This window comes from Hippopotamus amphibius, chromosome 14 (genome assembly GCF_030028045.1).
Source record: "Hippopotamus amphibius kiboko isolate mHipAmp2 chromosome 14, mHipAmp2.hap2, whole genome shotgun sequence".
Lineage (NCBI taxonomy): Eukaryota > Metazoa > Chordata > Mammalia > Artiodactyla > Hippopotamidae > Hippopotamus > Hippopotamus amphibius.
This window is the reverse complement of record NC_080199.1, coordinates 56,582,624-56,654,712: the sequence shown is the minus strand read 5'-3', so window position 1 is coordinate 56,654,712 and position 72,089 is coordinate 56,582,624. Positions and strand designations below refer to the sequence as shown.

At 41.0% G+C, this 72,089-nt stretch overlaps 1 protein-coding gene across 1 annotated transcript; it reads right to left on the bottom strand.

The window, feature by feature from the left end:
- Nucleotides 1-22,388: 22,388 nt before the first annotated feature.
- On the bottom strand, nt 22,389-55,902 carry TNFSF11 (TNF superfamily member 11). Its single transcript, XM_057707811.1, has 5 exons — nt 55,681-55,902; nt 48,717-48,884; nt 27,966-28,011; nt 27,787-27,885; nt 22,389-22,810 (listed from the first exon to the last, which is right to left on the bottom strand). The coding sequence occupies exons 1-5, from the start codon at nt 55,900-55,902 to the stop codon at nt 22,389-22,391; spliced, it is 957 nt and encodes a 318-aa protein (XP_057563794.1).
- Between the last annotated feature and the right edge of the window lie 16,187 nt (nt 55,903-72,089).

The following is a 72,089-nucleotide window of genomic DNA, read 5'->3' as shown; positions in this document are numbered from 1 at the left end:
GTTCTTCTTTCTCTAGTTGTTTTAGCTGTAAGGTTAGGTTGTTTATTTGATAATTTTCTTGTTTCTTAAGGTAGGACTGTATTGCTATAAACTTCCCTCTTAGAACTGCTTTTGTGCGTCCCACAGGTTTTGGGTTATTGTGTTTTCATTGTCGTTTGTTTCTAGATATTTTTTGATTTCCTCTTTGATTTCTTTAGTGATTCCTTGGTTGTTTAAGAGTGAATTGTTTAGCCTCCATGTGTTTGTATTTTTTGCAGTTTTTTTCCTGTAATTGATACCTAGTCTCATGGCATTGTGGTCTGAGAAGATGCTTGATATGATTTCAATTTTCTTGAATTTGCTGAGGTTTGATTTGTGACCCAAGATGTGATCTATCCTGGAAAATGTTCCATGTGCACTTGAGAAGAAAGTGTAGTCTGTCATTTTTGGATGGAATATCCTATAAATATCAATGAAGTCAAGATGGTCTAATGTGTCATTTAAAGCTTGTGTGTCTTTATTGATTTTCTGTTTGGATGATCTGTCCATTGATGTAAGTGGGGTGTTCAAGTCTCCCACTATTATTGTGTTACTGTTGATGTCCCCTTTTATAGCTGTTAGCATTTGCCCTACATATTGAGGTGCTCCTATGTTGGGGGCATAGATATTTACCATTGTGATATGTTCTTCTTGAATGGATCCCTTGATCATTATATAGTGTCCTTCCTTGTCTCTTGTAATAGTCTTTACTTTCAAGTCTAATTTGTCTGATATGAGTATTGCTACTCCAGCTTTCTTTTGACTTCCATTTGCATAGAATATCTTTTTCCATCCCCTTACTTTCAGTCTATATGTGTCCCTTGGTCTGAAGTGGGTTTCTTGTAGGCAGCATATAGAAGGGTCTTGTTTTTGTATCCATTCAGCCAGTCTGTGTCTTTTGGTTGGAGCATTTAATCCATTTACATTTAAGGTGATTATTGACATGTGTGTTCCAATTACCATTTCCTTAATTGTTTTGGGTTTGTATTTGTAGGTGTTTTCCTTTTCTTGTGTTTCCAGCTTAGAGAAGTTCCTTTAGCACTTGTAAGGCTGGTTTGGTGGTGCTGCATTCTCTTCACTTTTGCTTGTCTGGAAAGCTTTTGATTTCTCCCTCAAATCTGAATGAGATTCTTGCTGGGTAGAGTATTCTTGGCTGTAGGTTTCTCTCTTTCAGGACTTTCAGTGTATCCTGCCATTCCCTTCTGGCCTGCAGAGTTTGTGTAGAAAGGTCAGCTGTTATCCTTATGGGTTTTCCCTTATATGTTATTTGTTGCTTTTGTCTTGCTGCTTTTAATATTTTTTCTTTGTGTTTAGTTGTCGTTGGTTTGATTAATATGTGCCTTGGTGTATTTCTCCTTGGGTTTATTCTGTATGGGACTCTCTGTGCTTCTTGGACTTTGTTAATTATTTCCTTTCCCATGTTGGGGAACTATAACCTCTTCAAATATTTTCTCAGACCCTTTCTTGTTTTCTTCTTCTTCTGGGATGCCTATAATTCGAATGTTGGTGCACTTAATGTTATCACTGAGGTCTCTGAGACTGTCTTCTATTCTTTTTATTCTTTTTTCTTTTTCCTGCTCTGTGGCAGTTATTTCCCCCATTCTATCTCCCAACTCACTTATTCATTCTTCTGCCTCAGTCATTCTGCTGGTTATAGCATGTAGGGTATTTTTAATTTCAGTTATTTTGTTATCCATTGCTGTTTGTTTTTCTGAGTCCTTATGAACTGTTTCTTGTACTTTCTGTATTTTATTATCGAGATTTTGTATCATTTTTACTATCATTACTCTGAATTCTTTTTCAGGCATTTTTCCTATTTCCTCCTCATTTATTTGGTCTTGTGGGTTTTTTTCCTGCTCCCTTGCCTGGATAGTGTTCCATTGTTTCCTCATGGTTGTCCAGACTTTCGGGGTTGCTTGTCCTCGCATTAGAGGTGTTTATAGAAGACTGTCCAAGCCTCAGACTAATGTTAATATTTCTGTTTCCTTAAAGTCTCAGCTGTAAGTGTCCTTCTACTTGCCTTGGGTTTTTTAGCATTATTCTGTGGCCAGCAGAGCTTCCTTTATTGTTTGTCTGTAAGCGTAGGTGTGTGGGGAGGGAGAGGGTACAATAGTGCCTCCTTTCCCTGGGAGTGAGTGAGCAGTGGCACACTGTTGTTCCAGTCGGGCTTGGAGGTGCCTGTTGCAGAGGGACGCCGGTGGCTCAGGTGTAAACAGAAAGTCTCAGAGTTGGGCCTCTCTCAGGTTTTTTTTTTTCTGCAGCCTCCCTGCTGCGGGCGTTCCAAAGGGTTTTAATCCAGCCCCACCCAAGTGCCTGAGGGTACTTGTTATCCCTGAGCACCGTAGGTGGCCCACAGGGCGTCTCTGCACTGCCCATTGCAGGCGCTGAAAGCCAGGGAGAGGCTATGCCCATGGCTCCTCCTCCCCACCCATGAGCCTGCAGCCTCCAGCTGCCATCATGGCCAGGCAGCTCTCAGGGGCAGGCACTCCTCGCCGTGGACCTCTTCCCTCCTGTCCTCTCAGTCCGTCACCTTGCTGGCAACAATGTTTCTCACCCTGAACCAGCTCTCTGGTTCCCATGCTCCCGCTCCCGGACTCTCTGTTCAGCTGTGAATCAACGTCTCGGTCCGGGAACACTGAGCTGCGCTGCGGACCCTCCGTATGTTTCTCACTCCCTTCCGTCTGCCACAGCTCCGCCGCTTCACCCTCTTTGAGCCGTCATAGATGCCTCCCTACCAGTTACGTCAGGCTCCTTGCGGTCCTTTCTGGTGTCCGAGGTTGTCTGCTAGTGTTCAGTTGGTTCTCTGTGGGAATTATTGCATCTTTTGGTGCATTCCCAATGCATCTGTGGAGAGGGATGCATTCCACGTCCCACTGCTTCACTGCCATCTTTTTCTCTCTCCACTTTGTGTTTTAATGGAATATTTGAGGAGGAGAGAAGAGTCAGGTTGGAGCATCTTAAACAAATTTTAAACTATGTATGTTTGAGTATAAAACTCATTTTCTAATTTAAAAAATTAATACGATTTCATTGGAGGAAAAACAGAAAAATGTAAAGAAAATGAGAATCACCCCTAATTACACCACAATAGAAAAGCACCTTTTAACAGTTTATTGTATATCTAAAATACCTACTCTTTTTCTAACTACTTTTACTTTCATTTATCTTTATATTATTTATAAATTTTTCTTAATTTATATGTAATTTCACATCCTTTTTTCTTCATTTAGAAACATATTTATACATTTTCCCATGATATTAGAAATCCTTCAAAAATCTAATTTTTAATGGCTACATTTTATAAATGACTATGTTATATGGCTATATTTACTTATATATTATATAGCTATTATATTTTTTATGGCTACATAATAGAAGCCAGCATTTATTAAACATACTAAAATAGAAATTGAATTTTTTTCTCACATGGAATTCTTTCTAGTAGGATGTTGGGGCTGTGGATGGATCATTTGATTTTGTCTTTTATTTCTTTTTTTAAAATTTATTTTATTGAAGTGTAGTTGATTTACAATGTTGTGTTAATTTCTGCTGTATAGTAAAGTGACTCAGTTACACACATATATAGATTCTTTTCATATTCTTTTCCATTATGGCTTCTCACGAGATATTGAATATAGTTACATGTGCTATAGAGTAGGACCTTGTTGTTTACCCATTCTATATATAATAGTTTGCATCTGCTAGTCCTAAATTCTCAATCCAACCCTCCCCCCCACCCCCACCACCCCGGCAACCACAAGTCTGTTCTCTACGTCTGTGAGTCTCTTTCATTCATTTGTGTCATATTTTAGATTCCACATATAAGTGATACTACACGGTATTTGTCTTTCTCTTTCTGACTTAATTCACTTAGTATGATAATCTCTAGGTCCATTCATGTTGCTGCAAATGGCATTATTTCATTCTTTTTTATGGCTGAGTAATATTCCATTGTATACATGTACCACATCTTCTTTACCCATTCATCTGTCAATGGACATTTAGGTTGTTTCCATGTCTTGGCTATTGTGAATAGTGAGCTGCAAGTGAATTTAATCCTCTGAAATCAATATAAATTCAATAATATTATAATCCTCACAGGAGCAGATCTCATTACTGTACCTAACTCTTCACCTTTCCCTACAGAGTAGTGGTTCTCAACCAGGACCAATTCTGCCCTCTAGGGAACATTTGGCAATGTCTGGAGACATTTTTAGTTGTCACAGTTGTGGAGGAGCTTGTAGTATGTAGAGGCTAGGGATGCTGCTGAACATTCAGTCATTCATAGAACAGCCCCACACAAGGAAGAATCAGCAGGTCTCAAAGGCCAAGAGTGGCCAGGTTGAGAATTCCTGCCATGGAGTCATAACCTTCACTGTGTGATGGGCTTTACTTCCTGACTTGAGGTTTGGTCAGGGTAACTTGCTTTAACCAGTAGAATGAGGTAGAAATTACAACGTGACATTGTCTTACCACATTTTCCTCTTGTGGCCCTTCTAGCACCACGTGATGAGCATGCTTGTTGATCCTACTAGGATCAGAGAGGAGGATGAAGGACGTCCACCAGACACACAGACTTGCAGGGAGCAGAGGCGCCCAGCCCAGCCTCCATCAGGCCAACCTCAGGCAACCTGCATATGTGGAAGTTACGGTAATTAATGATTGTTGTCTTAAGCCACTGAGCTTGGGGGCAGTTTTTAATTTAGCAATAGCTAATTAATACATTAGATGGAAAACTAATTTGCTCCAGCTCACAAAGTTACTATGTCAAAGACCTGGGTTTCAAACTCAGTCCTGGCCGACTCCAAAGTCCATTTTTAATCTTGAGACTATATAGTTTTTCTAATACCATCATTTATGTAATCATCCTTCTGTTTGGACAACTAAGTAATTTTCTGTATTTTGTAACTGTAAATAATATTTCTTTGGTTCACATCTTTTTACATATATGCGTCTCTCCCATTCTAATTTCTCTAGGATAGAATATCTCTGTCAAAGGATATGGACTTCTTAAAGAACTTGATGCCTTTTGACTGCATATTTTTAAGAAATTTGAATCATCCAAAGAATAATATTAGTTTTTAAAATTCTAGTAATCATTTTGCAATAAATACATGTATGAAATCATCACACTTTAAGCTTACATATATTATGTCAACATCTCAGTAAACCTGGGAAAAATAAAATAAAATGAAACTCCCTCAAATTCTAATAAGTAATTAAGAATTTAACATGTCCCAGAGCAAACATTAATTTTAGATAAAGCATACAATACATAAGGAATGCACTCTTAGGCAATGTTTATAAAATTTAAACTGTATGAGGAATGCTTCTATTACAGACAGCCACAGATTTTATGCAAGATTCAATATATCTGTGCTCTTAAATTATTATATACAAGAGTGAGTCAAAAATTATCTGCACTCTGGCTGTAGAATTTATAGAAGTTTTAATATAACTGTAGTGCGAATAATTTTTGACTCACCCTCCTATCATTGGCTGCATCTTATAATCAGATATAAGTTGATTCTTCTATCTGGAATAATACAACCCATTTCTATAGCAAATTATTTTGAGGAGTCATTTTTAGCAATGAATCAGGACCCCCCTCGAAAAAAGTAGCCCTGTCTAAACAAGGCACTCCCTGAAGGTGAAGTTAGCAGCAATTGTGTGGCAGCAGAGGAGTTAAAGCTGACTGGAGGGTGATGTTTTTCAGGGGTCCTCCTACGTCTAATAAAATGCATGTTGAACGGTGACGTGAATAATGTTACATCTCCACTGTAAGCCTCGGTAAGAAATACAGATGGATGTAAATGGCTCCCTAAAGCCAGCATGTGACCCCAGTGCGGAAGGCAGGATTTATTAGTGTTTATTTTCACTTAGCATAACCACTTCAGCCCTAGAACATCAGTGTCCAAACCCTCCTCCCAATAGGTAGTGGTCAGCAAAAACTAACCCAAACAAAGACCATCCTTGGTCTCTCTAAAAGGAAGGCAGAGGAGGCTGAACCCGTAGATCTAAGGCAGAGAACTTTATGAAACGCTCTTTGGGTTTTCAAATCCGTGTTTTGACATTGCCTTTATTATTATTTTTTAAAATTTTATTTATTTGTTTTTACAGTAGGTCCTTGTTAGTTATCTATTTTAAACATAACTCTGTGTACATGTCAATCTCAAGCTCACAATCTATCCCTCCCCTCCACCCTTCCCCCCTGGTAACCGTAAATTCATTCTGTAAGTCTGTGAGACTTTCTGTTTAAAAAGTTGCCTTTACAAGACCTCTGGGCAGAACCAACCCCACCTCCTCCACCAAACCCTCCTGGCTTTGCTGCAGAGTCTAGCACACAACTGTGGCTAGAGCGCAGAGCGAGAGACCAGTTCAGTCTTTGGGGCCCTGCAACCGCAGGGTTTAAGGCTCCACGGGCACTGGCTTAAAGTTCTTAGTAATTTTATGTTTTAATTACTTTGCTTTTCAGTTGAAGTCTGATAGGACAATGGAGCATGAGCTGGGAGCTTGGAGTGTCAGCTCACCAGCGGTCCCACCTGCCACTTCCTCCCCCATCCCTGTCCCCACCCTCTCCCCTCACCCAACTCCTCCCTCTAGACCGCTGTACCCCAGACCCTGAGAGTGCCTGGACTGGGAGAAAGGAGCAGCCCACTCTCGGCCCTTGGCCTCTGCCCCTAGCAGGCACAGGGAGGGGAGAGAGGAGATTCACTTCCCCGTTGTCATTTTGTGCAGAAATTTCCTGTCCCCTTGTGCGCCGTCCTCTCACACACGCCACGTTATTTATTAATTCAGTCTTGTGTGGTCAGAGGGGTCTCTGAATGCTGTCTTCCTCTGGCCGGTTGCTGCCACTCTCCCTGCCCGTCCCAGCAGTGGGGGGCGTGCCTGTTCACTTTTTCTCTGTCTCTTCCAATTCCATAGTCATGAAGATAACAGTCATCATTTGCAGTGTTAGTATCTTCATTTCAGTAATGAGGAAACTTTACACAGAGAGGTTACACAGCTGTTCAGGGTCACAGAACTAGCAGATGGCAGAGCCTAGACTTGAGCTAGATCTTGTGACTAAATCAAATTACCAATCCAGCCTCCCCCCACTGTGGTCATTGGGGGCCTTGATTAGGGGGCCTAGTATATGATAGTGAAGCCCAATTCCTGCCCAGCCTCTCCTGTCTAAAGGTAATGACTGCATTTAGCTCTTAGCAACTGCTGTTGCCTGGTGTTTAGACAGGATGTGGATAGAAAATGGAAGAGAGTGTATACCTGGACCATTGTATTGTGTATAATGGGCCTAATTCCATAGTGGCCTATGGAATATAACTGGCTCGATTTGCATTTGGGCTCTGCCACTTACTGTGTGCCCTTGGCCAAGTTGCTGACCTTTGTTGCCTCAGTTTCCAAATCTATACAGTGAGGATAATGATAGCAATTATTTTGTGGGGATGTTAGGCTTGATGGTACCCAGTAATCTTTCAGTAAATGTTAGTTATCATTACGTGATAATATATAATTACTGTTATAATACAATCTTTCACTTTTTTTGCAGCTTAGCATGGGGGTGGAATGAGGTGTGTGCCCATGTGTCCTTACCACTTTTGAACATCAGTATTGTGGATGCTGAACTCTAACCCTGCAGCAATAATCTTCTGACTGTTCTCCCCACACTCTTACTTTCCTTGTCCCCATAATCTCTATTTAGCTTCTAAAGTGACACCATGTAGGAAATTCAACCACCCTGAGGCAGCTGTGAATTAGAAAGCTCCTCTAGCTAATAGCATCAACTGCCATCCATGAGTAAAGTCATCTCTAAATGATCTCAGCCAAATGGCTGCTTTACGTAACCATTAAGTTTTGGGGTTGTTTGTTATGTAGCAATAATAATCAGAACAGTGACACAAATATTAAAGTTATCAAACATATCAAACACAGATTAATCAGTTCAAAAGCAGATGACAAGAGGGAGAAGTTCAGCAGAAAACTATTGATGAAAAAAATCAAATAGAAATTCTAGAACTAAAAAAATACAATAACTGAAATCTACACATTAAAAGGAATTAGCAGCAATAAGCCACAGCAGTGGCTAGGATTGGTGAGCTGAAAAACAGATCAGTAGAAAATACCCAGACTGAAGCGTGGAGATCAGAAATGATGGAAAGTGCAGAAGAGAGTGTGGGATGCACATGGAAACAGTGAAAGGTCTAATATACATGTAATTGGAGTTGTAGAAAGAGAGGGGGGAGAGAGAGAGAGAATACTGTGAAAAGCAGATGTGCAAAGGAAAACCCAAAGAAACACAAAAGAGGCTGGTCATCTGACTTCTGCATTCAGGTTCAGTGAGATGTGAAAATAGGGGCGTTTTCAGGATCTTGTTCAGTGACATCCAGGGTTCAGAAACAACAAAGAACTAAATAGAAGGGGAAGTTTATGAGGTGAGAAAAGAGGATGAAATCTGAAGTATCCAGAAGAGAAGATTGAGATAACTAAATTGTAGACCACTAAAGGCCATGTCTAATTCTTTTTTTTTTTTTTTTTAATGGCACTTGGCACATGCCTGGCACAGAAAAGACTCTCAGTATAACATTTGCTGAGTGAGACACATCTGTTCCACAGAGAGAAAACTGTTGCTTGTGCTGTTTAGGATGGCTATTGAAGAGCTGCCTGGAGCAGCTAGACAACCTCCAGATGCTACCATTCAGATCTTTTCACTGCCTTCAGCCTTCATTTGTATTCTTGGCCAGGGATAAGACTTGAGAGGGGAATGAGGAGTACTAGGATCTAGGACAGCAATTTGACCAGCTTCCTTCATTCCCGATTCCTCCCTCCCTCCCCTCCTACCCTCCCTTTCTTCCTTCTTCCCTCCCTCCCTGCCTACCTGCCTGCCTGCCTTCCCTCTCTCATTAAATATTCCTTGGACAACCCTTAGTTGCTGGCCACCAGGCTGGGTACCAGGCCCACAAAGATGAATAAGAAACAGTTTCTGCTCTAGTGAGGGGAACAAACAGTAAGTAAATAATTACAATTTAACCTTTGAGCCTAAACCAAAGTGCCACAGGGGCCCAGAGAAGGGACCAACTGGCTGATGGTCATGAAAATAAAGAAAGCTTCATGCAGAAGATGATGTTGGAACTGTACATTCAAGGATAAGGGGCAGATATGAGACAGAGAGGGGGAAAGTCCGCCCAGAGCAGCAGGCACAATCTCAGAGGCATGAAGGGCATGTGTGGCCAATGAGGTAACAGGTGGTTTTATGGTCTTTTAGTGTTTTGGTTTGTTTGTTTTTTGGCTGCACCACACAGCTTATGAGATCTTATTTCCCTGACCAGGGATTGGACCAGGACCCTTGGCAGTGAGAGCACAGAGTCCTAACCACTGAACTTCCAGGGAATTCACAACAGGTGGCATTTTGGTATGACTGGAGCATAGCCTGTAGAGGCCAAGGGACAGAGATTTCAGGAGAAAATCTTGCAAAAAAAGAGGTTGATGCCAGTAGATGTTTTGCACTTAATTTGTTGGTATTGAGAAAGGATGTACAGCTCCAGTGAGTGCCATGCCTGTGACCGTGTTTTAGAAAATTGTCCTGTTGAGCGAGGACTGTGAAGGGGGATTGGGAGTCGGCAGAGGTGGGGGTTGGGTAGAAAGAGCAGACTGGGCTTTGGCCGCATCAACTTGCTGACACAAATTCGACTGTTGTTAAGATGAAACGTGTTTCTCCATCATCTAAATGACCAGTTTTTGCAGTTATTTGGGCCAGTTGTGCAGTTGATCCAAAGCAATTGTTCAGTCACCTCAGAACTCAAAATGACTGCTGATCTCGTGTTCTGAGAAGCCAAACAGGTTTGGAAGAACACATCTCTAACAAGCCAGGAAGGGCTCATGTTAAAAGAACAGAAAGTTTTTGTACCAGATCCTCAGTGTATTGGCTAGAGCAGGACATTTAAGGGGAATTTCAGATTTCAGAAAAATGTGTGCATGCTGGAAATCCACCCCCAAAGCATTGCTTTTAAACCAAGCAAGCATGGAGGGAAAGGTTCAGGTGAAGGTCACACAGCTGTGAGTGGATTAGTACTCAGTGGGGTTTTGCTGCGGAGAAATCTTCCAGTTTGCCTTCTGTACACAAAAGTGGCATAAAAAAATCCTTATCAATATGGTTTTCCAGAAGCTAAGCATACAGCCCCCTCTGCTCTCATCTGGCTTCTGACTAGAAGCCAGTTTGTGGGAATTGCAACACTTACTCCCTTCACCACTGGGAGCCCCTCCAGGGCATGGCTGAGCCTCGGCCAGTAGTGCTTATTATTTTTTCCTCTGAACTTGTTGTATCCGGATTTGATGCCTGGAACTGCTGTGACGGTTTTGCTAATACCAAGCAGGTGAAGCCAACACATGAAGGAGAACAGGTCAGAGGGAACAGTAAGAAGCAGATGTAGAGCCTTGATGTATGATACCTGTAGCCTGACCATCTGCTGGATTTTTTATCGTGCAGAAAAGCAAGTTTCCTAATTCCCCCATTGTTTGTTTAAGTCACTTCGAGTTGGGGTTTTCTGTTACTTACAGATGAAAGCAGCCTGAATTATACCTCCCAAATACACATGACCACAACACACACACACACACACACCCCCCCAAAATATCTCTTTTCTAACCAACCCTTGCTGTCTGAAATGCTTCTCCTTATGAGCCATTCTTTTTATTGGGCAATTTTCTTTCTACTATAATACACACATCTCCAGGAAATCCTCTCTAAGACTCTATTTTTCTAAAAATTGGCTTAAATTTTGTTCAGTATTTCACTGAATCCTTATTAAGTGCTAGACACTCTAGGCTGTGAGGATTTTAGATGGCGGTGGTCTTTAAAGACTAATTTTTTTTTTAATTTGGCTGCACTGCACATACCATGTGGGATCGTAGTTCCCCAAGCAGGGATTGAACCCGTGTGCCCTGCAGTGGAAGCACAGAGTCTAAACCACTGGACCGCCAAGGAAGTCCCTAAAGACTCATTTTTTTTTAAAATGAAGAATTATCTCAGATGCCATCTCCATGGACTTGCCTCATTTTTACCACAAGGCTGATCAGGTCCCCCAGGCTGGGAGCAGGAAGTATAGAAGTGCTCAGTGGAGGGCAAGAGGAAGATGGATTTAGTCCTGGGACTCTAATTCATTGCTACTTCAAGGGCATTTTTACTTTGCCTGCAGGAAAGAGAAAGTGATCCATTGCAACTATGATGAACATGCACTCCCTTTCTGCTTTTCCCCCTTTCTCTTCTGCTTTAGAAAAGGGAAATTCAGGAAGAGATGAGCTCAGCCTCTGGGGTGTGAAACCAGAGCTCGACAGGAGAAAAACCACTTGAAATGTCAAATCAAAGTAGAATTCATTTGAAGATCTGGGTCAACATAGAGATCAGCACATGATTGATCCCATGGACCCCTATAATCTTCCCCAGAAGTGATTTCTTTTTTTTTTAAATCTTTATTGGAGTATAATTGTTTTACAGTATTGTGTTAGTTTCTGCTGTACAGCAAGGTGAATCAGCCACATGTATATATATATCCCCATATCCCCTCCCTCTTGAGCCTCCCTCACAACCTCCCTATCCCACCCTTTTGGGTCTTCACAAAGCATCCAGCTGATCTCCCTGTGCTCTGTAGTAGCTTCCCACTAGCTATCTATTTTACATTTGGTAGTGCGTATATGTCAATGCTACTCTCTCACTACGTCCTAGCTTCCCCTCCCTCCAGTGTCCTCAAGTCCGTTCTCTACGTCTGCATCTCTATTCCTACCCTGCCACTAGGTTCATCGGTACCATTTTTCTAGATTCCATATATATATGTGTTAGCATACGGTATTTGCTTTTCTCTTTCTGGCTTACTTCCTTCTGTATGACAGACTGTGTCCATCCACCTCACTATGAATAGCTCGATTTCATTCCTTTTTATGGCTGAGTAATATTCCATTGTATATATGTGCCACACCTTCTTTATCCATTCATTCCCTAGAAATGATTTCTGATTGGGAGATGGTACCAAAGGGGGAAAAAATGAGCTGGACTTTGGGACAGCTGCTAGATGCCCATCAGGTCCAATTGTGTAGCTGGTCTGACTACCTTCAAGAATTAGGACACAATTCAACCCACAGTATAATTTGTTCCCTCTGACATGTTTGCACATTTGTTTTACTTGAACTCTCAAAAACGCAAGGTAAGTGAAGTGGCTATTATTACCAATATTTTAATTTTGTGAATACAGAAGATGAGCTACACAAAGATTTTGTCTGATCGAAAGTTTTAGGCAGTTATTGCAGAGGCAAGACTAGCTCTCTGATCTCAAAACATCAGATTTGTTCTACTTTCCATTCTGTTGTGTCTCCCTGCCATGGGATTCGATGTAAAAGCACCACACCTGAAAAAACTCATTAACACGGCTCCCTTGGTTCCGTTCCCCTCCTACCATTCAACCCATTCTGTGTAGTCTCAGGAAGAAGTTGGGGCCAAAATTCAAGGGGCTGTTTTTTAAATTTTTTATTTTCAGATCTTTATTGGAGTATAATTGCTTCACACTGTTGTGCCAGTTTCTGCTGTATAACAAAGTGAATCAGCTGTATTTATACATATATCCCCATATCCCCTCCCTCTTGAACCTCCCTATCTCACCCCTCTAGGTCACCAGCAATCATTGAGTTGATCTCCTTGTGCTATGCAGCAGCTTCCCACTAGCTATCTATTTTACATTGGGTAGTGTATATATGTCAATGCTACTCTCTCACTTCGTCCCAGCTTTCCCTTCTCCCCCCTGCTCTGCCCCAGTGTCCTCAAGTCCATTCTCTACATCTGCATCTTTATTCTTGCCCTGCCACTGGGTTCTTCAGTACCATTTTTTAGATTCCATATATATGTGTTAGCATACGGTTTTTGTTTTTCTCTTTCTGGCTTACTTCACTCTGTATGACAGACTCTAGATCCATCTACCTCACTACAAATAACTCAATTTTATTCCTTTTTATGGATAAGTAATAGTCCATTGTATATATGTGCCACATCTTCTTTATCCATTCATCTGTTGATGGGCATTTAGGTTGCTTCCATGTCCTGGCTATTGTAAATAGTGCTGCAATGAACATTGTGGTACATGTATCTTTTTGAATTATGATTTTCTATTAACACAAGCTGGGCTGGGATGTTCATGATCGACAGAGGACACAGGTGAATTCATCAATCATGTACTCAACAAGCCTGTATCAAGTTCCTTTCTCCCCTCCTTACCTGCTCGGCACATTCGGGAATACAAGAAAAGCACAGAGAACAGACTCTCCTGCACTGAAGCAGCTCACAGCCCTCTTGGAAGGCAAGACCAAGACTTAGGAGACAATCAAAAGGTCGTAGGAGATAAGAGATAACTGAGTCTTAGATTTGGTTAAAACACAAAGAACAGTGCTAAATAACTCTTGGTTAAATGAATGAATTATTAGACTGGATACTCATATTAGTTGACTTGGACAGTATATATATATATATCAGTCAAGGTTAAAGGAGAGAAGCAGAATCACTAGGAGAGACAAACATACTACACACACATACAAAACCACAAAGAACAGTAGGAATTCACAAGGAAAAGATGACTGATGGATTCAAGGGGGAGGTGGGGCTTACACAAGGACTTGACGGATGGTGAGAATCTGGCCAGGGCAGAAGTGGGAGGACATTTCCAGTAGAAGAAATGACATCAGTCACATTGTCTGTGACTGTAGGAGTGCCAAAGAAAGCCTGCTACATTTTTACATGCAAATCCCAAACACAAACACACAGACACACAGAGATAAACATACACACCAGATGTCACTTATTATTTACAAGTCTATAAAATGGGATCATAACAGTCACTACATAGAACTGTAGTGAGGATAAAAATAGATTAGGTATGAAAATAGCTCTAGCATAATGTTCAATATATAAGAGACTCTCAAAACCAGAAAAGAAACATGTCTTACTATTGTCCGATTCACAATTTTTAACCGTGGGACTAATACTGGCGTGGATTTCCTGAAAGAGAAGAAACAAATGCAGGTATTTCTTAATCATTGATCAAGGCAAAGAAAAATGCATGAAACTACGTTAATAGACTTGACAGTTTTTGACAATTGGATGTAATATAGTTCATAAGCCCTTTTCAGTGATAAGAAGGGAAATTACTTTTTTTGGAAAGACTGGTGACTGTGATATACATTTTACAGAACCAAATTGGGTGGGCTGGAGGGGCTCGTGGCTGGGGCACTTGAAATGTGAGAAGACAGAGATGAAAAGGGTGTAGTTACTTCTCTGTGCCAGAAAGGACTTCATGTTCGGCCCCTGGGGCATCTGTAGGGGTTTGGCTCCTAGGGGTGTGTTCCTCTCATGAAAGCGGGCTGCTGTGCTATTTAGGGGGAGTCTCATAAACTTCAGGAATCCTTTCACTGAGGGATGTGCCTGTTTGGGCCAGATCTAAATTGTTCAGGGCAGCCAAAAGAAGGCTTAATGTTGCCATCAGCAACTCTCTTCTCTGCCTTTACATATTCATCACTCTTCTCTCCTAAGTAAATCTTGAACAGATATTTTAAAATATTCTTCTAAAGTGGACTAAATTGGTCTACCCCTTCTGAGTCAGGACCCGCATTCTGGTAGACCCAGGGCATTAAATGATTCATTCCTTCCAGGGCCACCAGTAACCACAGAAAGCTCCCTAAGTCCCTTTAGAAACAAGATTATGTCATATTGTGGCTTTTTAAAAATAATTTAATGGCTATGATATTAACAGTACACAACAAATTTCAAAGGATTTTATTGGAAAGCACAGATCAGAAAGGTTTTCTACCCACATTTGTCTGTTTTCTTCCCTTTAGCCAGCTTTTACTGATAGGAAAGCAGAATGTTTGCAGTGGTGTTGGGTCAGAAGCTTAACCCTCTTTTCAGGCCAGTAGATGCTCTATAGACACTATAGCTTGCAGGGCTGGACTTCTATGGGCCAATACTTGAGACAAATAAAAAATCCTCGGTTCTGAAACACCGAAGTTTCTATTTTCAACAGAAGTCTTTATCACCAGTCCTTATTATATCACAATAAAAGTGTGTTCAGCTGACTTGCTGAGTTCCTTTTAACAATCTAGTTAAAAAAAAAACAAAAAACCCACACACCTTCTTAAACAGCCATGCCACAAGGATGCCATCTTTCCATCTTTACCCAAGGAGCTTACCCGCTAAGAGAACAAACATTTCAATTAACTTGTCTCTGTCTGTCAAGCTTAGTCCCGTGGTAAGAGCAGAAAACAAGGTGAACAAGTTGTCAAGTCATCTTTAAAAAGTTAACTTGGAGCCTCTTGGGTTTAACGCCTTCAGGAAAAGATTCTTCTTTGAAACTGTCCTGCATCCTCATCTTGTCTTCTAAAATCAGGAGAGTGATGAAAAAAAAAAAACGTGTGTCAGGAGGGAATGGGGGCATATTGGATGCTAAGCCTGGTTCCTGCAGGGCGTGTTAGCCCCTAATGTCAAACACAATCTGAGTGGAAGGCTGTAAACAGAGAGAGACAGCACACTGGGGGAAAGTCACTTCTTCTTATTCTAAAACACACTCTCCCCAAGCTTCTAGGGTATTCCATGTCAAACTCACAGGCCCTTGGACCTAGAAATTATCATATTAAGTGAAGAAAATCAGAGAAAGATAAATATCATATAATATCACTTATACATGGAATCTTAAAAAAATGATACAAGTGAACCTATTTACAAAACTGACCCATAGACATAGAAGACAAACTTATGGTTTCCAAAGGGGACAGTGGGGTGGGGTGGGGGGATACATTAAGAGTTTGGGATTAACATATACACACTGCTATATATAAAACAGGTAAACAACAAGGGCCCACTGTATAGCACAGGGAAATATACTCAATATCTTATAATAACCTATAATGGAAAAGAAGCTGAAAAAGAATATTTGTGTATATATATATATATATATGCATAACTGAATCACTGTGCTGTACACTTGAAACTAACACAACATTGTAAATTAACTATTCTTAAACTTAAAAAAAAAAAAAAGCACACAGGCCTACATCATGGGGCTCTAGGCTCATTTAACGCCAAAAGCTTCAGTGTCATTTCTCTATTGAAAAGATCAGCTTTAATGCTGTTTATTGTTTAACTCAATGATAGTGTAATAACAGCCAGGGAAATTGTGAAAAGAAGAAAATATCCCTAATTCCGTCTCCACAACACAGCAGCAGTCTTTTATTTTCTCTCACCTCTGGGATCTGTCTCCACGCAAGTCACATTCTTTTACTTGTGGTTTCCCCAGTCCCAGCCTCTTCCCTGGAAGGCATCAGCACCGAAAGGAGGGTACCAGGGTGGCTGGTCCAATTAATGGTTGGGATTTGGAAAGTTTTAATAGGTTGAATGGTGGCCCCCAAAAGACACATCTATATCCTAACCCCTAGAATCTCTGGATGTCACCTTATTGAGGAAACAGGTCATTGCCGATGTGAATTAAGGATCTTGAGGTATCTTCCTGGATTATCCAGGCAGGCCTTAAGTCCAATAGCAGTTGTCCTTGTAAGAAACAGAAGCAAAGAAGACATGGGGAGATGGGGAGAAAGCCACGGGAAGACAGAGTCAGAGACTAATGCAAAGCAGTAGCAGGGGACTTTGGGAGCTACCAGAAGCTGGCAGAAGCAAGAGAAGATTCTCCACTAGAGCCACCAGAGCAAGTGCAGCCCTACCCAAGCCTTGATTTTAGATTTCTGGCTCCATAACTGTGGGAATAAATTTTTGTTGTTTTAAGCCACTGAGGCTACAGGATGCTGTTACGGAGGGTAACAGCCTCTCACGGTTTCAGGGTCAGGATTGCATGGAAGCTTCCTGACCTTTCCCACGAGGAAGCCCACCAGCTTTTTGGGTTCGTTCTTCTCCCAGGAACATGGACACTGGGGTTTCTACCCAGCCTAGGACTCCCCCACGTCTTTGCAGTGGGCACCTCTGGTACCTCCAGACAGCTGGGGCTGACCCACTTCTGAGGATCCTGACAGTCTTCTTTCAAAGTGGAACGAGCCTCTGGCCACACGCTAACTTCTCATCCCTGAACTGACCGTGGATTCTTATCCACAAGTTGCTTTCCTATTTCATTCCCGCAGGCCAGGCACTCCTCACGGCTCCCTCACTGTGGCCTTGGCCTGGCAGTGGATGGGACTTGCCTTTTGGATTGCAGGCCAACTATGTTGGTGAGTGTGTAGAAAAGAAGGCAGCGGGAGGTGCCACTTCCGTTTCTAGTGTAGACCTGACACGCTGTGGGCATCTCTTTCTTCCTCTGCTGCAGTGCCTCTCTGCACCTTGGGATTTAGGTAAACTCCTCTAGGTGCCCCTTGCCTATTTCATGACATAGTTCCTCATTTGGACATTTTTGGTAAGTCTTATTTATTATTTGTGCTTTCTCTAGAGATGTGTGAGAACTTTTCTGCTTTTACTTATTACCTTAAACCTGAACAAGTGTCCTCAGCACAGATTTCCCCACCCAGAGAACGTTCAAGGACCCTGCCTCAAAGTACCAGCACCTCAACCCCGAGGTCATGGCTGTGGTCCCGCACTTCCTCCCACTCCTGCTTCTGCAGGCTGCTCTGTTCTGCATCTCACAGTGTGTGGGCAAACGCTGTCTTTCCACTGGGTCCCACCAGAAATGCAATAAAAACAAACTCATGAGGATGCTGGTAACTTACCAAAGATTTCAGGGTCGCAGGTACGGTTCTGATCTCTCAACCCTGCTACTCTTCTTGCCATCAGCCACATGCCCATCCTGCAGCCCTAGGAAATTAATACCATCTCTGTCCTGTTGTCTCCCACAATGCAGAGTGCAGTGCTTTGCCCAATACAGGCTGTGCCTGGCAGCTAGAGAAAAAGAGGACAAACTGTGTGCCTAACCTGGGACTCAGGATGTAGCAAATGGGATGAGAGGATAAAACTGGCGGCTCCTATATGAGCTCCACTTGTTGCTATTCTTCACAGCTCTTCAACACAGACAGGGAGACTCCTGCTTTACAAGGAAGGAAACTGAAATCCAAATGGTAGCCACCTGCCCAGGGTTACCAGGCAGTAGATCTCAGATTCAAACCCTGAGTCAGCTGATGCCCAAATCTGTGTCCTTCTTCCAAAAGATGTTCTTGTCTCATGAGATGCCTTCATTCCACCAACCTGGGATTGTTGAGATCAGTCTTTTGAGGAAACGAAGCTTCTTCAGAATCCATAGGAAAAGGAATAAAATGGATTTCTCCCAAGAGAACAAAATCTCGTGATTTTAAGACCCTGATAAGGGAGACTGAACTATCTCTTATCTTTTATCAGGAGAGCTCATTGTCTCTGAAACCAGCCCTGATCCCCAGTACCTTAGCTCTGGGTGGTACTAATGGGGTAAGTAAGTTCCAGCTCATTCCTTTGCCAGCAGAAAGGGATACCTCTTTGAATTTTCAAAACAGAAGATTCTGCAGGAGTTTTTCTACAGAGCTGGAAAGCCAGTAGCACATGAATAATGCTGTTAAGTGGTCCACATCTGATAATATCAAAGAGCTCGTCACTGCAAAGAGTCAAGATGCAAATAACAATAGAAAAAAATCAGTCAACAAAGGAGAAGGGACCTGAGGGTAAATGATTAGGAAGTAGAATTTTTAAACTACAAAGACTAGAAGAGTAGCTGCATCATAAAAATATTATTAATCAAAAGGATAGATTTCTGTTTTATAGCTAACATCTAACACTCACTGTGTACAAATTTTTTATTGTACAGAGTGACACAAGGCTAAATCATAATAACGTGAATCAATGACTAATTAGTATTTATAAATGCAACTGCTGGGGAACATATTTCAGTTTCATTGCAAGGAAGCTAGAGAATCAATGAACAAAGCCAAACCTGAAGCCAGCACATGCTTGGAGCGCCCCAGTGACTCCACAGGCTAAATGTGGAACTTCAGACTGAGTCAAAGTCGGGTCCCTAAAATGCGTACGTATAGCCCTCGGCCACTGTGTCTGGACACATCAATAATCAGACACACAGAGAGAGGATGAAGCGTGAGGTGCTTAGGTTCCCACCTCGGTCCCTGAGGAGGTGGATCTTCTCTGAATAGTTCCCTAGGACGGCCTGATGGAGGTGAACGAGACAAGAGGAAGCAGAAGGAAAGGGAGGAAAGCAAATCTGCTAGACAGGAATGGCTGCACATGTAGTGTTTTGGGAAGACGCGCGAATGCATGGACCTGGTATAAAATTGTCAAACCCAACTCAAAAAGAGAGATGACTTCAAATCTGGCACACATCCCTTGCTTCCGATTTGGCAGGTGTTGGGCAGAAGATGGAAATGGAGTCCTTAAAATGAGCAAATGGTTCCAGTTGCCATAGCACCCAATTTGTATTGGTTTCCTGACATATTTTGTCACTCTTCAATGTTCACTTCGCTGCACTGAGTGCTGCCGTGGTCTGGTTGCACTGCAATCAGAGGCAGCCCAAGGGCCATCAGAGAAACTACATGGTCCTCTGAGGCAAGAGCCAGGAATTAGGGGAAAAGAAAAAAGCAAAGGATTAAAACACTTAAGAGTGGAAGCAGAAAAGGGCATGAGTGAGAAGAAAAAGTAGGAGTAAAAAGTGGCCTATGAGTAGGAGAAGTAGGGTTTGGGTCCTACATTTTGGATTCTGCTCTTCAGATCCTGGAGAGCCTTGAGCTTCACTAGAAAAGAACAAGCTTTTCCCAGATCTCCTGGCATATCTGTTTGCTACAATTGCCTCCTTCAAGGCACAGGCCAGTTCACAACATTTCATTGTCATAAATTCATTCCAGCGAAGCTCTGAATATCCCTGACCTATCAGGTTGCCAACATACACAAAACTCATATTACAGCCAGGCTGAATTTTCAAGGTCTTCTCTAGAGGATCTCTCTTAGCATTGCAGACCATCCACCACGTTCGTTCTCCAGTCTGGCTAGTGCCATCATGTATATTCTTACTAGATTCCACATTTTTTCCATCCCAAGGCCTTGGGTTTTAGCTCATCTTTGAGAGATTGCAAGTTAGTTGCCTCTAAGTTAAAAGTGGGGATAGATATTCTATATCCACTTTTGGAGCCATTCAGCCCACCTCCTATCCAGGTGGATTTCATTTCTAGATCTTCTGTGACCCCCATTATTGCGTTCAGTGGCCTCCTTTCTGTTCCCACAGGGTCCTGTAGATCCCCAAGCCCTGGAGCTTACCACACTCTCACTAGGCTGGCTCCCTGCTGAAATGAAGATTCCTACAAGGCAAGAGGAGTGCCACAGTATCCCCAGTGCCTGGTACAGTGCCTAGCACATAGTTGATGCTCAGTAAATAAAGTGTACCAGATAAGCAAATGAATGAATATTATTCACCTTTGGAAATGATAGAATCATATTCTAGAAAGCCAGGGCAGCTAACAAGGCTCTCTACGTAACAAGATTTTGTGTCAGTGGAGAGTAGAGAAATTCTCCAATTGCCCCTCAAAAGTTAATTTTTCCTTAAAGAATCATTGGGACCAGCAATTGGGATATGTAACACTGAAGTGACATTTTGTACCAATCTATGTCAGATTTACTGATAGTCTGAAAACAATAGGTGTATTTTGGTCAATGATTAAGTCTCACCACGGAAAACAATGTACAATTCTTTTCTTTGTAATCTCTGCAATTTTTTTTTCTCTGTCTATCCTGTTACAACCATCAAGAAACATGTATCCACAAGTGGCAAGTGCCTTGAATGACAGCTTCCTGTGTCTTCCCAAGTTGTGCATTTTCTTCTGTCTCATGTGGAGTAATCAAGGTGGGTCAGCTGGCTCCCTCACATAAATTCCCATGAGGCCGATCATCCACCCACTGTTAATGCTTCTTCACTGCAGTAAAGGATACAATGTCAGGGGTTCCTCCAGGTCCAACGATTGTTCCGCAAGGCCTTATGCATGGACTAGTGCAAAGCACTATTTTTTCTCACGATACAAGCATAACAGACTTTTCTTTTTTGAGTGGTGAAGACTCTAGGTTCTATCTGACTACATTCTTGCATACAAATCCCTTGTAAATTATTTTTCAAATTCTGAGGTTCATTAATTTAATTGAATCTGTTCCTAATTTTTAATTAAATCAGCATGTCTCCTGGTAACCTTTGGAAAGATGGAAGCCACATTACCATACTGGAGAGAAAGGATCACAGAGTAAGACAGACATCAAAGAGAAGCACAAAATCACAAGGCAGGTTTTCCTATAAATTTATTTTCATACCAAAAAAAAAAAATAGCATTCAAAGGCAATGTTTTTATTGTATAGTATAAAATAACTTCCACTAAATTAAAAATGGAATTTTTTTTGCTGTCAGCCACTGATAACTTTTCCATTAAAAAAATTTACAATTTGCAGCACTTGTAGAAAAAACACCTGTTCAATAATTCTATAAATACTCCTGACAGATCCCAGTGGCCCATTATGTATCCTTTTTGGCAATGTCAGCTCTCTAAAGTCAATTAGCGTCTAAATTTGAAAGGCACCTGGTGGCCAACATTCTGCTTATTATTCAAAGCATCCGTTTTAATTTTTTTGCACAGCCTTGACAAGTCTGAAAAATCTATTAAGTTAAAAAGAATGAAGAAGTATAATACAGTTGATATTAGCAAACATTTTTCCCCTTAGCTACAAGTGTTCCCCAGGGGATTTACAAAGTGCACCAGTTAAATATGTCTGTACATTTAAAACATTAAATATGTCAACAGCAAGACATTTTTAAATATTTTGAATCAAATACTATAGCACAAATATAATTTACAATACTTTGCACAGAAAACATTACATCTGAAATATAACTTTAGCTATTATATAAAAATACATATATTTTCCTCTCCTCTTTAGAAAAAGTACTTATTTGCAGGTTCCAGCATGATGTAACAATTCAAAAGAATTTAACCCTTCAGACGGTCATCAGTTTGCAATTAGATGACACCCTTTCCACTTCAGCTGTATCGCGGCACCTAACCACAGAATAGAGCCAGCGAATTAATCCCTCCCATAACCCAAAGGTGGTTTTTCATAAAGGCAACCATAATTGTTCCTATCTGCTTTAATTCTAGGAATTTATTACAAAATTTAAAAACCATTGTGTAAGAAAACCCTTAGACTGTAACACACCTTGAGTCCAACATCTCCCATTGGCTGTAAATACATTCGCTCCCTACAGAGTCAAAGGCATGGGTCTTCTTGTACTTTGTGGGTCATAGCTCTTAGTAGTCTCACACACCTATATACATCTTCCTTGGCTTGTTTGTAAAGTGTTCTATACATCCTAGGAAATATGTGAAAATGCTCCACCACATGGGACTCAATCTATATCTCGAACTTTAAAAGCCCCAAAGTACGTTGCGTCTTGGTCTGGATCCAGGAGTGAAGGGTTGGAGACCTCAATGCTTATTTCCTCACCAGACCGGAGCTTAAAAAATCCTCCAACATTTATGGAGTAAAAATGGAATTCAGAATTCCCCGACCAGTATTTGGTGCTTCCTCCTTTCATCAGGGTATGAGAACTTGGGATTTTGATGCTGGTTTTGGTGACATACACCATCAGCTGAAGATAATTTGCACTGAGGTTTCCCGAAGTTTCATGATGTCGAAAGCAAATGTTGGCATACAGGTAATAAAAGCCATCTTGGTTAACCACTAGTTTTCCATTCCTGAAAGTCATGTTGGAGATCTTGGCCCAACCTCGGTCATGGTACCAGCAGGACAGACTCACTTTATGGGAACCTGAGGAAAAGAGAGGCATGTGATTTAAAACCCACCCCTTCAATGAGCACATTCTCACAATTCTACGAGCTTAAAGAAAGACTTACTCTAACAGTCATCGTTCCAATGAGAGAATAATTTCTCAGAATTTATTTTCTAAAAGGCGAGTACACAGTACATTAAGATGTACTTGTGCTCTCTGCTAGGCACCTGAGAGGAGCAAAGACAAAAATCTCATTTTTTCTGCCCTCAAGGAGCCTATGGTACACAAGGGATAAGTATGATATATGTTCAGCAAGGCATGGACCCTGATAAGAAAGGTTGTGGATATTGCAATGGGAATTCAAAGGAAAGAGATTACTTCCTCCCAGAGGGATCAAGAACGATTTTGTTGGGCTACTGAGCCTGATACCTTAAAAGAGGAATTCAACCAACAGAAGCATAAAGGTCATTCAAGGTCGAAGGAAGAGAATCAGCCACAGGCAGTTGAAACAAGGAAGCAAGAAACCAGTATAGGAAGAGAATATTCAGACTTCACATGACCCCACCTTCTCTTTGATTCATGGAGAGAGGTATATAGAAGGAGCTGAAAATCTGGGTCACAGCAACTTTGACCAAAAGGTCAAACTCTTAAACTCTATTGATTTCCCCCTCTGCCAACAGCCCAAATGCCTCCCAAGGTCACACAACTGAAAAGCTGCCCCCAGAGAAGTTCACAAAGAAAATATCCTTGGCATTGCACTCCCCAGCACATAACTTCATGCAGTCCTTTGTGACTAAAGGATAGTAAAGTCTCTTCTGATTAACCAGAATTCTCCTTAGCCTCCTTCTCACACCTGAAATGTGACAACTGATCTTCAGGCCACTGTTTCTGGAGCAGCAGAAATTTATAGAAAATCTTCTAAGTCAGCAAAGTGTCCAATGGTTTGACTATTTCGGGTCTTTAGTGTACTTTACTAGGTCTTTAAAAATCAGGACTACCTCCATGATAAACCCCATTAATCAAATATTTGTATTTATGTGGAAACCTATTATACAACTGGAAAAGGTGTCAGCTAGTGGGGAAAAAGTTGTTATACTGTGGAAAGTCCAAAGTTTTCCTCCAGAGGATTTTGTAAATACTTATGCTAAGTTAAGGTTGTCATCTGCTAGGATTTCAACAAGGCAAAACAGCGGAGGAATCTCAAAATCGGGTTGGGAGTAGTTTCTGCAGCCAGGGAGCAGTTCTTTGCTGCCTGTCACCCAAGAGAAATCCCCCCACAGAATTTAGACTTAAAGTGGATTCCACAGATCCATCAGAGCTGACAACGCTTTGGCTAGAGGGGGTCCCTGGGAGATCCTTCTAGAATCAGAACCCACACTGGCTACCTTTCAAGACTGGTCTGAATAATGGGGAAACCTGAACACCTGCATCTCTGTCTAGAGAGCCACAAAAAAGAGAATGTTCTGTTGTCCCTGGAGGGCCACTGGGCAGCTGGGATATGGTCTGGGGATCTCAATGCCAGCCTGTTCCAAGAACCAACCAGGTGGTAGGGTAATAAAAAAAAAAAGTGCAGTGGGATCCGAGTTATAGTGGGGCAACCCATCATTAGACAGGCCTGCAAAGGCAAAGAATCCAGTGGTTCCGATCCCTCTGTCCAGGAACAGGACACATTTCCTGAACTGCACATCTTATCCACAGGAGGGCGCGAGAGTGAGCCCGTGAAGCCATCACAGGCACTGCTGCCTCCAGACCCCAGCACAGCACTCGCCCTTTTTTCATCAGAGGTCCTACCTCAGATCATCCCAGATTAAAAATCTCATCCCACGGTCCCAAGTGAGTCAATATGAGACTGTAAGACTCTACTCATCACATCCTCATAAACACTAGCAAAGTAACTTCTCCAGGCTGGTAAACAGCCACCTAGTCCATTGACAAAGCTGATAAAACTCAAGGTGTTTCCTATCTCAAACCATCCCATGGTTACCTCCTTCTTCCCCTACTATTGTATTCAATCCTTTATCCAATCAATTATTGGTCTTAGAGTTTATCTCCTACAATGGCCCTCAACAGATAGCAGCAGGATGACTGAGATGAAGTCTACCCTCTCAACAGGACAGATCAGCCAGCACTAGACCAAGGGCTGGGAGATACAGTCTAGGATAGCAGGGAAGGCTATGAAATGCGAGAATACAGAAAAATACAGAAACCATGACTGCATACCACTCCTGTTGTTAGCTCAAGTGGAAGGAGTGTCCTTATTTCCTACTAAACATACCTATTTTTATCCATTTCCTGATCAATTCAGTCATCCAGTAAATACCTCAATGGTGCTTTCTATACACATCCACTCTATCCATAATTAAGAATTAAATCAAGCAGTGTACCCACAAGGGACTTAACACTTAGTAGCGGAGAATGTAAGAAATGGACACACAAAATGTAAAAAATAAAATTTTCATTTCTGCACATCACGTAGCACATGGTTGAAGTTGAGTTAAAGCAACTGTCAAGTGGAAGCTGCAGAAATGAATGGCGATCAGGTGAGCTCAGCCCAGTGACTGAGGACAGGGAGGACTTGGGTCAAATGTGGATGGGCTGAGAAAAGGGAGAGCATCGTGAGTGAGGGAATCTGTTCAAGCAAAGAGCAGAATGCACACAGCACGCAGCGGAGAAGGGAGAAGAACCATCAGTGTGAACTGGAGGGCTCGTGAATAGATGATAGTGGGCGAAAAGATGAGAACTGCGCCCCCATCAGGCTGGAGGACCTCACAATGCAAGCCTGGGCTTCCATCACTAGATGCCCTTCAGCCTTCCCAGCCTCCCCAGGCCCTACAGTCACTGCTATTAGATATTAGAGGAGAAGTCTCTCCAGATACTTAGCCTGAGCTGCCCTTAAGAAAGCCATGAATCCTGAATTCACAAAATACTCCCCAATGCATTTTATTCAAGAAGTTTTGAAATGTAGTTAGTATAAGGCAGGTTCTGATTTCTTTCTTATGTGTAAATAAGTACACACAGCATGAAACAGAGGCCCCAAGTGAATATGCAAAACTAAAGCCATCTTCCTCTGAAGAGTCCAATCCTGGCCCAAACTGGGAGATAAATGGACTCAAGGAGTCATTGGCCAAGCCAGAAGAGCAAATTCTATTTTCTTAAATAGAAGCATACATGAACTCATTTCACTCTGTCTCAAGCTCAATAACCATCAGAAAATAACCAGGAGTTTTGCCTTGTTTTTGGCAATGATTTGATGCAAGGTGCCTGGAGGGAGAGCTATATAACTAAAACATGCTTGCTACTGCCAAATAGACTTTGGCACACAATCTAATGCAATATTTATCATATGCCATTTAAAATGAACTGAAAAGATAAATACAGAGTACGTTCACAGCACACGCAGCTGATAGACCTGTATTAATTTGATTGCCTTTGCTAATATGCAAAGTAGTTTTCCACTCAGAAAATTAGTGTAGCTGTGCCGTAAGGCATACACAGAGAGAGAGAGAGAGAGAGAGAGAGAGAGAGAGAAGTTGTTTATGGAGCAAATATCTCAGACAGGATAGATAGTTGAGGAAAATCTTCTAAAAATCAAAGAGCTGGTTTCTCACTTTCTATGTCTGCAGTCAGGAAAAATTCTTTTGTGGCCCATATTAGTAGCTTCAAAACTGTTTATTAAAACTTGGATTTTTTAACTCTAAACTTGCCTTGAATTATTTTTGTAAAAAAATAGAATATATAATTATTTAGTTAAACTTCAAATAATAACAGATTACATTCACTCAGTGCTTACTATATGCCCGCTTCCATGTAAGCATGTCAGTACATGACCTCGTTACATCTTCTTAGCTGTGCCATGAGGTCGATACTATTACCATCCCTGTGAAGAAGCTGACACACAAAGGATTCCAATAATTTGCACAAGGTCACCCAGCCAGGAAGGAGAACAGCATGGCCTCAAACCCAGGCCGTCAGACTTGAGGCACCCTGCTATTAAAACCACATTAATCTTCTTACAGGAAAAGAGGAACATAAGAGCTCTGAATTTATTTCCCTCTGACAAAGCCAACTGGCCACAAGGTACTTATGTGATAACCTATAGTATAAAAAGCATGGACTTGAGAATCAACTAGAGTGGAACTCAATTTCTAATCCTACCGTGTTGTAACCTCCATCAGATAACTTACACTAGGTGGACCTTGGTCTCCCCCTTTGCAAAATCTGAATGAGAATCACTGCCTGCAGGTTGTAGTAAGGATTAGAGATAATAAATACACAGCATAATGCTTGATGCGTAGTGTGTGTTCAATACATGCTGTAAGAATAATAACGATAATGTCCCATTGGCTCTCTATCATAATGTTCTTTGTAATCTTTCTGATGTTTACCTAACCCGATGTGAAGTGACCAGTGGGGATTATATGATGGAAATGGCTGGTACTTTTGGTACATGTAGACATAGAGCTCTGGGTTTCCTCAATTCCAAAAGATAATCAGGTCTCCAGTCTATTGAGCTAAATTCTTAGCTAGAAAAAGACAATATCCCCTGGAGAAAGAGTGTGTCTCATTTTCTAGAGGGCTATTGCCGCGTAAGTATCATTCTGTTGAACTCCTACCTGGAACTCTGCAGGAGATGGCTGAGTATATGACTACGTGGAGGAACGCATGTGCCTTACAAATCAGCACTGGGGACGTGTCACCTTTTGCTTGGGTGAATAGAGAGGAGTGTAACAAGAGATTACCCTTCCCAGTTATGCAACCTCAACTAGGAGTTGTCTAAAATAAACCCCCTCTGATGATCTGAAAATGAATATAGGGATGATGTCCATCCTGGCACGATAGAGAATCACTGTTTCCATGATGTGGATGACCAACTGAAGACTAGATGATCTTTCTTCTTCTGGAAATTAAGGGCTTTCAAAATTTTGGTAACAGGCTAAGAATAGGTCTGAGTGTTCAGATGGGGTGATAAATGACTCTTGAAATGTTTTTCAGGCTGCATGTAAGTGGAACTTACCTGACGGGATGTCAGTGGCATTAATCGTGAGATGGGCAAAGGGCTGAGTCTCAGGCTTGTTCCTTCTGGCCAGATCTAACCATGAACCTTCCACCATGGCTGGAGATGAGAGAAGCCATGTTAGCCCAAAGAGGAGTCACCCTAGGGGTTTTCAAATATTTATACAGATCCATGCTTACCTTTTTCTGCTCTGATGTGTTGTGATTTAACGATATGTTGCATTTCCTGCAATTGAAAAGAAAAAAGAATCTTATTTATACACTCACTCTTTTGATAAAGCTGTTAAGAACTCAGAGCTGTTGGACATACAATAAATTAATCCTCTTTCCTGCAAAATATGCCAGAAGTACATAGGCAGTAAAATTTCTTGATGTTCTGAGTAGCTATCAAGGGAAGTTCACTCCAAAGAATTATGTTGATGTGCTTAAAAAGTCAGCTACACACATACCATCTAACAAAATACTTTGGACAATAAGAGGAAATAAAAGACAATGTAAATTATAAAATATGGAATCACTGAACATAATTAAACATTTGTAGCAGGTACACAAATGGAGATGAAGTTAACTAGGAAAATAACAATTACCACAGAATATATGACCCTCTTAAATCTTTAGGGAGGCTCTTTTTATGTCTATTTCATTAGTGAATTCCTGTTATAACATTGAAGCTTAGCCCATAAGAAGGAGAAAGATGGCTATTTCCCAGTGGTTAATTTTTTATTTTAAAAAGTCACAGCGTATTTAAAGTACTACATGGAAGTCTAAGAGTTTTTACATTACCAATAATTAACTTAAAATATTGTCCCAAATAGAGGTTTAGAAGAGCAAGCCAGAAAAAGAAAGAACGCAAGTATGTAAAGAGTGTAGATAATTACATACCTCCATCTGAGCCCTGACAATGAAGGGACCAATAGGTAACTGCAAGCCCATCTGAATCAAGACCTCAGCTACCATTAAAAAGTAAAGTGATGCTCAACAAATGAATGGATAAAGAAGATGTGGCATATATATACAATGGAATATTACTCAGCTATAAAAAGGGATGAGATGGAGCTATATGTCATGAGGTGGAAAGACCTAGAGTCTGTCATACAGAGTGAAGTAAGTCAGAAAGAGAAAGACAAATATTGTATGCTAACTCACATATACGGAATCTAAAAATGGTACTGATGAACTCAGTGACAAGAACAAGAACGCAGATGCAGAGAATGGACTGGAGAACTCGAGGTTTGGGAGGGGGCGGGGGGGGTGAAGGGGAAGCTGAGACGAAGCGAGAGAGTAGCACAGACATATATATACTACCAACTGTAAAATAGATAGCCAGTGGGAAGTTGTATGACAAAGGGAGTTCAACTCGAGGATGGAAGATGCCTTAGAGGACTGGGACGGGGAGGATGGGGGGCACTCGAGGGAGGGTGGGGGGGGAGTTGAGGGAGGGAGGGAATACGGGGATATGTGTATAAAAACAGATGATTGAACTTGGTGTACCCCCCAAAAAATAATAAATAAATAAATAAAATTAAAAAAAAAAAAGTAAAGTGATGTGGATGAAACTTCAGTTCAGATCCCTTCTCAATCACCTACATGTACTGAAGATATTAACAGCACCTCTATCATAGGTGGTTGTGAAGACTCAAGGAGACCATGCATATAGGCACTTAGCAGAGGGTCTGGTAAATCCATATATCTAAATACTACTAGAAACGCTCTGGAGCAATTCCTACTTTCTCTGTTATTGAGTGACCAGCCATGCTAACTACCGCGCGCCCCGCCCCCTCCATGTTTGAAAGATGGGCCACGTAGCTGAAGTTCTTCGAGTGTCTGGAGAGAAGGGCTTTGAGATAGATGACAGGTAGATATATAGAGGCAACAACACAACTCTGACTGTTAACACTTGGAAGGTTTCTAGTGATTAAAATTACACTGATTCTTCTCTCTGCCTTCAGGACCCCCAAGAGAGATGAGATCAATTCTATTTTTAAAGACCCCTGGAGTATAGCACAGCTGTCTTCAGTGACCTAGTCTAACATCCTAAAGAAGTCACAGCATGACTGACTTTTAGAAGGAAACTGTATGGCCTCATCCAGGGCTACCTCCTGCCCTTGCCTTGTTCTGGGAGAGCCTCTACAGGAAATTCCAGACAAATGATGGCTGGCCTTTTCAGGTTGTGCAATGCAGTGGCCCTTACCAGGCTCTGCTTCTCTCCCCACTCCATCCAAGATCTATTTCTCTCCCCAGCTGACTGCCACTCTCCCAAGTCTTTTCTCATGATCTTTAGATTCCCAGTGGTACCCTGATTTCTGGAATTTCCTGGTTTAGTCTTCTCTGCATTCACAACAGAGATTTATATATGTACAATATAAAGATATACATTGTGCATATCTTTATACATTTATATATACATGCAGTGTATCTTTACATATTGTATATATCTTTTACCTTTGTAAATATATATTACATAAATAATGTATATATATCTTTATTCATTATATATAACTTTAAGCTTTGTAAATATATAATACATTACATATATAATGCATGTACAGTGTATCTTTATTCATTGGGTATATCTTTATACATTTATAATGGCTATATATATACAATGTTTACTATATACAATGTGTATATGTATAGTGTATGTACATAGTATATATATAGTATGTACATTGTATATACTGTATATATACATTGTATGTAGTAAACATTGTGTATATACAGCCATTATAAATGTATAAAGATATACTATATACATTGTATATAGCTTTATACATTGATGATATATACAATATATCTTTATACATTGTGTATCTCTTTATATATGTGTATATAGTGTATCTTTATCTGATTACTATCTCTTAAAAGACTGGGACAGGAATAGGAATCTGGATGACAGTAATTCAGTGATTTAAAATGACCCCTCATTTCCCCCTCTAGCCCTGATGTGCTCCATCTTCAGAAGGAAGACGGGGAGGGAAGAAGGGAGCAAAGCAAAGTAGGACATATGCCTACCTATGCCTCCAAATGCCTGCTTGGTGCTTTCCTATTGAGAAAAGCACGCTTATTATTGAGAAAAACAAGGAAAGAACCGCTGTGCTAGCTAAGTGGTCCTCAACTTTGAACACGCATGCAGCGTGACCTCCCAGCAGACTTGTTGAAACACAGAGTCTCTGATCCACTTGGTCTGGGGCGAGACCTGAGAATTTGCATTTCTAACAGATGAGCTGGTGTTGCTGACCTGGGGCCTCCGTTTGAGAAGAGCAATCCCTCTCCCACCCCAAAAGATTTCAGAGAAGAGCAAATCTGAGATTTTCTTGAAGCTTCCGACCAGGCCAAAGAAGCAGCAGACAAAAGTCACTGATTAAGTGGACAGGGAAAGTCTGTTCTCTCCCACCTGGGAAGGAGCTTCCTCTGCCCATTTAATCAGCAGCCGCTAGGTCAGAGCTGTCACAGAATCTCGCCATTACAGGAAAAGTCAATAACCAGTGCCATTCAGAAACACTTTCAGTGTCTGTTAAAAAAAAAAAAAGTGTGTCAGGACACAAGATGAATTAAAACTCGAGCTAAAGACCCATGAGGTAATGCTGCTTTCATGCTATATATTGTTGGGTATCGAAGAATTGCAATTCCTCTCAGAAATCCTATAGGGAAGTTTCCACATGAAAAACAAAGTACATGATGTGTCTGTAGCCTCAGGCTACAAAAAATGTAGTCTCAATATCTGTTCTTATACATCTACCCCACCCCAATCTTTTGAACTCTAAGATCATTGTTATTTATGTGCACAGCTATCAACCATGAACACAACATTCTTCTAAGACTACAGTTTTAGGGTGCCTTGGCCCAACTCCAGCCAGTCTAACTCAATTAGTCTGATATTGACTTGGTAGTTTTTTACAAGAATCTCCCCAGGTGATTCTAACACGTAGCTGGCGCTGAGACACATTACTACTAATTGAGCATTTCCATGAATGGTTGTTTGGTGACAGCTCTGTTTAGTCATAGATTTATTAGAGTCTCACAATTTATAGATATGTTCCACGTATTGAAAATTAAATCATCCCTTAGATTTGCAGCCAACAAACTACCTCCCCTTGTAATATCCTGTTTGATTCATGTTACAATCAGAGGCTGGGCAACTACTAACTAATCTCACTTTTCATGACAGTGACTTTTTTTTTTTTTTTGGCGCACAGGCTTAGTTGCTCCACAGCATGTGGGATCTTCCTGGAGCAAGGATTGAACTCATGTTCTCTGCATTGGCAGGCAGATTCCCAACCACTGCGCCACCTAGGAAGCCCTAATCTCACTTTTCAGATTGGAAAATGGAGGCCAAGAGAGAATAAGGATGGCCCTGATGGCTCTGGGACCTGGGCCTACGCCTTCCCACTCCTCTTCTAGAGCTATCGGCCCACCCCTCTTCACAAGATGTGGTCATCAACTATACTCCTGGAAGCTGGCGGGAAAGGGTCAGTGGCCTGTGAGGGGGTTCAGGGCATGCGACCCCCAAATATGGTGCTTTGGCAAATGGCATATTTTAAGCTAAAGGATTTTGAGAAATGGTAGATGAAGGAAGGACTAGCTGGCTTTCTTCTTCTCCCCTGAAGGAGGGCATCGACCCTCATGTGAGAGGTGCCTCACCACTGGGGAGAAAGGAGTATCTTTATCTCGTAAGATGGAAGGACACCCAGTGGAACCTGAGGGAACAGGCCTTGCTCAGTTTCCCCCAGTTTACCATCCTTAGCTTGGACCCTGTCCTGTCTCATTTTTCTACACTTTTCCGCTCTTCATCAGAGTATAGAAACCACTCAGCTTAACTCTTCCTGGGGGTCTTCATTTCCTTATGAAAGCTCCTGTGTCACTTAAAACTTACATTAAATAAATTGGTATGCTTTTCTCTTATTAATTTATCTTTTGTCAGTCTTATTTATAGGACCCTGACTGGTGAACCTAAGCAGAGAGAGGGAAGAAATGGGTTTTTTTCCCCTCTCTACACCTGTCAGGAAATTCTTAGAGGGGGGTCCTCTCCCTAAAGTACTAACTCTGAAGGGAGGCCCACCTCAACAAGGAATCTGACAAAAAGGAACTTCAACAACAGGAAATGATGGTCTCAGAATTCCTGGGGGGTGGAGGTGGGGGTCAGGAAACAGCAGGCTCAGAACCTGCCAAGACTTGCTCAGGGCTTGACGGGTGCACCCCCCAAACTAAGCCACGAGGGCCCTGGGCATGGGGTCTGCACGTCTCCAAATGTGACTCCGTTAAGGCCATTCCACACAGCAGGGCCACTCTAGTCACTTTCCTCAAAGATCAGATATTTTGCTATATACACACACAGATCTCTCTTGAATGGGGCCCTAATATTTTTAATTTTCAAGATTACAGGAAACTCTTCTGAAGAAGTATCTATAACCTTCACTCCAACAGACATTTCCATTTATTTCCTAAGCTTGGCATTTACATTTATTTTAATCCACAGCAGTCCTCTCCTTCTGTCACAGTAATTAGTGTGTTTTAAAATTTGCAGTGTTCTTCAGTCCCAAATCTTTTCATTCAGACTTTGCTTCTGGTTTCTTTGAATTCAGGAAGTTCTGATCTATCTAATTTGGGGAAGTCACTACAGAGAACATCCTAACTCCTTTCCTCTGAACAAATTATCCAGATGAAAGAGATCTTTTAAAAAATGTCATATGTGTTTTATCTTATTTTAAATCCAGCTGTAAATTAGGGGGAAAAAAAAAGTTAACTTTCTGGATACACATTCAGTGCCATCATATGTTGTCTACACTCTCAGAATGCCCAGAGCTTTGCATAAAGAAGTATAGGTAGTTTTGACACACCTCCCAGCAAACAGCCTCCAAGCAGAAGCCAGAAACAGTTTCCAGAGTGAGGAAGCTGGCCGACAGCCCTCTTTCCAATCTTCTCCTGGCTAAGGGCTACAAAGAGAACCCAAAGTCCTGCTCCCCAGGAAGATCAGCAGTCTGCCTTCTCAGCATACAGCATGTTTAGCATCTGTCACATGCGAGGACAAAAAGAACCACCCCCTGGTTTCCAAAACCTACTCATGACCATTAAGATCACTACCTGAAAGTTACTAAGAAAAATCCCATGAAAGAATGAACTTATGGTCACACTAAAAGCCTAACAAGTAGGCTTTTCAGCGAATATATGCATTTTTAAATGAGCATAATTTGCGCCTAAATTATGAGAGCTTCATTTAACCCTTCAAAACAGGACAAAAAGGAAAACAACTGCTGGTAGACAGCCAAAGAAATCACTGCCAATACAAGGATAAAAGAAATCCTCTGACATACTGCCACCTAGTGGACACTGTCTAACATTGACAAGCCGGGGCTGCCACAGCCAGACCTGGGGAGATTTGACACAGCCATCGGCCCCCACTCCAAAGTCTAAAAACAATAGAGATGTGGAAATTTCACAACATTTGAAAATCTTCTCCTTGTGGTATTTTCCTATTTAGACTGCACTGACTTTTCATCTTTTCTGTCACAGTACATTTGAACAGACAAGAAAATAAGTGGTATGATTTTTCCTTTTATTTTTTTTTTTAATCTCGACTTTTTATTTCACTCATAGAAAAAATGTTGGGATTTCACAATTGCTCCTCCAGGAAAGAAAGTACACAAAAGATGAATATGATTGTGTAACTGTGGTCTCTAGGATTGCTTCTCTTTAACTTCTCCTGAATTCAACATCCAAGAAGTACAATTCCCAGGAGTGTGATAGGGAGACTGTTAGGACAGTCTCTCTTGAATATCTTTTAAAATATTTTCAGATCTTTTGCCAAACGGGGAGGAGGGAGATGTCCCAGAACTGGCTCAATCTTGATATATACCAAAGCTGCTTAGGAGAGATTATACTCTGTAAGAATAAATATAAACACCTCTCAGTACTTTCAACTTCTTTTGAGTAGTTATGGGAATTTTGCTCCAGGTAATTTAAACATTTACCGCAAATGCTTAAGCCAGTCTTTGCAAACTCAGCTGGATAATTGCCCCAAAGAAGACTTTGATAGCATTCCAATTCAAGAGTGAATGTTATTAAATTGGTCTTTGTTTGACTGAAGTGACTTTTTCTTTTTCTCTTTTTTTTTTTTTTGGTCTTACAAAATCATATGTATAAATAGATTTAAATTCCCACTGAGGACACTCCCAGCTGTAAGGATTCCCTGAAAAAAGGTCAAGTTGCCGGAGTCTGGTCTTATCAGACTGAAAATTCCACCTGTGCATTGTGATGTGAATGGTGTGATCCATGTGGTACCTGTCAGAGCGCAGGAGAAGCAATTTGTCTAGCCAGATGCTTCCGGAAACCACTGGCACCAGCTCCTAGCTGGGGTCTCAGGTGGCTGCCTCCCTCTGCAATCCCAACAGCAGCTGCAGGGACATCTGGCTGGTTGAACAAGGATTTAACACCCCGTTTGCCACATATAATACAGGGTTCATACACTTGTTAACATATGTAATGCATTCATTTTAACATCTTAATGACACCCTTCCTGTGATTCTTCTCCAACCTAGTTACAAGAATAGTGCATTCATCAGCCAAGTTAGCACATGAAAGCCACACGTGGGTTGTTTCTGAAAATGAATAGCCAGTTTCCTATTCCTGCAGAGAAATTCTGCAGACTTCTACCTTGTAAATAGCTCAGAAATCCATCCTCTCCTCTCCAGCCAGAGGACCACTGCCTTCCTTCAAGCTTTCATCATTTCTCATTAGGAGTTCAATAACGGCCTCTTACCTCCTCTCTTGGTTTCCTTAAACTGGTCCATTGCTGCTAGAGTAAGCATCGGAAAGTCCGCAAGGCAGCAAGTCCCTTCTCTTTTTTAAAAAAATGCTCTTTAAAAAATTTTGATTGAAATAGAGTTGATTTACAATGTGTTACTTACAGGTGTACAGCGAAGTGATTCAGATATATATATGTACTTTTTCAAATTCTTTTCCATTATATCGATAGGTTATTACAAGATATTGAATATAGTTCCCTGTGCTATACAATAGGACGTTGTTGGTTATTTTATATATAGGAGTGTGTATATTTTAATCCCAAACTCCTAATTTAGCCCTCCCTCTGCTTCTCCTTTGGTAACCACAAGTTTGTTCTCTATGTCTGTGAGTCTATTTCTGTTTTGTAAATAAGTTCATTTGTATCATTTTTTAGATTCCACATATAAGCAATATCATATGATATTGGTCTTTCTCCGTCTGGCTTACTTCACTTAGTATAACAACCTCTAGGTCCATCCATGTTGCTGCAAATGGCATTATTTCATTCTTTTTTATGGCTAAGTAATATGCTATTGTGTGTGTGTGATTTTACACCACATCTTCCTTATCCATTAATCGATGAAGTCCCCTCTCTTCTGAAAACCCTCCAGGGGCTGCCTGCAGGCTTTAGGAACAAGTCTACATGCCTTACCTGGCCTTATAAGGCCCTGCATAACCAGGCTGATTCCCATTCCAGACTCTCCTGCTCTTCCTCCCCTGCACCCCCAAACCCCATCACCCCTGAGTGAGGCAGGAATCAGATAGGCCCCCAGGGCAAACAATCGGAGTTCGTTCCCTGTGGACCAATACTCTGAGATGGGAATAATAGGACAATTGAGAGAGGAGGCTGGGCCCTGCCCAGATAGAAGATAAGAGATCCCCTCATCCTCAAAAGTCAAGAGACCTCCTCTGACTACACATGCACAGAAAGGCTCCTTGGAGGTCAAAAGGGGAGTGATGCCAAGTGGCCACACCAACTAAAGGCCTCTTCAGTAGAATCCATCTTGGCTAAGAGATGTGTACACACACATAGGAAGATCCTGAGATACACCAAATACGGACTCTGAACCTGGCAAGTCAAAATGATTGGTCAAAGGAAACACTGAAGAGATGCCCCATAAAAGTGACTCAAACTGCCACGAGGGTGCAACTCTCTCTCTCTGAGCCTGCCCGTGTGTCTATCCCCATGTACTCTACTCTTTTTTTTTTTCTAATAAATACTTTACTTCTTTCACTACCTTCCATCTTTGAGGGAATTGTTTTCTGCAAAGCTGTAGGGCCAGGGCCTTGTGACTGACCTCTGGTCTAGCGGCTAGGATTCGGTGCTCTCACCACCTTGACCCGACCTCACTCACTGGCCGGGAACCAAAACCCTGCTTCAAGCTGCTGCAGGCCAAGGCCATCGGAGACCATGAGGACACGCTGGACATTCAAGCCACATGGAACTACTTAGAGGCATTTCTCTCTGCAGGTCTCCTGCCCTCCCATCCATGCAGACTTGACGTACAACTGCTCTGCCAGAGAGATGTCTTACTGTCTTATCAACAGCTCATCTTTGATTGTAAAGATTTTCTTTCCATGGCATTCTTGGCTCACAAGGCTCAGAAACAGTAGCCCCTTTGGTGTTGTGAAGCAATTAAAGAGACAGGATTAGAACTGCTGTCTCAGCCTTGCTTTCCTCCCCGCCTAAAGCTCGCAGGAACTTCCAATCCATAGGATGTGGGGGGACACGTTGTATGCACCTGGAAGGAGTGGGAGGCCCCCCAGCTTGTTATGAAGAATCAATGGTGACAGTTCGAAAACACCTGAAGGCAAAGAACTGTAAGAGCAGGAGCCGTTGAAGGTTCTGTCACCTAAATACTTGCTGTTCAGGTATAGTGGAGTCTGTGCTTCTCAGCCCAGAGTCCCTGAATCAGAGCCCTACAGGGTACCGGTGCCAGGACGAAGATAGCAGGAGCACTGGGAAGAGGGAAGGACAGCTCCACCCATCCCCACGGGGCGGGGGGGAAGGGGTGGAGGGGAGGGGAGGGGTCCAGGGTCCAAGGTCCAGCAAGTGTTGGGGAAGGGGAGGCAGCAGATAAGCCATAAACCCCGATAATCCTGGGGGTAAAAGCCATCTCAGATTTGAATTTGTACCTTTACCCTTTGATCCCTAAAATTCTTTACTTCTTACTATAAACTACTGATTTGAAAAATTCTCTCAAAGCCAAAGTCTTCTCAGCACGGATTCTACCTCCCCAGCCCTCACGCTCCCCCCTCTGAATCTCCTCATCTCTTTGTCTCCTCCCTGAATCAGCCACCGCCCCACGATCATCTCTGGAAATTCTTGAGAAACAGCATAACCAAGAAAAATGTGGACTGGCCTCCTCCTTCCACCCCAAGTACAGTCAGCCGGGGCTCACTTCTCCCAGAAGAAGTCTGCTGATTGGAAAAGACATGTCTTTGCACACAGATAATGTACTCTACCCACCGAAGGGGTGAAGAATACGGTGCCCTTGTTTTCCTAAAGCAGAGTGATGCTTTCCTGGCAGGGTGATGGCTATGCTGGGAATAGAAAATTAGTTTTTATTGTTTAACCTTCATGGTTTAAATGAGGAAGTTTCTGCTACAGTTAAAGGTCCCCTAGGGTTTTCATAAAGTAGCCTTATGACAGCAATATTAGTCTTCATAAAGAGCCCAATTTTAAAATGTCTTGCGCTAAGGGTACTCGTTTAAAGAGTTTCATCTAAGGGCTTGGCAGAGTGACTGCAGTGGGGCATCTTGGGCTAGCTGCGCTATTTACCATGTGTCTGCTCTCTTTTGCCACCTGAAGCATAATCACGCCACTTTACATTGGCAGAGCTTCTGACATCTACAAAGCCTCATCTCCTCTGAGGAAGGCTTCCTCCCACAGACTCTACCCAAAGTATACCTAACTGCCAGGAATGGAACTCAAAGGGAGACAGAGGTACGAGGCCAGCCACTGTGGACCACTGAGGCCAGGGAGGGAAGGGGCAAGGGTGGCCAGAGAAGGTTCTCCAGCCTCAAAGTTCCTATCGTGTTCACCCCCCAAGGAGGGAAGACGCTCCCCTCTGGAAGAAGCAGGAAAAAACCATGCTTGGAAGTGACCTCCAGCCCTTGATGAGAAATCTTCTAGGCGTTGGTAACACGGCTAGCTTCTGACAATATTAACCAGCCACCTGATGACACCAAGAGCAGGGGTGAGCACAGGTCACTCATGTATTCATTAAATGTGTTCTTTAAACATTAATTGAGTGCCTAGAGTGTACCTGTCATTGGCTAGGGAAACCAAACATCACACAGTCTCTGTCCTTGGAAACCTCGCATCTGGGTGCGTCAGACCCCCACCTGGCTCCTGGGGTCGAGGCTATGATGGGGTGAATACAAGAAGCCCTAGGTGTGCACAAGGGGGGCTCCTAACCCCAAAGGTGGGCAGGCGGGCATCACTGGGGCACCCTTTGGGAAGTAATGCTTGAGCTAAATTTTGAAAGACAATTAGAAAAATACACACAAAGAAGAGCCTGGAATGGCACATAAAGAACATGCACAAAGACCCATGATCCATCCATCCATCCACCCACCCATCCATCCATCCACCCACCCACCCATCCATCCATCCACCCACCCACCCATCCATCCATCCACCCATCCATCCACCCATCCATCCGTCCATCCACCCACCCATCCATTCCACAAAGCTCTCTGATGGCTGCTAGGGCCAGGCATCCTGCAGGATGCTAAGATGCTGCATGTCCAGAACAGATATCCTCCCTTCCCTTACTGTGTTTATGGCTGCATCGGGGAGGCGAGGGGTGGGGTAGGGAAGGGCACAGCCAGGTTAGGGAACTTCTAGCACTTTACTGAGGTGGGTCCACTGAGCACAAGCTGAGGTAGGGTGAGGAGATGGAGCCACAAGGTAATGAGCCTGGAGAGGCTGGGGTTGGAAGGAGGGTTCCAGAACATAAAAGATTTTGTGTTACGTGTTCAGCAGCTCAGACTTTATCCCGATGACTATAGGGGTCCACCAAAGGATTTTCTTAAGTAGGAAAGTAAGATTTGCATTTGAGAAGTCACTCAGTTGTGAAGAGGATGGACTAGAGGCAGTGTGAGTAGGATGGGGTGGCCACCTGCAGTGGTCCAGATGCAAAATGACGATGCTGATGGTGACACCTGTATTAAGGTGACAACAATAGTCACACAGAGAAAAGTATCTGACGGTTTAGTAAGGAGGTAGAATTCACAGGACAGGAGTGAGGCGAAAAGTCAGTGAGGAAGCGTGTAAGACCATCTTCTGGCTTCTGATTTTGGGTGATGGAGATGATACCCTAGTCCATCACCACGAAAGGGTAGATCAGATGAGAAGCAGGCACGGGCACGGAGAAGAGATTCTGAGCTCACCTAACAGCTGCTACTGCTGTTATTCCCACCACCACCACCTGGTGTTCTCAAAGGGCAAAGATTAAGGACTGGTATAGCACCCTAGTGATGAGGAAGCTACGTGAGAATGGACTTCTCAGAGCCTGACTCTCAAAAAACTTAAAGCAAACATTTATTGTCTGTCATCTCAGGTATACATTGTTCTCTGCAACTTCCAAGCCCCCACTCTCCACCCAGCTCAGGCTGAGTCCTACCTCTCAAATACAGTCATTCATTCACCAGTGGCTTCCCTGTCCTCCGGTGGCTCTCACCCCTTCTTAGGATGCTTAGAACACCTCTTTGCTCAGTATCCACCCTGAAGCCTTCTTCTGAAGACGGACCAGCCCTTCTAAAAAAGGATTTTCCAAATCACAAAGCCTACTCCTGAACTACCAAATCAGAGTCTTTGTAACAGATCTGGGAGCCTTTTTCTTTCTTTTTTAAACAAGGTTTTCCAAGTGATTCCTAAGATCAAGCAGGTTCAGGAAACGCTGCTCTAGGGCACGCCATTCTCTCCAGTTCCACAGGCTGTACTTCTCCTAGGAAGAGCCACTCCTGGTGGAGCGATCCAACCATCCTTTACCAGGTGTCCTCCAACCAAGGACCCTCAATATTACTGACTTCTGGAATCTTAGCCCAAGACCCCATGGCACACACCGAGATGCTCCTCCTTCAGGCGCATCCTTCTTCTTCTCTGCTTCTTTAAAAATGTCAAGCCAGAATATCTTTTCTTCTACCGTGGAGTATTTCTGGCACTAAGATAAGCCACCTCCTACAACATCACTCACTGGTTATTTCCCTCTTGCAGACCCTCCTACCTTTTGCCCTGGGTCTCCCCTGAGGTTGAGCACATCATGGCCAATGGCCTGTTGTTGGGCAAAAGGCAGTAGATGGCCTTGGTTTTGTAGGAAAATTCTGTGGGTCATACTTTGGCTTTCCCATAAAGGCAGCTTTTATAAATACTAGATATGATTGGGGTTGATTGAATTGCAGTTCCCAAAACTGTTATGGCAGCGATGAAATCCCATTGGAAAACCACTACATGACTAACATCTTGATTTGGGAACATCAGTGCCCCCAAACCCCAAGTTGCCTTGTGGGTTTACAAGAAACTTTCTCGGGACACATACTCTTATATACAAAGGCAAAGAGATAATGAATGGAGTTTAATTTTTCCCCTTTTTTTGTTGTGTGTGTATTTAACTAAAAAGCAAATGAGAAATAATGGCTATATAATAACTTCAATGATTACAATTTCATAAGCAGTTAAAATCTACTTAATTTGTAATTGATTTCTTATGTACTTTAGTTTTAAAAATGGGAGTAGGTTTCCTGTAATAATTGACATTGGAATTCTAAGGAATCAGCTTTACAGATGGAAAAAACAACCACTCAATCTGATGAACTTTCTGGTTTTAAATTAATGTTCTTGAATCCACAAAACCTACTAAAAACTGGGCAAGTGAGAATCAAGGTTTATTCAAAGATCACAGATGCATATGACTAAACGAATCTCTGAAAGTTCTTCAGAAAGATGCATGCTGTTAAATCTACCTTCAAATTTCTCTCTCTTCTGGAATCTAAATAATCCTAAAGTACTTTAACTTTTAGAAATAAAAATCTTGACTGTTCCAATTTTGCAGAGACTTGCATATACACAGAGTTATTTCCTGTTCATACAGTTAGCCACTTTCCTGCCTAAATAGGGTTTAGTGAGTATCGGAGACCACTCACTGTTCCCGTAGAGCCCGTCCTGTCCTCTCTCCAGTTAGTTATAGGCAACCCCTTTCCTCAAGCTTTGGTGCAAATGGTTACCCAGCTAGAAACTACGATGTGTAGCCTACTTTGCGTCAAAGTGTCATTTTATGAGTAAGTTCCAGCCAATAAGATGCTACTAAAAATGACTGACATCTCAACTTCCAGGTACTGCCTTGACTTTTTCTTTCTGCCTTTCCTCTGTCTGAAGATGACAGTATATGGAGAAACCAACTTGGATCCAGAGACGGAAGGTACCTGTTGAGGATGGAGGTGCTTCCTGCCAGCCCTGAACTGCCACCTCTGGATTACTGCACACGAGAGAAAAAGCTTCTATCTTATCTTTGTCCACTTATTGATGAGTCTTTTTGTTAGGGCAGCGTGGGCTATATGAAATAACAGTGAATATATGACTGAAGATCAAAGGACTGTGAATCTTTGGATACATCATTCTTTGAATCAGGAGACAGTTTCATTTATATTGTGAATCCTGCAGGAGATGAGGCCAACGAGGCCCTGATGCCCAGGGAATACAATAAGAATTCCAGGTAAGAATTAATTGTTCAGTGATCATGGCTCTGGTCTTATTCCCCATTTTCCAGTAAATCTTTGGAGGCTCAGAGACTTCCTGACTCCAGGAAATGGTTAGTCAAAAATATGCTAACAACATAGCTTATTGGTGGTCACCACCATTGGCTTTTCATATTCTGGGATGAAATACAGAGTTTTATAAAACCATATAAGAAGCCAGAGCTGTGTGTTTAGTTCACATTATAAGCCTGCCTCTATACAGTTTATAGCTATGAAGAGGCAAACAGACCTGGGGAAAACATGATTAAAGCAAGAAGTCCAGATGAAGATAGCTTTCAACAAAAATTAACTGCTAGTATGATTACGCGGAGGCATTATTGCTTCAGGCTATAATATTAATAATCATCAATTAGAACATTGGTAAGACATCCACTAGATGAGAACCGGGCTTGTAACATTCTGAATGGCTTTATGAGTTGGTCAGTGACCCGTGTTTATTTAAAAATACTAGTTTACAGAGTTCAAGAAGTCATCAGTCATTTATTTGTTCTTTTCCTTCAATCTTGGGTCTAAATTAGATATGATATATACAAACATGAGCAAAACGGCTGCAGTTCTTGTTCTGAAGGAGCTGCAGATTCGTTCCAAGATCTCTAAGCATTTCTGATTGTGCAGCTTCTTCAGGGGAAAGTTTGTAACGCTCCCAAACGTGCATATTTATTTATTTAAGTACTAAATAAAAACACTCCTGTATATTAGCTACCTTATAAAATAGTCACAAACACATCTTGAAGCCAATATTTAAAAAATTCATATACATGTAAGTCACCATGCATCCTTCCCACTTCCGGTGGGGGTGGGGGGCGGGGAGGGTCACCTTGAATGCACTGAACACCTACACTGGAGAGCAAGGTGATTGATGTGAATTGGATATTGATATCTCTCCTCCATATCACCTTTTCAGATACTTTCAGAAGTAAGTTTCAGGAAGTTTTTCACAAATAGATACCTAATGTGAAATCAACAAGCAGGCATACTAACATCCAAGTAGAGTCACATTCCAGGGCTCAGGATGTATAAATAGTGTATCAACAGATGGCTTTCCACTGAGACTGGCCGGGAGGTCTGAGGGCCAAGTGCCCCTGCTCAGGCCCGAGACCCCCACACCGCTCCTCAGCTTGGCAGAGGCCGGAGAGGCCACCAAAGCTGGAACAAGAATTGCTTTATAAATTGGACACCATATTTGCACTGGTGTTTTCTTTATTGTCATAGACTGTTATGATAGACTTTGTAAATTGTGGTTGGTAGGGTTGGATCACTAAGAGGCTTTCAGAGTTCTGTGCTAAAGGGAAAAAAAGCCAAGAAAACCCAGCCACAAACAAAAACGGGGAAAAAACAGCATTACTTGTCTGACCAAAGACGGGCTGGGTAAACACCACTTTTTGCACACATAGAATGTGATATTGTGCTTATGACTAGCATTTGCTACCACTGGATGGGGAGATCTCTCAGTAATGACTGCAGCCACAAGAGTAATTGCGTTTTACGGGTTCACCCAATATCTATATTAGAATGAAAACTAAGTTACAAACCTACTTATGAATGCCTGATACATCTATCCTATTTTTAGCATCAGCAAGAGAAATGAGAAAGCTGATTATTTTGGCAAGATGTGAAGACTATCACCTTAAAAAATAATCCTTATGAGAGGATAACACATTTGGCAAATCATTATTTGGTCAAGGTAAGAGAAGGGTAAGTCCTTGGTTACAGGAGAAGTTATAGCAAAGTGCCTAGCACAGTGTGCACACTTAATAAAATTGCTTGATTCTAATTAAGATGAATAACACTCATCTCCTTCCTAAAGAGTCCCTTGTCTGGGGGAAGAAATGGCATCTTCTACCTCCAAACACACAATGGTATATTATGACCACTTCTTAGTCTTTAAAAAGAATTAACTGTGTGTAATATTGTTACCCACGAATAACAATCCTATAGCACAACAAAACAAATGTGAAATTAATAAAATAAAGTTCCACTCATCATGTGAGTCACACTAGTCTATTAGTATAATTAAAACTGTGTGTCTTGGGACTTCCCTGGTGGTCCAGTGGTTAAGACTTCACCTTCCAGTTCAGGGGGTGCAGGTTCAATCCCTGGTCGGGAAGGTAAGATCCCACAGGCCTCGTGGCCAAAAAACCAAAATATAAACCAGAAGCCATATTGTAACAAACTCAATACAGACTTGAAAAATGGTCCACATCAAAAAAATCTTAAAACAGAAAAACAAAAAAATCTGTGTCTTTAATAAGAGCAGTTGACTATTCTTGTCTGCCCACAAATCTTTCTCCTTCTGCCTTGCCAGGTATTGAATCTCTCATAATTGGTGTTATTCATTTGGAACGAGGCACCCTGTTCCCAACAGGCTCCTAAAATAGTGAAAATTCTGCCATTATTGTTCATCAACATCTTTAAGCACAAATTGGTTTATCGTACTCTCTAGATAGTCACTTAGAAAGCCCAAAGAAAATGGAACAATGAACAAGTATGTTCTCATGGGGGAGTTAGGGGCAGAAAGTTTACTGACGGAGCAGAAGTGCAGGACTGCCAGGGAGCAGCTATTGGGGGCTTCTCTCCATCTGGGATTTGTTTGCACTTAGGACGTGAGATTTAAGGCTATCACTTTTTAAAAATAGCAAACAGACTGTCCTAGTTCCTTTTTTAATAACCCAAACTACACCCACTTATTATTATTCAAAATCATTTTACGTTATATTAAATTGCATACACACATACATTCACACATACAATGAGGTCTGCTCCAAGGTGTCTGTTCTCTTTCATGGATTATGACTTTGCGTAGTTCCATCTTTACATTATCCAATCCTACTTTAAATGCCTCTGTATAGTTTTCTAGTTTTATTTCCATAGGTTTTGTACATTCCTTGTTAAGCAAATTTTTGAGGCTTTTTAAAAATTATGAATGAAACGTTTCATTCATGTTTTCAAATTATTGTTCGAAATGGGGGCAGCCAGTGATTATTACGTATTAACTTTTACAAACAGATTGATTTTGCTTGTAACCTTTCAGTTCTTTTGACTTTTCCCAAGTACACAATCATATCACAGGCAGATTCTAGCTTCTGTATATTTTATTTCATCCTCATGTGCAATTACATTGGCTGGCACATTCTGAACAATGCTGAATAACATGGGGACAGTGGGCATCTCTGGTGTGTTCCTGATATTAAGAGAAATGCCCCTGTTTTTCATCGTTAGCTAACTTTTAGTTTGAGCTTTATAGGATAACATCAAGAATCCATCTAGCTCTGTTTTCTAATGGATTTTAAACGCCAGAAATAAGTGCAAAATTTTGTCAATCACTTCTCAGTATCTATGAGATGATACATTTTTCTCCTTTGACTTGTTAAGATGAACCATCCTTGCATTCTCATAGGTAAATGTGAATGGTACCTGTTGTTCTTAATATTACTTATTTTCAAAATTACCTTGGCTGATCTTGCATAATATTCTTCCAGAAGAAACCCAAAGTATAATTTTTAAAAACAAGAACGCCATTGAAATTAAAAGTTTATCTCTTTTTCATTGTAAGGAGATACAATATGAGTTGATCTAAACAGAAAATTAAGAGAATCATTTACCTAATCAGAATTACCTTAATTAGAGGTTCAGTTTTGAACTAATAGATTACCTCTAGTACATGTAAATGTTTATAGATAGATCACTCAGCATTTGGGAGGTGGGATAAAAAGCTAACTATTGAAAATGTAATAAGACAAAACAATAAAAAATGAATTAGAATTTGTCTTTCTCCGACTTAACTTCACTAAGTCTAATATTCTCCAGGTCCATCCATGTTGCTGCAAATGGCAGTATTTCATTCTTTTTTTTTTTACTATATCACTTATATGTGAAATCTAAAAAACAATACAGACAAATGTATATACAAAACAGAAACATGGGATTAACAAATATAAAATATTATATATAAAACAGATAAGCAACAAGGATTTACTATATAGCCCAGGGAATTATATCCAACATTTTGTAATAACCTATAATGGAATATAATCTGAAAAAAAAACAAACTGAATCACTTTGCTGTATACCTGAAACTAACACAATATTGTAAATCAACCATACATCTATAAAAAAAGAATAGCAAATTGAGTATCAGATTTCACCATATATAGCCCAGCAGATCGTCTTTTCCTCAATGTAGATCAGGATTTTTGATAATAATTTTAAATTGAGGGTCTTGCAAATCTTATGTCTTTCTCTCCTCCACGAATATAATATCCTTCAACGTATAGCTTAAAATGCCTTAAGAATAGGCTCTCTGTTTAATTAATTATTGTATTAATTAAATTAATTGATCCTAGATCTTCAACAGACCTGGAAGTTTCCTAAGGATAGTATATAATCAACATGTTTACTCCTGCTGGTGATAAAAACAGCACAGTGGTTTTCTGCAACTTGCTTCAGTGTCCTATTGTTTTGTCCTATTTCATTCTTAGAAAAATGATCAAACCTGCTCTATGAAAACTTTTAAAATATGTCTTTGATTAAGTCATCAGCAATGACAATGAATTCATAATAATGGCAATAAAAGTAATATATCAACATTTAATGAGTGCATATTATATTTCCAGTACTGTGCTTCGGTCCTTTACATCTTTTATTTCAAATCAGCCATGATCCTGCTACGGAGGGATTGTGAGCTCCACTTTTTAAAGATGAGGAAGCCAAAGCGAAGAGATATTAAATACTTTCCCAAGATCACACTTATTCAAACATAAGTCTATCTGATTACACAAGCCACAATTTTTCCCACAAAATATATATGAATTAAGATGATGTGAGCAGAGGTAAATACAGTATACTAATGATATCAATTCCCAATTTCTTTCCATAGTAAAAAATCGGAAGTTACTCATTTTTCTTTTATTTTTAGTAATTTAGTTTTTTGCAAAATCAGAAAAAGAAAATGTTATAGAACATTAAAAAATGATTTAGACTAGTGGAATTGCTGTTGCTATAGCTCAAAAATTACAGTGTAAGATAAAAAGATCAAATTTAAACTTGCATTTTCAAATATGCAGCTATGGCATAAAGAGAAGCACCTACCCCCTAATTATAATGAAAATGTAATATTTTTAAGCACTAGCTCTTATAGATATTAGAACGATATGTACTTCCTTGATTGTATGATGTATGTTTTTTATATTTCAGAATCTCTGAAACTGATGCAGCTAGAATCTATAGTGGTCATAATGAATTCCTTAGTTAAAATTTTTTTCTTTCTTTGTGATGCATGAAATAATAAAGTAAATTGAAAATCCGTGGTATCTTAGATTTACTGAAATATAGCAAACATCAGCTTTAAGGGTTCTACAAAACAGCTTTATCTCCCTACCTCTATCTCCAATACATATCCTCTTTTTCAAAAAATGCTACTACTACCTTTGAATCTTTTAAAAAGAAACTAATTAAATAAAATTTTAATTTAGATTTAAGGCATTCGAGAACTTTTGAATTTACTCTAAGATGATCAGAGACAGCCCAGGGAGTTGCAAACTAGAGGTTGGGATGTATGAGCGGATGCGAGAACCCATGCAGATGTGCATGCAAGTACACAGTGTGCACAAATCTGCAGGCGCTGGAATCACAGGATTCCACCCAGGTCTTGGGTAGAAGCAAAATAATTGCAAGACTGCTGAATTCTCAAGTGACTTTATCCAGGAAAGCAGAACAGGCAGTGATTACAGTGTTTCTCAATTGAGGCTGGAGGTGTAGAAGTCATTCGTCTTCTCCGTTCCCACCTCCTCTCTTCTCACCCAGCTCTCCCAAAGAATGAGAAAATGGACTGAGGATTTCCATCACACCCACCGCATCAATTCCTGCTCTACTTGCTTACCCCCTCACTTCAGATAATAGTGGACCAGCTATCGTTATTCTCAATAGAGCCCTGGAGTCACAGATGTGAAATAGAGGATCCTGCCATTCCAAAACCAAATAAGAAGGAAGTAGCTAGCAGAGAATCCTGTGAGCTAAGGGAATGGTTTCTAAGGCTAGGAATTCAAACCAGCATACTGACCCACTGACTACCACAAACCATCTTTGTCTTCCTTCCAAGTGTGAATTTAAATCCGTCTTCCAAAATAAGAGAAAGAAGAAAGACAGAGGAGAGAGAGAGAAAGAAAGGAAGGAAGGAGGGAAAGAAAGGAAAGAAAAGAATATTTGCACCATAATTAACCACTACCAACTTCAAAAGAATTCTGCTAATCCCTCAAAAAAAAATCCTCTTTAGCTCTTTTACAAATTATTAAAATAAAAAAGGAGAGTCAACAGCACTTAGCCAGTTTAATTTTCAATATTAGGAGAGTCAGGGAGGGCCCTTGACTTGTCATCTCAATGTGGACTCACCTTTTGCACAGCTGCTTGAAAGGCCTGTTTAATTCTCTTACACGAATCAGGTATTAATTTTGAGTCTTGACTCTCCAGAGTTGTGTCTTGCAAATCCGTGTTTTCATGGAGTTTGAAAATTCTATTAATGCAGTGAGTATCATCCTCTGATATTCTATTAGGATCCATCTGAGGAGGAAAAATGTAAGGACATCAGATTGGTTATCACTGATCATTCTGCTGTTTAATAAAGTGTGACTTAAGGACAAAAGAATTCATTCTTGCAAAAGTCATTATGTCCCCAACTAACAGTTAATACAATTACCCTGGAGTTGGTGAAAACATTGACTTCTAATTCATTTTTATGAGTAGCTGCCTATCATCCACAACGCACGTGTACACATGTGATTTGTGGGGAAATTATCAAAATCGTCTGATGATGTAAAAGTCCTCATTGGGGGGAGGGGAATCAAAAAGGTTACATGTGTTCAGTACAGGGAGAGAAAGCTTTTAATCTTTAAATTCCACCCCCCCACCCCCCCACCATGCAGCACCGGAGGTGGGATTATGAAGCCCACTTGGATATTCAAAGCATGAAACCTACATAAATCAGGTGAAATTAACATCATGTTCAGCCACCAGGTTCACCTGGCCTTTTCCCTTAATCAACATATGTTTTTATCAGCCAAAGAAAGGAGGGAGAAGTCCATTTCTTAGCCCCCCAAAAAATCTGAAGGTAGAAGCATACTTTCCCTTTTTTGTTGATCCTCTCATCCGTTTTCTTAACCTGGAGTGGTGAGTCTGTCAGAGGGTGCCTGAGAATGTGTGTGGTGCTATTTGGGGTCAGCTGGGATGAGGTGGCCTATGGCATGAGCAAGCTGTACGGATACATGCTGAGGGGATGCTGACATTCTTGCAGTGTAAGCGATTGTCCCACCCAAAATACCCCCATCCAGTTATTAGCTGGTCACCTGGTTAAAACAGATGCCAGCATAAGCATTTCTTTAAGTATTACTCTTTTCTTAAAGTTGTCTGCCACTCCTCCTGGGGCTCTGACAAGCCTTTGTAGTGGTTTCAACTGCCATGTAAAGAGGAGAGGTAATTAGCTACCTAATTATTTTAATTGCTTTAATTTTTAAGTGGTTTAATTTATTGTCCTCTTCTTTCAAAAGATTCAAGGTACTTCATGTGCATTTGCTTGCTAGTACGTACAGGCTAGATGAAAAAAAGGGAAAATTACATAAGTTTGCAATAACCAAAGCCCAGTCAATGAATACCAAGTCTCTCGTTCCCTGGTTTAGTTATCTTTCTGAAAGTCATCAGAAGATGTGCAGGTTTATTAACCAGCTGTCAGAAGTAAACTAAGAAAGTACCCTATCCATATCTGAGATTCTCAAAATGAAATGATAGCCTTTCAACAAATGTGCGCCCACTGATACAAATTTTATCATTCCACTTTTGCAAGGTGTCACTCAGAAGCAAAACTATTTGCAATCCGTATTTATTTTTTATTTCTTTAAAATAATTAGTATGAGTCAGAATATTTGAGATTTTATATAAGGCAAGCTTTCAATTCCATACTTTTTTAAAAAAGCTCACTTATACCAATAAGTTTCCTACAAAACCAGAGAAGCTTGGGCAAGTGATATGAAGGGTCATTGGGTTCAGACTTCAAGAAAGAAGAATCCTGCAAAGCCCTCAGATGGCTCAACACCAGAAAGCCACTGAGCTAAAGGAACACTGTGGCATTAGTGGGGAAATGCCTGAGGACCCTAACGTTGGTTAAGCTCCCGTCCTGCTGACAAGCTAAGTGCCACCAACGGAAGCAGCAGTCCCCGCGACTCCGCTATGGAAAGTATAGTCCAATCACTCCCAGTGTTACAGGCTCACCCGGAGTTGGCTAGAAATGCAGCTCAGCTTCCACCTCAGGCGGTGCCTGTGACTCCGCATTCTAGTTAGGTCCCAGGCGATTCTGATGCACGTTAAAGTCTGAGAAGTAATGCTTTCAAACACCAAAGGGACAAATATTGGTTGTGTGCTATTAAAATGTCTCCAAATTTCCTTGGATGCCAATTTGAAAATTTTTTCACAAGTAATACCAACTAGTACAAAAATACTGCAATGGTCAATAACGGCTGATGGTTTGATGCAAAGACATATAATGCAAAGATTTTGTCTCTTCTCTCTTAAAAGACGTTCATGCCCAGGCCTTACCCTTGGCCAATGTAATCAATATCCCTAAGGGGAGAGGTCAAATGAGTCTCTCTCCCCAAGTGTTTCTAATGTGCAGGTGAGAACGACTGTTTCAGACGGTCACATTAGAGCTAAAACAAACATAAAATGTCACCAACTGTTTTCCCAAATGAAAGTATGGCATAATTAATTTTGATATACTAACTTAAAATTTGTTCAAATACATTAGAAATTTATTTTATTTTTTTATATTTATTTTATTGAAGAATAGTTGATTTACAATGTTGTGTTATTTTCTGGTGTATAGCAAAGTGATTCAATTATACATACATCTAACAGTTTGCATCTGCTAATCCCAAACTCCCAATCCATCCTCCCCCACCCTGCTCTCCCCCTTGGCAACCACAGGTCTGTCCTCCATGTCTGATCTGTTTCTGTTTCGTAGATAAGTTCACTTGGGTCATATTTTAGATTATACATATAAGTGATATCATAAAGTATTTGTCTTTTCCTGTCTGACTTACTTCACTTTGTATGATAACCTCTAGGTCCATCCATGTTGCTGCAAATGGCATTATTTCATTCTTTTTTATGACTGAGTAACATTCCATTGTACAATATATATGTACCACATCTTCTTTATCCATTCTTCTGTTGATGGACATTTAGGCTGCTTCCATGTCTTAGCTATTGTGAATAGTGCTGCTACAAACATAGGGGTGGCACGTGTCTTTTTAGAAATTTATTTTTAACCTACAACCAAATGTCTTTCTTAATCCAGTGTCCTTGCAGCTCTCCCTTTCTGAAAATGGAGACCAGGAGAAAGGGCAGCATAGAGGTGCAGGGGTGTGGGGCCAGCCACACACACAGGCAAACGAGGACCTCTGCTCCTGCGGTCTCAACGCTGTAGAACCTGCAGGGCGTCAGACTGATGCTGGACCCTCCACAGTGCTCACCCAGTGGCTGGACAAATGTAACCTTCTCTGCAACAACCCATCCCCTGACATGGCAATCCGGATAGAAAATTTGCATGATGGAAGAATTATACTTTTTAGTCTATTTTATCTGCTAATGAGATCATTTACACATTACCAATTAGAAATGGGTATATTTCTAGTGCTGCAAATCATTTGAAAAGCTTTTTCATTAAATTCAACATGCAAAGCACTAGGCTAGGTGAGAAAAACATGCAGTCCTGACCTTCAAGGAACTTATACTCGACAGACGAACAAAGAAACTCATCCAAAAATCACACACACAAAAAAAAAACACAGGAAACCGAGTTACACATGAATTCACTGTACCTAGAAATAACTGAAAATATTAAGTGAATCTTGAATATCTGATTTAAACTGGACTTCAAAAATACATTTATCAGATGATATAGTTCATATGAAAGGAACTCAGTCTGTTAAAAACAAAATAAAACAAAACACTTCCTTGAAACTTAATCACTTGTGGGGTTTAAATGAGGCAGGATGCTTGACATTTGTGCTACTTTGTTTTCTGTTTTTTCAAGCAGGCAGCCTACACACTTCCACATCAGATTTTTGGTAGTGACTGCTCTCCTGGTTGGGTAACAAACAGCTTAGGGAGGTTGGTGTGCATCTTGGGGTTTTGGCGGAAGGAGTTGAAAGGCAACAGAGATTGAGTTTTCTGAAAAGCTTATCTTGTAGCTAGGCTCTAAGCTTTGAATATGGTTATAGGGATGTTAAAAAAAACACATAAATTTTAAAAGCAACTTTTTGGAAGGATTTTTTTTCTTTGTAAACCAAAGTATGAGTACGATGTGGTAAATATATAGCACAAGCCACATGCTATTTTTTCTTTGGCAAGGTTGGTGGGGGAAAAGCCAGTCTACACTGGATCTAGTACTTTTTTTCTTCTTCATCTAGGCCCAAGCAATCCGCAAACATTCAGGAGGGTGATTCACTTTTAACTATGCAAACATGAGTGGAGAAAGGGAAAAGATTTTTGTCACTATAATTTTTACATTATTTGGGGCATTTTTCTAAATGCAATTTCAAACTAAACTGAACTGTTTTTCTTGAGAATTTGCATAGCTCCCCCCTCCCACCTTTAAACAAAAACAATAAAACTGGCCCCTTTTTCTTTTTTTCTTAACTTTTAACTGTAAACATATTACCTGATATTAGATGATTTCATTCTAATTTGAATGCATTCAGAAACCCCAAGTAGTTGACCCACAAATTTAATGGAAATCAGAAAACTATCTCTTATTTGGTACCAAGTTCTAATCCAAAGGAGCTGATATATGTGAAAACATTAAATCAGGGTCAGGTCAAGCTGGGTCTCTTCTCTCAGCTAGGACTTTCAAAGAAGGCTTCCAGCATACGTAAAAGTGGAAAGAATTTTAGACTGAGCCTCCAGGGAAAGAATTGTAGACTGAGCCTCCAGGTACCCGTTACAGGGTTTCAACAATTACCAGTGCACCGGCCAATTTTGTTTCATCTATAAGCAACCACTTCCCTGTCTGCCCCCCCCACCCCCCTGCCCCCACTGCCCACACTCCCCACCTATTATTTTGAAACAAATTCCAAACATCTTATTTCACTTGTAACTACTTCTGAATGGATCTCTAAATGATGAGGACCCCTTTCAGTATCACATGTACATACCATACTCAGCAAAACCTAACCCCATCTAGTGGGGTATTCTCCTGTGAAGACATTTCTCCTAATATTACTTAACTGAAGGAGATGAACTTTTGAAAATGTACTACAAAGTTGGGTTCAGAGTAATGGCTAATATATTTTGCATAAGTCTTGGAGAAGCCCAATTTTCATGGCATTTAGGAAAACTGTACCCAGAAATTCGATGCCATTAAATTCTCCAAATGAAAACTTTCTATCCATGTGACATCAAGACTGCTAAATGATCCTCAGAAGGCTAGACTCCTCAGCCCACCAGACCATTAATACTGAGAATCCCTACAAAGAAGCTGAACGATTTCTTCAACCGCCCAGCAGGTCATTCTTTCCTAAATGGTCACACTGATGTCCATGGTTCCTGCCAATCTAAGCTATTCCAGGTCCCTAGAATGCATTCATTCCCTACTGCTCTTTCAGTGCTGAATCCTCACTCCACTATTGCTGCTAGGAAAATGCCATAACCCTGAGTCGTTAGAAAAGATAAAACTACCGAATCTTCTGTTCCTTTTCTGAATGCTTCTCTCTTATTTGACTAAGAATTTAAAGTCTTTTGTTATAGGCCCCTTCATTACCTGGCATCATGCAATGCACATAGTAGGTGGACGATGTATGTTGAGTAAATGATTCTTAACTCATATTCCATAGCGTTTCACAGTGTCATGTGCAATGCAGGCACTCAATACACAGACATGAAAGGGTGGGGCTGGGGGAGGAAGGGGACAGGACCACATGCTGGATGAGAAAATGGATAAATCACTCATTCTGGGCTGCAGCATACTCCAATGAAAGAAAAATGCCTCATCACTTTCATATTGACTTGTGTAATCTATGTTGCAAGTAAACCACTTGAAAGTTGTATTTTTAGAAAAACGTTCAATAGGAACAGATGATTTTCACTAATATTCAAATACAAATTTTCTAAAGTACGGTGCATAGTACGTCTACCTTTGTTTTAGTAGATAAACTAGTTCTATAATATGCAAATTAGAGGATCATGACTATTTAACAAAAAGCCTATAGTTACAAGTCATGGAGTTCGAGACTCTGGCACAGGTCAAAACCCCACACAACCCAGGCAATGTCATCTTTTGATGCATCCAGTGGTTTAGTAATCACCTTTGAATCTGAAAACCAATGAAGTCCAAACCCAACTCTCTTTTCCCATAAAAAAAAAAAAAAATGCACAGTCAGCCCCCCACTTCCTTTGAGAAAGCGTTCACAGCACCAGACAAGAATATTCGAATGAATCCAACCAACTGCACTGCAATTTCCAAGAAAACACAAGAGCATAAACCACCAGAAAGCATAATGTTACACATTTACCCCTTCCTTTCTACTATCTCTCTTCAGTTCCTAGCCGGCTTCCTCATCTTTGAAAAGCTTAGTTACTTGCTAGTTCGTCGCGAGGCTGTGCGAGGGGAGAGAACTTCACCACCTCCACACACACGTTGCTTCCTTCCGCCGCCCACCTTAGTGGGAAGGCAAGAGGGCCCTTCTCTCTTCTTACACCCCGTGCGAGCGGAGCCCTAAGGGTCCTAAGAGCAGGCTTCTCTGGCCGCGCTATGTCTTTAGGTCCATCTGGCGACTTGGGCATCTCCACCCGGTGCTCCAGCGGCAGCCGGCAGCGCACGCACCACGACCTTCTGCACTGAGCGCACCCCGGCGCGGTGCAAAGCAACCAACCCCAAGGACCCCAAATCCTCCCGGGGCTGGCTGGGAAGAGAAAGGGTCGATTCCTAACTATAGGTGCTCAGTTTTTTTCCTAAGTGGCCAGAAGTTCATTCTTTGCTCCGAATGGGAAATGGAAGGAGAGAAAAGTGTGCAATCAATTCCAAAAGAGGTGAGCGGCCAATGCGGTCTCGCCGGGGGAAATTCAAAAGCACCAGGCCGGGCGAGCTCAGCTTCGGCGCGCGGCGGGACCGGGTGCGTGCGCGAGGACCAGAGGCCAGCGCGCCGGGCCCCACGCCTGGCTGTCCCCGAGCCGGACGCCCCCTTTTTAGGGTCACCTTCCCCTCCGGAATATGCAAGATCTCGGGAAACCAGCCTCCATCGCCTGCAAAGTGCTGGAGGATCAAGGTAGGGGCGCCCCGCCCGCGCGCCCCTGGGAGGCGAGCACTCACCTGCGCTCGGAAGTAGAGGAACAGGGCGACGCTGCACACGACCTGGCCCAGCCCCAGCCCCAGGAGGGCCACGAACGTGGAGCGAGAGGCGGCGGCAGACTGATGCGGCGCGGGCGGCGGCGGGGCGTGCAGGGGGCCCTCGTGCGGGGCGCCGGCGCCGCCGCTGCCCATCTCCTCGGAGCCGCGCAGGTACTTGGTGTAGTCTCGGCTGGCGCGGCGCATGGCGCTCGGCCCCCTCGCTCGGGCGCTCGCCTCCCTCCGCGGCCGGTCTGCCCGCGGCCAACTCCAAAGGCTGCGCGGAGCCCGCGCGCGGCCAGGCGGGCCTCGACGTGGGTCGCTCAGAGCCGGGCGCTGCTCCTGGGGCGCGCGGGTGAGCGGGGAGGGCGCCCGGCCGCCCCAACTCTTATAAACCGCTTCGGGAGGGCTGGTCCTGGGAGCCAATCAGCCCCGGGCGAGGCTGCCTCATCCACTCCCACCTCTGGCTCCCCTTCCTTCCTTTCGCCCTCCCTCCCTTAGTCTCTCGCTGAAAGGCCTCCTCCTTCCCCGTCGGGGCCCCCGGAGGAGGAGGTTGTGGGTTGTTCCAGCGGTTCCAGACGCCACTTGCCCATCCTCAGCTGCCTTTCTGGAGGTCCAAGAGATGGGCTGGGGAGGATGCAGATGAATGCCTTGGTCAAGGGTAAAGTTGACATCACAGACATTCCCGGGGCAGTTCGCATCCCCGAGCCTCAGTTTCCCCTGTAGGATTTAGAGAGTTGGACTTGGTGATGTCTGAAGGACCTTCCTATTTGCCTCTCCTACACATCCCTTACACCCCCTCCCCGTCTCTTCCCCCACTCCCCTCAAATTTATTTCAGCAAGAAACATCCGCAGGAGTACTGAGGGTGCAGCCTCTAGCATGCTTCTAAATATAGATTCCGAATTATGTATTTTGGCAGGCTTAGGAAACTGGAACCCTCTTCCCAAATCCCCGTTTCTGCACCCTCAAAGTGGCTTTAAATGAGGCAGATTTTGAATGTGGCCGCAAAGAGCCTATAGGCATCAACTCTGACTTAAAACAAAAATATGGTACAGAGAGAAGGGTAAGACCCAGTAACTTCACATATAGGACCACACATTACATTCTTAGAGAGTTTAGTCCCATGCCAGTCCTACTGCTTGGCAGTTACTTTCCCTCAGTGTCCTGAAAATAAGAGGGGTATACACCCAGAGGTGGCCACCCAGGAGTGCTCTTCTAGCTGCCAATCAGGAAAGAAGGATGTTACACAAAGAAGGATGTTACACGAAGGTGGAGTTAAATGTTGGTTTCCTTGCTAGAGAAAACTTTCTAGGGCTTTTTAAAAGTCTCTCTTCAGAATTGTGTCACTTGGTAAGAAAATAAAAAAACGAATGTTGCTCGCAGATTGTGGTACATCTTAGGCAGGAAAGAAGGGAGGTGTGGGCCAATTTAAACACCTATAAAAGTTTAGGATATTGTCACTCTTTGTTACTAGGTTTTAATTTTGTGTCCTCTTTCGGCATAATTCTCCAAAGCCGTTTCCACAGGGAAGATTTTTCACAAGTGGCACACCTCTGAGTCACTAGAGCTTGTGTTCTCAACTGAACACTTAGAACTCAGCAAGTGTTGAGGAAGACCAACCAGGAGGGGTAAAAAAAAACACCCAAATGAAATGATTTGTTCAAATTCAGAGATGCTTTTTAGCATTTATTTGTGTATGTATCTCATGCATTCCTGGGCCTCTTCCTACTTTCTGTTAGTTAACTTTGGAAAGTAAGGGATGTGTTCCCTCTCTTTCTCTTCCTTCTTCTCTTCCTTCTTTTGGGAAACAATTCCGTATTTCGTCCTTTTTATAAAACTTTACTAGAATCAAAGATTTTAAAAATGTGTTATAGCAACTAAACCCATGGTGACTTTACCGTATAGCCCTTTCCATTCTTTTTCCATGTTTTATACACGTCTTTTTTTCCTTGACATCTTTATCTTCAGAGTACAAGAAGTTCCTTCAGATCTCGGAATCATGTTCAGGTATGTTTGACCCAGTTGCTTCATGGATAGGCCTGTATATCACATTTCTGCAGAGTTCTTCATGCACCATTCGTACTGCATGGCAGTTACTTTCCTTTCCTGTCCTAAAGATGTCATGCCTCTGTTTTCCATTCCCACAGGCTGGATTGGAAACTCCACTGTCAGTCCACTTGTTGCTTCTTCAAAGCTAATGAAACTTTCTGGCCTAATAAATTATTTATTCATTTGTCAACATTTCACTTCCTAATCACTCAACATTCGCTTAATAAAAGGGGTGGTCCCCTCATCAGCGTCACTTGGAAAATCCTGTGTTGAACAAAATTAGTTGTTTTTTTGTTTAATGCAGATCTTTTCAGAGGCGTGAATGTACAAATGTATTTTGTAAACCTCCAGAAAAGGGATCTGGTATTCTCTGTTTTCTGAAAAGTTTTCATCTCTTTGGGTGGGGAGGGAGTCTTCACATAGCAAGGATTTAAGAAACAAAATTTGATAAAAACTAGATGAGACACATCTGTAGGACACAAATGGACAGTACAGCACATATGGCCTGAGTGTCAGTAAAATAGCCAGGGGAACCTATGGGGACTGAAGGAACAGGAAGAGGAGAGACCAGAACAAGACCACGGAGGATACTGAAGACTGACAAACTGGAGGAAAGCACTCAGATCCATTTTATTTAATTTTTATTTTTTTAATTTTCATTTTGTATTGGAGTACAGTTTTGTTTTGTTTTTATTTATTTATTTATTTTTATTTATTGGCTGCGTTGGGTCTTCGTTGCTGTGCACAGGCTTTCTGTAGTTGCGGAGAGTGGGGGCTACTCTTCATTGTGGTGCACGGGCTTCTCATTGCAGTGGCTTCTCTTGTTGTGGAGCATCGGCTCTAGGCGTGCAGGCTTCAGTAGTTGTGGCACATGGGTTTAGTTGCTCCGGGGCGAGTGGGATCTTCCCAGCCCAGGGTTCGAACCTGTGTCCCCTGCATTGGCAGGCGGATTCTTAACCACTGCACCACCAGGGAAGCCCTGGCGTGTAGCTGATTAACAGTGTTGTGTTAGTTTCAGGTGTACAGCAAAGTGATTCATTAGACATATACATGTATTTATTCTTTTTCAAATTCTTTTCCCATTTAGGTTATTACAGAGTACTGAGCAGAGTTCCCTGTGCTATAAAGTGCAGCTCCATTTTAAAGCGTCTTGCTGGCCGTCCAAAGCATTTCCACAGATCTGCAGTTTTCCGTACGCGTCAGGGCTTCGTGGAGCCCCCTTAAACACCACAGGCCCATCCCGTGACTCTCAAGCTCCTTACCATGTCTTAGGTCATCTTCTAGTTCCTACTTCCTTCACTGCCTCGTTTTTGTCCCCTCCAGCCTCACACTTTATGTCCCAGCAACACAGGACTGCTTGCACCCTCCCATTTCTTGCCTTTATACCTCAGTGTCTTCTGCCAGGATTGATCACCCTGACTTTTTCACCTGCTTATTGCCTTACCTTCAAACATTCAGTTAAGGCCCCTTGTCCTTAAGAAGCTTTTCTTGCTCGCCCACCACTCCCCAGGCTGGGCACTGTTTCTCTCCGCTTCTTTATTACACAGTGTGCCTATGTTTCTTGAGTTCTGAAACTTCTTTTTATAATCTTTCATTTGTTTCTCTGTCTCACCTACTAGACTATAAGCTCCCTGAGGGAAGTCATGACCTTTGTATTTCTACTGCCTTCCCACAGTGCTTCATAAAGGTTTGTGGAATGAATAAATAAGTAAAAGAAAGGAATATAAATGTTTCTGACATTCTGATAACAGAGGGTTGAATTGGAGAGAACCCTCAGTGTTAAACATGAAAGTGCCATAAATACCATCACTCTCTAATTATACTGATAACCTAATTTAAGTACGAAAACATACAGCAAACACAAGGGCAAAACATACCCAGACAATAAGGAGGCATAAATATATGTATTTTTTGAAGCTAATTTTGTAGAATTTTAATATCAAGCTTATAGAACTTAAGAAAACTTGAGCTTGGGTGACTTTCAGATTTTATGTAATTATCTATACAGTAGCAGCTCTCATACTTTTTAGTCTCAGGATCTGTTTACTCTCTTACAATGGAGACTTCTGAAAGCTTTTTTAAAATGTGAGTTGTAACTGTCAATATGTGCCATATAAAAAATTCAAACAGAAATGTTTACTCATTTGTGGTAATAACATGGAACATTATGATGTATATATCATTTTAAAAATAAAAATATCAGTGAATAGGATCGCATTGTTTATGTTTGTAAATCTCTTTAATAGAAGACAGTTGTATTCTTCTCTCTGCTTCTGTACTCATTCTAATGTGATACATTATTTTTCTCAAAGTGTATGAAGAAAATACAGCCTCACACACACATACAGTTAGAAGAAGGAGGACCACTTAATTGCCTTTCCTGATAATTGTGGTGCTTTCCTTTTCTGCTACACCAGAACTCAACAGGTGGTCACTTCTTAGCCATTGTTTGTGCTGCAGAATCTAAAACCTTCAATGGAGTTTTCTTCCTTTGTTACAATAATATCCATTGATCTGTATTTTTATTTGAATGCTTCTCTTACCCAGGGATGATTTGTAACATTGGTCATTTGGAAAATATTCATCCACTGAGTTCCACAGATTTTCTAAGTGTTGATGTATTTCATCATACAATATCAAAAACCTACATGCACTAATATCGTCACTGATTTTATCAGGAGAGTCTTTACTGTTTGGAAGCTGTTAAGTTCACAGAGGCACATAGGAGTTTTTCCAAATTCCAATTTGTCCTTGAAAGCTCGAATTGTATTGGCAACAGATACTGCCAACTGTGTTTCTTAAATTGACAGACACACTTTGTTCATTTTTCAGTCAATATATGCCAAATAACCAAGCCTAAAAAGCATAATGTTTGTCGTTAATTCATCCTGCAACTCAAACAATCACTTGAGTGCTTTTTCTCATGACAATCATACTTAGTTATGTAGCAGAAGTGCTTCAATGCATATATCCCATTTTGTCCCATGTAATGTAAAAAAATATGTATATTCAAGTACTGACAATAAAAATAATAGTTTTTACTCCATCAAGGATTTTTTAATTAATTAATTAATTTATGGCTGCATTGGGTCTTCGTTGCAACATGGGGGCTTTCTCTAGTTGTGTTGGGCGGGGACTACTCTTCGTTGTGGTAAAAACGCTTCTCATTGCAGTGGCTTCTTTAGTTGCAGAGCACTGGCTCTGGGTGCACAGGCTTCAGTAGTTGTGGCACGTAGGCTCAATAATTGTGGCTTGTGGGCCCTAGAGCGCAGGCTCAGTAGTTGTGGCGCACGAGCGTAGTTGTTCCACGGCATGCGAGATCTTCCCAGACCAGGGCTCGAACCTATGTCCCCTGCATTGGCAGGCAGATTCTTAACTGCTGTGCCATGAGGGAAGCCCAAGGATTTTTTTTTTTTTACTATTTTTTAAAAAAAGCTCTGAAGTGTATAGCAGTGAAGAATACATGACTACTAACATAGTTTTTATGTCAACTGTACTGATTTATGCTATGGCTCTAGCATTTTACCCATCAAATGCCTACAAGTAGAAAAGAAAATTATGAACTTAGTATTACCTTAAAGATAACTTATATCTTTACGATCCCCTGAATGGGCCTCAGGGACCTCAGAGGTCTGAGGACCACACTTTGAGAACCACTCATCTGTTGGATGGAGGTGTGTGTGGGCACACCCTACATCGTGCAGCCTAGTTCTGTTAGATATGGCAAACATTTGGTCAAAAGGTCTTGGAGACATTTTTAAATAGGTAAGAGTTAAAACAGAACTTGATAACTGGACATGAGAGTGGCTCTCAGGAGAAACTGGCTTGGGTGACAGTGTGGATGATGGTGCCGTGAATCCAGATAAAGGATATAAAAAGTTTTGGTGATGCTACAGAGATTCATTGTGAATCTTTTTTTTTGGACACGCCGCATGGACCAGGGATTAAACCTGGGCCACAGCAGTGAAAGCTCAGGATCCTAACCACTAGTCTGCCAGGGAACTCCCAATTCATTGTGAATCTTATAGAGAGAGAACACAAGAGAAAAATCAGGCATAGGTAGATTGGGGCAAAGAACAATGAGTTTTATTTTGGACGTGCTCTTCTTCCTCCCCTGGGTGTCCCTGCCTCTTCTGATCTCAGGTCCAAGCTGTTTCTGCTCACTGAGGACCCACTGAAATCTCCCACCTGGGTCTGGCCTCCCTAAAAATCTAACCCACCATTTCCATTACCATTTATAAGCAATCTGTTCTCATCACATTCCCTTGTGCTAACAAATTAACTAATAAACGATAACAACTTAACATTGACCTGTGTCAGTAGACATCGAATTAAGGTTTTTATGTTTGCAGTCATGAAATATACTGCCTTATCCTTAAAGGGGTGCATTTCTAGTGGTTAATTATGAGACTCCAGGGACTCTGAAATGGGAGGTAGAGGTGAAAAAAAATCTTGATCATGTATGAAGGAAGTCCACAGCTGTATGGTGTCTTCTATGCACAATGCTGGAACTATTTAAAGTAATTTTACCTCTAGCTTTCTAGGAAGCAACTGTGTTTGATAGGTTTTTTTTTAATTTTTATTGAAGTATAGTTGATTTATAATGTTGCATTAATTTCTTCTGTACATCAAAGTGACTGAGTTTTATATATATATATTCTTTTTCATATTCTTTTCCATTATGATTTGTCACAAGATATTAAATATAGTTCCCTGTGCTATACAGTAGGACCTTGTTGTTTGTGTTTGATAGGTTTTTAATTAATTAATCTCAGACTTATTCTTAAAGTGAAATCTTCGGAAGTATTAGACCTTTTAAATAAACTTTTGAGAAATATAGAAATTAATCAGAGAGATTGTAGTTGTTTCTAAAAACATAATCAAATGGGATTAATGATATTAAAGAAGCTTACTGTATTTATCTCCTAAATCTTTTCTGAATCTTTCCCCTCTTCACTTTTGCTCAGGAAATAATTATTTTCTCTTCTTTCTTCTTCTTTCCTCCCCTTTGAAATTCCTGTTTTCACTACACTGAGTCTCTCAGATGTGTCTCTCATGATCCCTATAGTTGAACTTGTAATTTCCACTTATTTTATGTTTGCTTTTCATCATGAATATGTTCTTTTATTTGATCTTCTAGATCTTTATTTCATTTTTCAGCAGTTTCAATTCCACTCTTCAGGTCATTTGTTGGATTTTTAAATTCAGAATTAAATTTTAAGAAATCTTTTTTTTCCCTCTCCAACTGATCTTTTGCAATACTTTCTTATGTCTCCTTAAGAATTCTCCTTACAATCATTTTTAAATTCACCTCTGCTCCTTTACTAAACCTCATTTGTCTGGCAGCTGCTTTGTTTAGTTGGGCTAGGTTCCTTCTTGGAGCTGAGATCCTTTCAGTGACATTTGACCTTTTGACCTGTGTATGTCAGGTTACCTGAGGTGTCTTAGGCAATGGTGGACACACAGGAAGTGAGGGGTAAGGAAGGTGTTTCCTCATTGGGAGGCTGGCTTAAGGAGGGCCAGTGGGATTCTCCCAGGGCTGAGAATTTCAAGCAATTCCCAGTGTCTCTCAGGATGCATGGGGATCACCTGGCCAGAGTCTCTCAGGAAGCTATGAGATTGTTTTTTTAGATTTTCCAGAGTCTGTTAATGCTTAGGTCTACTCATTGCTTTAAATAATTTTGTCCAGAAATTAGCTGATGCATTTCTATTTCTCTACAGAATCCTCAGGACATGAAGCCTCAGGTAAAACTTCCTTTCCCACATACTACATGCTTTATTCTTTGAGATGAGAGTGAGAGGGTGACAAAAGTATTTGATGATGCTGCCAGCTTCCCAAAATGCTTGTTCCTTCCTCTTGTCTCTAAATCAGCCTTTCATCATTTCTTGTCTAGTCCTAAAATGGCTTCCCTCTTGTCCTTTTTGCCACCAACCTCCTCCTACTTAAACCTGTTTCCAGAAGAATCTATCGTGTGCAGCTGGCTGTATCATTTTCCCACTTGAAACCAGTTAGTGGCCTGTGATTACTGAAGATAAAATCCAAGCTACAAACCCCTTCTTTTTTCCCATCTATATCTTTAGCCTCATCTTCTATCATTCTCTCCCTTGTTCTTAAAGTTCTAGTTTTAGAACATAAAGAATAATTTATAACTTCCCTGTACACTGTGCTATGTCTTTGATCGTGTTGATAATTATTCATGCAACAAACATTTACTGAATACCAGCAATGAGTCTGGCACTGTGGTGGGTGTAGGAGGTACAATGCTGAGGAAGATATGGAGCTATCCCCGCAGAGCTTACACTCTAAGATGAATATCACACTTTACACTGAAAGAACAAAAACCTGACAAATGAAAAAGAAAAAAGAAAAAGAAAAAGGATGTGCACTATTTCCCACCCCTGCAATGGGAGTTTAAAACCATCCAGTAAACTCTGCTTTTATTTATTAGGTAGAAGATCTCAGGCCGTTGCTTACACCACCAACTAGACAAGGCCAAATGAACTTAAAAATAAGTATCTTTAAAAAAGATATCAACAAGCTGAAGTGATGAAAATGATGCAAGGAAATTTAAAGAGACTGAATTCTATATGAAAAAATCTTTCCCGAGGAGAAAATATCACTAGTCACTTCCCTCCCTGGGAGCGTTTGCCAAGCAGACACAGGCAAGCGTAGGGTCAAGTTTGCTACAGGCAATGAGATTCTACTGGAAAAGACATGACATATTGAAATCTGGAAGAACTCCAAATGTCTAGATAGTTTTCTCCAACTACTTGTTTTCTCCTTCAGAGGACTTTTTTTGAGTACTGGGCAGATTACAAGGCTGGGAGACCAGATTGAGAAGGTAGAGAGAGACTTCCCAAAAGTCTCACAGTGTATGTAAGAGAATATTACTGGAGAGAAAAGTTTTACAATAAGCACTAAGCAAATATAACCTCCAAGATATTTGAAATAGGAGTTGTGCTGAAACTAATTAAAGCTACAGCCTTGCTCAACTTCTGATTGTACTGAAGTCCTCTTCACCTGAGCTACATAATAATATCTACGTTAATTCTTCAGTACTCAGTATCTGGTATGCAGATTTAAAAGTTACATGACATGATAGGAAGCTAAATATGTGGTACATAATCAAGAGGAAAAAATTCATGCAATCAAATTACCAATGGCATTTTTTACAGAACTAGAACAAAAAAATCCTAAAATTTGTATGGAGACACAAAAGACCCTGAATAGCCAAAGCAATCTTGAGGGAAGAAACTGGAGCTGGAGGAATCAGACTCGCTGACTTCAGACTATACTACGAAGCTACGGTAATCAAGACAATATGGTATTGGCACAAAAACAGAAATATAGGTCAATGGAACAGGATAGAAAGCCCAGAGATAAACTATGGTCAACTACTCTATGACAAAGGAGGCAAGCATATACCATGGAGAAAAGGCAGCCCCTTCAATAAGTGGTGCTGGGAAAACTGGTCAGCTACATGTAAAAGTATGAAATTAGAACACTCCATAACACCATACACAAAAATAAACTCAAAATAGATTAAAGACCTAAATGTAAGGCCAGACACTAGAAAACTCCTAGAAGAGAACATAGGAAGAACATTCATCAACATAAATCACAGCGTGATCTTTTTTGATCCACCCCCTAGAGTAATGGAAATAAAAACAAAAATAAAGAAGTGGGACCTAATGAAACTTCAAAGCTTCTGCATAGCAAAGGAAACTATAAGCAAGACGAAAAGACAACCCTCAGAATGGGAGAAAATATTTGCAAACGAATCAACAGACAAAGGACTAATCTCCAAAATATATAAACAGTTCATGCAGCTCAATATCAAAAAAACAAACAATCCAATCAAAAAATGGGCAGAAGACCTAAATAGGCATTTCTCCAAAGAAGACATATGGATGGCCGAGAAGCACATGAAAAACTGCTCAACGTCATTAATTATTAGAGAAATGCAAATCAAAATGACAATGAGGTATCACCTCACACCAGTTAGAATGGGCATCATCAGAAAATCTACAAACAGTAAATACTTGAGAGGGTGTGGAGAAAAGGGAACGCTCCTGCACTGTTGGTGGGAATGTAAATTGATGCAGCCATTATGGAGAACAGTATGGAGGTTCCTTGAAAAACCAAAAATAGAGTTACCATATGACCCAGCAATCCCGCTACTGGGCATATACCCAGAGAAAACCATAATGCAAAAAGATACATGTACCCCAATGTTCATTGCAGCACTATTTACAATAGCCAGGACATGAAAGCAACCTAAATGTCCATCAACAGATGAATGGGTAAAGAAGATGTGGTACATGTATACAATGGAATATTACTCAGCTGTAAAAAGGAACAAGATTGGGATATTTGTAGAGTCGTGGATGGACCTAGAGACTATCATGCAGAGTGAAGTAAGTCAGAAAGAGAAAAACAAATATCATATATTAACACATTTGCAGAATATAGAAAAATGGTACAAATCAACCAGTTTGCAAGGCAGAAATAGACAGATGTAGACATATGGACACCAAGTAGGCAAAGTGGGGGGGGCAGGGATTGGGGTGGGATGAATTGGGAGACTGGGATTGCCATATATACATTACTAATAAGAAAAAAAATATCAAATTGTATGCTTTAATTATATGCAGTTTATTGTATCTCAATTGTAGTTCAGTAAAAGTTCTTAAAGAAAAGAAAAGCAGATCAACAGATGACCCACATATTGGAAATGGTAGGCAAGGATTTAAGAATAACTATTATAAGTATAGTAAGGAACATAGAGGAAAAGATAAAGAAAATAAATGAAAAGATACAATATTTCAGCAGAGCAATAGAATGGTTTAAAACTAACCAAATTGGGACTTCCCTGGTGATGCAGTGGTTAAGAATCCACCTCCAATGCAGGGGACACAGGTTTGATCCCTGGTCCCAGAAGATCACACATGCCGCAGAGCAACAAAGCCCATGCGCCACAGCTACTGAACCTACTCTCTAGAACCCATGAGCCACAACTATTGAGCCCATGTGCCACAGCTTCTAAAGCCCACGCACCTAGAGCCTGTGCTCCACAGCAAGGGAAGTCACTGCAATGAGAAGCCTGTGCACCATAACGAAGAGTAGCCCCACTCTGCAACTGGAGAAAAGTCCGCGTGCAGCAATGAAGACCCAATGCAGCCAAATTAATTAATTATTTAAAAAAAAAATAATCAAATGGATATCTAGAAAATAAAATAGAAATAAGACATCTTCATATTCTTAAAAATAAGAATTCATTAGATTAGTGTAATTGCAGACAATACAAAAATGGGATCAATGAATTCAAAAGCAGTTCAATAGAAGAGTTCCAAACTGAGGCACATAGAGGAAAAATAATTAGAAAATAACACAATACGTCATTAGAAATATGTGGGACATTATCAAATGATCTAACATATGTGTAATTAGAGTTCCAGAAAGAAAGGAAAGAATAGGGAAGAAGCAACATATAAAGAGATTATTGTGAGAATTTTCCAAACTGGTTAAAAACATCAACCCATGGATTCAAAGAGCCAGGAAATCCCAAACAGGCATAAAAAAAAGAAATCCACACCTAGGCACACCATAAGCACTGCTAAAATCTACATTTTTAAAACCACTCAGTAACTCATATTTTTCTTTTCCTCTTAGTTGGAAATCTCAGGCAAGTCTTGTATTTTTTTTGTTCACACAAATAATAAAAAGTCCTCTGGACACTTTTCGTCATGAGAATACCCTTGGTTTGGTCATTAAAAGGAGGAATTCAGTTTCATAATAATAACTTCGATTCATTTAAAGTTAAATTTTCTTTCCTCCTACAGTTTAGGAAAATGAGTCTGGAAAATCTATGGCGGGGGTGGGGGTGGCTGTGGGTTGGGTGGGGTAAGGTGCATACCATTTCCCTTTGGTCTTCTTAGACATGGGCCAAATCCAGTCTCTTTGTCATTTCAAACGTCAGAGAAAATATCAAGCTTCCTAACTGGTCCTTTCAAAGCCCTTCTCATAGTTTCTCTAAACAAACTCTCTCTTTAAGTTAATTTTTAATTGAAGTATAATTGACATATAAGCTGACATTGGTTTCAGGTGTACAACGTGATGATTCAATATTTGTAGATATTGCAAAATGATCACCACAAGAAGTTTGGTTAAAAGCCATCACCAAACATAGTTACAAAATTTTTTTCTTGTGATGAGAACTTTTAGATTTACTCTTTTAGCAACTTTTAAATACGCAATACAGTATTGTTAACTATAGTCATTGTACTATATATTTCATTCCCATGACATTAATTTTGTAACTGGAAGATTGTACCTCTTGATTACTTCAACTTCAATCATTTATATCCTTAGCCTGGTTTCCAGATTCCTTTTCTGCAAGTATTTTTTTTTTAAACATGGGAATTTTTGCCACCTAGCATCTTATTCCCACCATAGCATGCTGTTACGCATGGAAATAGCCACTTACCATATAGTGTAATTAGTAAAATGTGTCCTGGGAGCACAAAAGAGTAGCTCTTCACCTAGACCTGGATTCAGAAAACACTTTTGGGGGAAACCATATTTCAAATGAGACTTTTGGGATGAGCCAGTGTTATCCAAAACTATTGGGAAAACACCCATGAAAAGGCCTAGACGTTAATAAGATGTATTCAAAGAACTTAAGAAGTTCAGTATAGCTTGATCACAGTGTGAGAAAGAAATAGGTAAAGATGAGACTAGAAAAATAAGCAACATTGAATCACCAAGCCTTTGTCAGCCATGATAAAAATTTGAATTTCATTCCAAGAGCAATGGAGAATCATTGAAAGATTTTTATTTTCCCCTCAAGGAAATGGCATGTTGCAGTTTAGAATGTGCTTTGATTACAGTGTGGAGAATGAGTTTGAGGGAGGGTAGCAGAAAAAGGTGGGCAGGGCAAGCCTGGCGGCTGGGAGCCAGTTACCAGACCATTGCCAACTATAGGCAAGAAATGATCACGGTGGTGGCAAAAATGGTAGAGAGAAGTGATGGGTTCCAGAGCCGATTAGGAAGTGGAATGCATTGGGCTTGGTGAGTGACTGGCTGTGATCAATTCTAAGATGCCCACAGGTTTCTGTCATCTGCAGTGGGGTGCCATCCACTGAAAGAACCCTGGTGGAAGGTCACGTTGGTGCACTTGTGAAGTTTCCCACCTATTCTCTTTATTTGGGTAAATCTTCTTCAACCTTTAAGTCTCAGAGCAGGTGATAACACCTCCTAGGCTTTTTCCCCTAATCTAAACACTAGATTTTTCTAAGAGCCCTTCCTCTCTTGCCTCTTGCTCACCTTGATCTATAACTTTCTTCATTACAGTGACTTTCTCTGTTTAAATGAGTGTCTTCCCCAGCAGACTATAAGAGCCTTGAGGACACAGAATCTGTATTATTCATTATTTACCCTCAATACCTAGCAAAATACCTGGCACAGAGCAGGCACTTAATTAATGTTGTTGAATAAAATGGGTCCTCCTGAGTTTCAAAATATTGAAGCAGCAATGCATATGCAAAAATATGTATAAGATGTTTCTGAGCAAATACACTTCAGAAATAACCAGTGTAGCAGATATCATCAACAAACCACCAAAACAAACACGTATTACACACTCATATGCAAACAAGGCCCTATTAGTCTTCCAGGAAAGGTAGAAGAAAGCAACTAAAAACTGTAGGTACTCAGATGAGACTTTGTTCAAACTACTGTGTACTGAATACTTGAACAAAATGTCCCATCAGTTCTGTCGGACTATATTTATCTTATGTTCTTTCTGTTATACCAAGCTGCCTGTCATAAAACAGTACACAGGTTTTACCAAAGATCCTCATGCAAAATAGAGGAACTCCAGGGCCATATGTCCTGTGATGAAATCCAGGCTCTGCCACTCACTGGCAGGTGGGCTACGTTTCTATGCCTTGGTTAACTCATTTGAAAAATATAGAAAGTGAAATTTACCTTATGCGGTTGTTATGAATACCATAGGAGTCAACATATCCAAACTCCTTAGAAGAGGGCTTAATACATGCATGTTATTGTCTTTCTTTATTTTTTAAATTTTTTATTGACATATAGTTGCTTTACGATGTTGTGTCAGTTTCTGCTGTACAATGAAGTGAGTCAGCTGTATGTATGTATACATTCTTCTTCCTCCTCCCTGTCTTCTCCTCTTCCTCCTCCTTCTTCTCTTCCTCCTTCTCCTTCCCCTCCCCCTTCCCCTCCTCCTCCGCCTCCTCCTTCTCTTTCCTCTTCCTCTTCTTCTTCTTCTTTTTGTTATTATTACTATGACTGTACACAGCATCAGCTATCAGCCAGTGAGAGTTTTCTGTTGTCATCAGTCAGGACTGGAAGGGAGAGGAAAGGCACTGAGAAAAAGAGCTGTCCCACAGTGTATGCACTTTATTTAGTGGCAGTAATTAGGAATCTTGGAAGAATAGTCGTTTCGGGTTCTTATCTTTAAACATAAATCCAGTGTGCAGGAAAAGAAGCAGAAGAATTGAAGCAATAAAATCTCCGCAGTTAGAAATGATTGGTGAGAGCAGTGGAAAATCTGGAAGAATTACTCAACAAGTAAGGAACATACAGGAGAGTGACTGCAGAGATGCACAGCTGGTGAGCCTTGGTGGTGCAGTGACCAGGCTCAGTACCACAGGACTGAGGACAAGACCCTCATAAAAGGTTGGTTGTGTCAGTATGCCCTGCTTAAGCAGAAGTGTTCTATAGAGATATTTCCATCATGATTGATTTTTTCATTCTCATGTTGTGGGTGTTGTAAATAGTAAACTTAATTTTTTATTTGGAAAATTCACTTCTTTTTCAATGGTGAAATATATTTGAGGGAGAAAATCATTAGAAATGTGTAAGATCATTATTAGTAGTAAGTCATCTGTTTGGCTGTATTAATACATCCAAACCTAATTTTTAAATTATTATTAGCATACCATAGGACACAGGGCAGACAGCTGCATAACCTCATTTTATTTTTGACATTTGCATATTTGACATTTATTCTTCCTATACACAATTGTAATGAAATTATGTGACTCATCTGTAAGGGGAGTAATAAAAATATGGACTTCACTGACAAAATCCACTGCCTTGAAAAACAAATGTCTATTCTCAGATTTTCAAGCCGAAAATAGACAGAGGATTGGTGGATATGTTGTAGAGTGGATTAATAATTAGATGGGTAGTTAATCTAGGTAATCTTTAAGGTTATTTCCAATCCTGAGATACGAATTCAAAGTCTTAACTAGCCCTTCCAGATGTCATAGGCTGCAGTTTGCAAGATGTTTTGAAATGGAAAATATTCTATATGAACCCATATTTCCTTGTTCATTATCTACTCAATAGAGCATTCTGCCACGATGAGAATAATCTAGATTTGTGCTGTCCAATAGTATAGCCATTAGGCATGTGTAGCTCTGGAGCATTTGAAACGCAGCTAGTGTAACTGAGGAAATGAGTTTCCTCAGCTCCTCGCCAGCTAGTGAGACCAGTGGCTACCATATTGGAAAGCACAGATCTATAGTCACTTTTCTTTATCTCTGGTTTACAAATGCTTATTAGTATTTTGCATTTAAAATATCATTTCACAGAAACTCAGGATCACTATGACCCAATGACTCTAGAGGCAACCCAAGTGAGTAGAGTTCTTGATGGGGCTGAGAAGAAAATTCAACTTCACTCTTATTCCACACCCTAGCACAATGCCTGGCACAGTGTATCTGTCAAAAAATACCGTGCAAATTTTCTATGAATTCCTTGAATCTCTTAATTCAAATATTTAATTCACTCCATCCCGTAGGCTTCTTTTAAAGAAAGCACCAGTTTCTTATTTCATTTTTACAGTGCCGAAAATCTAAGGGTAATAAAATTTTGAGAACTTCATGAACCAGCTCAGCACATGAACTCAGAGATTAGTCAACAGCTTAAACAAACAAGGCTGACCAGCTGGTCCTTGCTCTCTTTTACCACAGTCTGGGACAGGGACAAAAAGCATTTAGGAAAGGATTTGTGTTTCTTTCACCTCATCACCCAATCCCCTTGCTTACAACCCAGGGCTTTAACTTGCAAAGCATTTGGTTGTTGATAAACAAGATGGCAGCTCGTCCTGGAGACCATTCCAGGCAACCCGTAATTATGCTCAGGAATGTCTCTCTCCATGGACCCAGGTGAACTCATGTCACACAGGGCCCCAGCCCGGTGAGATGCAGCGTGCCTTCCTGCAGCTCCTCACCAAGACCTGCAGCCACAGGGCGGATGACTATTGCTACATGGGCTCTCACTTTCTTACTCTTTAGTGTCCAAGCG

Excerpts from the sequence above, each read along its gene's own strand:
- TNFSF11 (XM_057707811.1), bottom strand. The coding sequence starts at position 55,902 with ATGCGCCGCGCCAGCCGAGACTACACCAAGTACCTGCGCGGCTCCGAG. Across the intron at positions 48,885-55,680 it reads TCCTCTACTTCCGAGCGCAG|ATGGATCCTAATAGAATATC; the intron begins GTGAGTGCTCGC and ends TTTCCTCCTCAG. Across the intron at positions 22,811-27,786 it reads TGCCACTGACATCCCGTCAG|GTTCCCATAAAGTGAGTCTG; the intron begins GTAAGTTCCACT and ends TCTTTTCCTCAG.